Here is a 72,089-nt window from a genome sequence, read left to right on the forward strand (position 1 = left end):
AGAGCCGGAGCATGCAGGAGGAGTTGCAAATTCGGGAGTTACTGGATTGGGCAGATGTCAGCTAGGCATTCTGACCCTCCTGAACTCCTCTAGCTGAGGTTAGGCACCTGCCTGTTTCTTGAGTCTGCATGTCTGTTGAGCACCTACTATGCATGAGGCACACTTGTGGGCACTTCACTAACACTGCAAGCAACCCATTAGGTGGGTTACATCATAACCTTGCTACGTGAGAGAGGTCTGCCGCTCAAGGTCAAATGGGCTGGCCAATCTCACTTAGCAAACAATTGGAAGAGTAAAGTTTTGAGAGACAGCATGCCTCTCCGGGTGGGCTTGTAAAGCTCACACCCGCTGGCAAGTCAGAGTGTGGGATTACTCTTGCATCCCTTACACTTGTAACAAGCCTGCCCACTGAGCTGCAGCAGCTTCTGATGACCACATGGAAGCCACAGTTTCTATGTCTGAGCACCTGCCTCAGTTTCCTGTGTGCCCTGCTATTTCAGTCTGCATGAGCTCGGCTTTGAGCCTGAGGCTGAGTGGCAGGGCCTCTCTGTGACATTGAATCACTTAAAACAGACCTCTCCTCTGAAGGCTGGCCCAGCTTTAAGCAGAACAGACACTGCAGAATTACAGAACTACCGCTGGCTTTTTAAACATCCTTATTATCTGAAGACCTGTTGCCTCACCGGGCCAGAGCAGTAAGGGCCACTGAGCCATGTAGACCATTATCATTTAGATTGATGAACGCACACACACACACAGACGCACAGTCCCCATGAATGCGCATGTGATCTGTTCTCCTTAGACCTCTCTCCCTCTCTGTGTGTGTGTGTGTGTGTGTTTGTGTGTGTGTGCGTGTGTGTGTGAGAGAGAGAGAGAGACAGAGAGAGACAGAGACAGAGAGAAAGAGAGAGACCCTACTTCATTCTGTCATTTCCTGCTTTCTACCAAACTTGCAAATCTTGCTAAGGAATGATCCTGTCAAATAAGACCTCCAGTGGGATTAAGCTTCATGGTGTGTGGAACCCCTCCTGGAGGGTAAGCCTGGGTCCAGATGTGGCTTTCACAGGGTTGGGTCTCGCGGAACAGGGTACAGGCCCAACCTGGGAAAGGAATAAATATTTTGCTGTTCTGAGCCAGTGAGAATGAGGCCAGAGACCATGAGAAGAAAGGAGCAGAGAAGAGAATGGCCACTGGGACCATCCGAGTCTTAAATTGGGAGGCAGATTTTTTCATCAATGAGCTTCTCTAAGGCACACACACCTATCTTCTACACACTCCAATAGCCTTGATGACCCAGAAACAGCAATCGAGGACTTGGGGTACCCACCTCCCTCCAGATGGACATTTAGTAGCCTTTGACTCTGTTTTCTCTCTCTTCAAACACTGCTTTAGATCACATGCTTGAACGTGTCTCCCTCCGTTCAGAGACAAGCTCTCCCGAGATGCTTCAGAGCCCTGATGCAGTGACTTCCGCAAAGACTGCTGAACTGCTCTGAAGGCATCCCTGTCCCACATGATGTGGGGAGGTGAAAAGCCCCACCAGGGTTGGGTTACCTGCACTTTGGAAATCCTGGTGAGTAGCCATTGATATAAACCATGCATGTTGAGGGGAAACATGCTGATCCTGACGCCAGAGTGTGTACCTGAGCAATAGCTTGGGGACCTGGTTGAAGTTGTGACCCTTGGGTCACCCTCCGCTTACATCTCCAAATACATGAATAATGTCTCCTGCTTTATGTACATGTTGTGGAAAATACATCAGCTGAACTTCACAAAGCCCCAACCTGTTGCTTCTCTGTCTCTCTGTTGTGAAGGAGGACCATTTAATTTTTTTGCACATCAGTCACTCCTGGATCAATACGTATCTGTAACACAAGGAAAGTGAACAACTAGAACAAAAAGTAGAACAAAGAAATACAAGATACAAGCCCTGACTCTTTCATCATCCAAATGTCTCACTGCATGCTATCGAACTTCCTAAACATATGCAGTCAAATGCTGTACTTACCGCAGGCAGGTAACAAACTTTTCGAAGCGACGAGAGTCAGTGGACTGTGCTTTCATCAATAATGCTCTGACGCAGCAGCACCTGACCCATCACATTCATTCACTCGGTGGTTACTGTTGCAAGGGAGTTACTACAAAATATGGTTCTTATCATGAAGGAGCTTCAATAACAAGAAATTGCGACTAAGGACGAGAAGAAATACCAAAGGTTCAACTGCTACCTGTCCTGAGAGTTGTGAGCCCCTGAAGCAGCAAAGGAGTTCAGAAAGCAGATATCACAGTGTGCATGACTTCGTTGGGCCTCGACGATCAAGGAAGGATGGAACTTACTTTGCAGCATTTTGTTTTCTGTGGTTGTAGGAAAGGAGCCTGATCACTGCTCACATTTCTGCAAGCCCTAGAAGAATAAGGCGGCTGGAAAATATTAATCCTGATCCCAAGAATCAGAGTTTACCTGTGCTAACATTTATGTGTGCACCTTCGATGCATAGGCAGGAATATGATGATAATGATAATTATAATTATTATAATATTTTATATATACGCATATATATGCACATACTGCTCTACGCACCACATGCTTACATATATTTATACCAGTTTTCTGTACGCTGCTGCAAACAAGTACCTTGACTCAGAGCTCACACTACTGTGAGTTTGACTCAGAGCTCACACCGTTGACATGAACACCATTGATGGGATTACCACAGTAGTTGCGTCTGGGAGTGCCCAAAGGGCGACATAAGTCATTAACAAGGGCGATCTGCACGCTACAAGCAGCCCCCTGACAGAGCCTAGCTGTAGCCTCCACCCTTGTGATGTTGACATTGCCCCTGATCAGCTCACAAAGCTGCCACGACCCAGGTGCTAGAGCTGAACTGCATTCTGCGTGGAGGTACATGGAATGGCCCTGTCCTCACCCTTTACCCAATCACAGACTCTGAAGCAGCTCTGCCAAACCCACACTGTCCCTCTCAGGAAGGCAAGCTCCTCACCGCCTTCCTTCCAATCAAGGTCATCTGCAAACAAATCGCCACGTACAACACAGGTCTGCAGGCAGTATGGCCAAAGATTCACACATATTACTTAATTTCACACAGGAATCCTTGGAAGCATCTCAAATTGGCCCCATTTTACAGGTTGTAAAACTAAAGTGCAAGGAGGTTTCTGGTAAGAGATGGAATCCCAGAAACTCTGACCTGGCAGCTTCCAGCATCACACATACACACAGACAGGTTAGTTCTCTCGCTCGCTCGCTCGCTCTGTCTTCTCTCTCTCTCACTCTCTCACTCTCTCTGTGTCTCTCTCCTCTTTCTCTCTCCTTGCACACTGTGCTTTGTGATCATCCATTTTCTCAGGCCTCATTGGATTCAAGCTGTCTGTACCAGTTACGCCCTGAGAAAAACGGAAGGGATTTGGAATCAGAAGATAAGGATTCCTCCCTATCTCTTGGCTTGAGGATTCCTCCCTATCTCTTGGCTGTTTGACGTTGGTTAGAGCTTTTCATGCCTTAGAGTCTCAGCATCCTGAACTGTAATATGGGTGTAACAATGACAACACCTACCAACAGCATAGCTAGGAAGATTAAATGCGGTACACTGTGTGCAACTGCTTTGTAAAGCACAAGGGGTGGCTAAGAAAATATGATACTTATCACTGCCAAGTGCAACAATAAGTAAGAAAGTTCAGTGGAGCTGGTCGCATTCCTACCAAGATAGGAGAAGATTGTCTGTCCTGTCTGGTTTCTCTGGAAAATACTGCAAAGTCTGTGGCCAGCAAGTCGGTCCTTGCTTCTATCCATTCACCATCGCTTTGCTACAATGTAAGCTTCACGGGATCAGAATTCTGCTTGCTAGAACACTTTCTTCACTGATGCGCCCCTAAAGACTAGGACAGTACCTTGTGCATATTAAACAGTCAAAGTATGAAGTGTGTGGGCGAATGCATCGTTTTGATCATCTACTGGCAAGGATGTGAAGGGTGATGACTGTAAATATTTTCAAGTGGGTGAGATACTCACACAAAAATGTCAGCTGACAGCAGAATATTATGTCACTCATCTTTAAGTGAAGGATACCAAATTATCTTTAGTGACGAAAACCACTGAAGCTCGGGGATGGTGCGTGAAAGGATCCTAAAGCAGATTCCAAAACGGAGCAAGAATATGAATCTTATCCATAGCTTATATACATATTGAGCACCTATTTTGTCCTGGGTATATAGGTATATCATTCGTCTCATCCTCACCACAACCCTAAGCGACAGGAATCATATTCCTCCTTCTTCCAGATGAGAAAACTGGGTATCAGAGAGATGAGGTAGTTTATACATTGCCGTGTGAGTTTCATATGAAGCGGCCAAGGTAGGATCTGAAACCGGTCTCTCCAAGACCAGAATATACACTTTGCTTTTAAACATTAGATAGCATTGCCTTCCATTATCTGCGGCTGGTCCAAAATGCTAATATGAGAGATGTCAGTTTTAAGGTGAAGTTCTAAACCACTAGAGGGATATAGCCACCATAAACTGAAAGGGAGGCAGATGGATACAAACTATCTTGCTAACAGGAGCTCAAAATTCAATAGAGTATACAGTATAGGTTGCTGTGGAAATACAAAGACACTTGTTTGCTTTCCATAAACAAGCCTACTTTTTGAGGACACAATCCAATGGTTACTACAAGTGAGCAGGGGATGACCAGTTACATTTTTCCAATGAATTAAACATTCTGCAGCCCCTTCCAGTCTAGCTACTTTGTTTCAAGCAATCATCGAGTCAATTCTAAGATCTATGGACATCTCCATCTCCCTCTCCAAAATCATGTCTGGGGATTGGAGGAAGGGGTGTGACATATGTGATACTGGAGGGGCTGTGCAGTTGCAGTGGGGTGTGGGATCCCCGGTTTGAGTGCTGTGCTCTGGATTCTGCTGATATGTGTATACAACCTGTGTGTTGCTTTCTTACTGAAGAGTTTTTCCCCTCTTTCAAATATGGTGGATCCATATGAGATGTGGTTGCAACTCCGAGTTGAGACTTCAGTGTAGGTGCTCAGTGTTACATTTGCTGTGGCAATGGTCTCTGATCATTTTTCATCAGACACTGTACTGGGTTGAATGGTGTCCCCACCAAAATACATGTCCACCCTGAAGGTCACAAGGTGACCTTATTTGGAGACAGGATCTTCACAGATATAATTTGTTAAGAGGCAGCCACACCCAATTGGGGTGGACCCTCAATCCGACATGACTGATGCCCTCATAAAATAGAGTAGAGAATACACCGAGACACAGACACATTGGGAGGAGAACACCGGATGAACATGAAGGCAGAGATTGGAGTGAGGTGTCTACAAGCCAGGGAACACAAGGATTGCCATAACCACCAGAAGTCGGAAGAGGTAAGGAAGGGTTCTCCCTGGAGGAGTCAGGGGTAGTATGGTCCTGCCAACACCTTGCTTTCATACTTCTAGCCCCAGAACTGTGGGAGAATACATTTCTGTTGCATTCAGTCACGGAGTTTGTGGTAATTTGTCACAGCAGCACTGAGAAACGAGTACACCAAGCAGTGATAAAAGATGTTGAGCCCACACCTACAATCTACGTTATCTTTGTAAATTTACAAATTGTATACTGGAAACGCTGTATAAATATGTAATTCTAAGTATAAAACACACACCAAAATTAGACTTATGCATAGACTTGCCAGTATTCCCTTCCCATGCCTCAATGGCTCTTCTTGTCGTCTCTGCATGTGCACACCTCATTTTGTAGAACAAGGAGCTCCAAGATCTACTCACCCTGATTAGGGTGGCCATGGAGTGCTTCCCAGCAAACATTCAGCTGCCTTCTGGACCCTTCCATCAGGCTGGTGGGACATTCTCAACATCTTCTAAAGATAATGGGAGCTGAGGAAAGTTCAGGAGTGCAGACGTGGGTTCAGTCTGTCCAAATCCACTTCGATTGACGTGTCTTCACACAGACTGCAACAAATCTTTCCTCCTATAATGGTCAGAACGGCCCCAGTGGGTTGATGGCACATGCCCCGACTCTATATCCAGCTTTCTCATCCATCTAACGCCTCCACCTGTAGGATTTTTCACACAGGTCACACGTAGCTAAATAATCTCTCTCTCTCTCTCTCTCTCTCTCTCTCTCTCTCTCTCTCTCTCTCTCCCCCTCCTCTCTATTTATTCCACCCTCTTTCTGTCTCATTTCCTCCAGGGGTGGGGTTGGGGGAGCATTTTGTTTTAACTCTTTCGTCCAATTGCCAGAGACTTAATTCTCCCATATAATGTTACCCTTTTCTTCAAGGGGATATCCTCTGGGGCTATCAGAGCAGCTGCAAGGCAAACCATTTATTGTAGAAGAATCAATAATACTCACATTCATTATTTCAATATAGCAACTCCATTGCATAGCTTCACTTCTGGAAAGTAGCCAATCCTGAAAGCAGCAGAGGGTGAAACCATCACCCCCACCACCGATGACCTCTCTCACCTCTACTGATGTAACTTAGATGAGAAGCAGCAAGGTAGGACTGCTCCTCTCTTGAATATGAAGCAAAAGGAGAGGCAGGGGATGGGGGCGATCATCTCAGGCGAAAGTGATACCTGATACCCTAGGCTCAAAATTCTACTGCTATTCTCTGGAGAACCTAGTAAGATCTGAATGGAGTGTTTCAAAGGGGCCTCTACTTCCGGAGAATTTGTGGGTGAGGGTTAGGCAGGCCTTTTGCTCCCAGAAGAGGGCAAAGGGACAACCCACCTAAGAGCCTTCACCCTTGGGTAGGGGAGAGCACCCTTTCCAAGGGATACTGCTGGATCGACCACTCTCCTGGTGCACTAGTGGTAAGAAGAGAAAGTAATCCACTGCTAGAGTTCCCTAGACTGGTGTGTATGTTTTGGGGTCAAATGTTGCTGGGGAGAGATGGCCTCTAATGGCTATGAACGGAATGCGGAGTGTGTACCCCTTCCACAGCGATAATTAAAGCCAGGGCACAGGGTCTGATTAAGGGTCTTTGTTTCTATTTATTTGCCCATGTTTCATTATAAAATTTTATTCAGAAACATATTAAATTTTGAAAATGGGAAAAAGAAGTGAATCACCCAAAAGCTGTCCAGGCTCAACCCTGTGGCTCAAGGATCAAGAGAACCATGACTGCCTTTCGCTTCGAGCCAGAGTTGTAAACGGGGACCTGTTTTTTCCCCCAGTCCTGGCAAGAAGTGAGCAGGTTATATTTTCCTGAACAAATAAACGGCCCAGACACAATGAGGGGAAAGTGGAATCTATCCAAAGACTCGAAGAGACACTGAAAAATCCCATGCAATGTGTGGAACTGTTTGGATCGTGATGGGGTCACGTGAACTGTAAAAATCTTTCATGTGACAGTTGGGAAAATGGAAAAGGTACTGGAGAGTAGATGACGTTCAGTCAGTCTAAGTCATTTTCTAGGGTATGATATTGTATCCTGCTTATGTAAAACAGGCCTTTACTTATTAAAGTTTATTTCTGGATGAAAAGATTTGATGTCTATACTTGGCTTCTCTGTACTCTGAAAAAAACATTAAAATTATGATGGAGGCTAGATGAAACAAAGATTGCAGAAAGTTAATGATTGCTGAAGTTGATGGCTCTTGAAATTAATGGGTTCATGGAGTGCATTGTAATATGCTTTCTGCTTTTATGTGTTTGAAATTTTCATAATACAAAGTTAAAAATAACTTGCTTGGATTAGTGAGGGCAGTGTGGGGCCATGAGGTTAGGAAGAAGAAAGAGTCCTGTTCATGGGAACAATTGCAAGAGAAATGTGAAAAAGGCCCGTGAACGACATATTCGCGGACCTTATGCCAACTGTAAGTTCTGACAGAGATAAGCCATCCTTGAACAAACTGTGCTGAAATGGCCTTGCAATATGAAACAGTGTTTATTTTCCAAAGAAAGAACATGGAAGGAAGGAGTTGTCTTTTGGATTTCTTAATCAATCAAATTTTACTTTTAAAAGGCACCGTTTTGCTGTCTGTTGTTGCAGAACAAATAAACAAATTATTTGTAAAATAACATCCACCCTTGGTAAGAATGTTGAAGGCGTCCCGCTTGAGATTTTCTTACCTATGCGTAACCAGGTGACAGACGGTATGAACTGTGTCATGTGTGAGCTTGGTAGAGAAAGTAATTGAGACGCAGAGAAAGTAATGAGGAGTCAGAAGCGTGGGCTCATGTCTCTACCAAAGTCAGCCCCATTTTCAAGATAATAGAAATATAACAAAGGAAGCTTGCACTGTTTAGAAACTTCTATTTAGGGGATCCTCTGTCTCTGGGTGTCCATTACCCTGGGGCAGGAGGTGGCGTTCTTACCACAGTGCCCCACCAAATATCATACCTCTGTTCACTGCTGTGCTATTGGTAAGGTATGGAGTGCTAAGTGGGAAAAGTTCAGGGAAGTGTGTGATTTGGTGTGTGGCGGGGGGAGCATGCAGTAGTGTTTGTGCAAGTGTGTGTGAGTGTGAGTGTGCGTGTGTGTGTGTGTGTAAAGGCAAATCTTGTGGAGATAGGGTGGCCTCTTACTAGAAAGGGGAGGTGTAAGTTGTCCCATTATACATAAACTACATTTTAAAATCAAATGTAGAGGAAAGCGATCTGAAAGAGGTTTCATTCTTATTTTTTTTTAATTTTTTGATCTTCTGTAAAACATACCACATTAGCACATTATACTGATTTTTGGAAACAAAGAAACACGACAGTCACCTATTACCTCACCATCACAAATTCCCACTCTACACATCGCACTATGTGCAACCTCCTCTACATGTATATTTTAGGTGGCTAAGATAATGCCATAAATGGATTTTACATCTTGTATTTGTTTTACTTGACTGCATCTTGATTTGTGAACGTAGGCAGGTGAGTCCTCATGAAGATATAAAAATTCAATCACATTTGCCCACACATTAAACAAATTGCAGTTTTCATAATGATACAATTAAATGTAATCTAATTGACTCTAATGGCAGATGGAAGGAGTCTCAAGTCTCTCAATCACTGTCAAACTCTGCGGTGGGGCCTGACAGGAGCAGTGGAGGAAAAGGTGGTTTAAGGTCCCCACTCAACACAGGAGTCATTTGCCCTTTCTAACGTGCAGCTCACACAAAGTGGATCGACCACTGCTCCTGGGCACACAAACTGGTTTCTGAAAAATGGGGCCATCATAGGACAAATCCCAGTGGAGAATCAGGAAATCTACTGAGAGCTGAAGAGAATCTACCCTGGTGTCCAGAACTCCTTCCACTCCTAAAAGAGGGCCAGCAGGGGAAAGAAACCAGGAGAGCACACACAAACAAGGATGGTATTCACAATAACTTACCAAGGGTATGGTAATATCAATCAATACATTAATCGGTATACCAACAAAATGTTGAAATGGGTTCCTTTATATCCCCTCAATAAGTGATTTCTGATAACACGATGTAACACATGATCAAAGTTGTAGCTTAACAGCTGATTTCTCTTAAAATGCTTATACATTACTTGATAGAATTTCCAAACTCCTTTTATTTTATTTTTTTCTTGAGACTGAGTCTCGATCTGTTGCCGAGGCTGGAGTGCAGTGGCACAATCTCGGCTCGCAGCAATAAAAACTGACATGGAAAGAAAAAAGAAAAGAAAAGAAAAAAAAAAAGAGAAGAGAAAAAGAAAAAATGGCACTCTTTATTTTTTTCTTTTTGGCAAAAAGACTGCTTAAGAAATCAAGAGGAAAACAGATCAACAGCAAAAGGCTTTCACATCAAACAGGACTTTCTCAACTTCTTTCCTAATAATTTAACTTATAGGAAATCCAACTTCAACATGGCAAGTTCAAATTACCCTTGATATTTAAAACCTTTTTCCAAGAACGAGTGATGTAACACACGATGACATCCAGTGCGCTTCAGAGTGTTTAAGAATTATGGGCACTTGAGCCATGGACAGCCTATAGGAGGAATTATTGATACAAAGGACCTGATTGACTGACAAAATAAGTCTTATGTATAGAAAGGAAATGCACATTTCTGGAAACCTGGAAATCAGTTTCTACAATCTAAAACCTACTGTAGGTAGAAGTAAAATCCATGCTCACACGCTTTTGTTGAGAGGATATTTAGTTCAATGTCATTACATTGAACCGATGCCAGGAGGCAATCTAATGTGGCCTTGGGAAGAGGAGAACTGGATATGTCTCAGTAAATTATAAGTCTGATTGAGTGCTGATTAGCCACTGCACAAAAGGGGGAAAAAAAAGGAAGTTCTAACATGGCAGGCAGTTTCGAGAAGTGTTATGACAGAAAAAATAAGAACATCTTACCATTTTTGGAGACAGAATGAAATAAGCCAGTGGTTTTTTTTTTAATGTATATAAATATCTGTTTGGTAATTTCTGCTGTATCTGCATATGCCTTTTAAAGAGTCTTATGGTTGTGTATGAGAAAAAATAATAATATGACCAACAAAAATTTACAATCCAATAAGAATGCTTTTAAAAATTTGCCATAAATTGCTGTGTCAAAAGGCAGAAAGGAACGTTTTGCTATATCGTTATATTTTTCACAGCTACTCTGTAAATAGTCCACGTATTTAATACTACTATTTGCCACTGTAAACTAGTCCCATTTTCACCTTGTTTAAACAATCGCATTTATAAAACCAAAGAAAGAAATACGGAGGGATATATAATTGTAAGTGAACTCTTATTTTTCTTATTTTTATGTTAAAGGAAGAATGCCTACATTTACTACTACTAATCATGACACAATGCTTTCCTGTCTCCAACAGATATATCCAAGGGTGATGTTCTAAAGAATTTGGTCACCCCACCCTTCATTTTGTGATTTGTAAGATTTCTAAAAGGTTGCCTTCTCATTTCAGTAGACAGATATCACAAGCGAGGCTGAGTTTGGATGGCAAAGACAGAACCATCGTTTGATTTCTTTACGAAGTTTCATTAGTATTTTATGGACCAAATGACTTTTTTATTACACAGAAGATATTTTTCAAAATTCCGATATTTTCTGAGCATTTCTTCGTTTGCTCTTTGAACACTGGGATAAAGTACGTTTGAATTTTCTGTGATTTCACATGCATGATGGTATGGAACCGATATATGCTGATTGCTTAATTTCTTCATCATCAACGACGGGACATTTTCCTTATTTGAAACATGAACATAATAGAACACAATTGTCTGTCTTTAAAATGTATGGGTTTAGCAATTTTAACTTTTAGATCTGACATTTGAGGACCATTTGCATCCAACACTGAAATCACCTGCAGAGTACACTCCAGATGGAGAGTGAGATGTTGGGTCTGAGTGTGGAGGTTCAATCCTGACTCTACTATCAATTAGCTGTATGACATTATTTCACCTCATCTGCAAAATGAGGATGGTAATAGTAAGCACCTCATCGAGCTATTTTTTCGCTTAGTCCACAGACTATTCTGAAAGTTTGATATGCTTCAAATAGGAATCAAGGATACTGCGATGAGGAAAAAAGAAAAACTGCCTTCCCTTAGGCCACTTCGATCCTACTGGAGGAGACATCAGATACACGTATATTATAAAGTGGGAAGTAAAGTCAAATAAAATGAGTAAAGGGAAACAAAATGCCCTTTATTCCCTGAGATGGTGGGTGGGGGAAGGCCTCGCTGGGTGATATTTGAGCAGAAACCTGAATGAAGACAAGGCAAGTCATAGGGAAAGACAGTTTCAGGTAGAGGAATGTGTGAAAAGACCCTGAGAGAAACTAAGCTCATGCTTTGAGAGAGAGCAAAGAGCTTACATATGTTTAGCCTTCGCTATGTGGCAGGCTCTGTTCTCTGCACTTACTGTTTCTGTAGCTATCGAATTCTGTCCACATCTCTGAAAGATAAGTGGTACTAGTATAGTCAGCCTGGTTTTATGGATGAAGAATTCAAGAAACATTGAGGAAGCTCTCCAGGACACTGGTCTGGGCAAAGCAATCATTCTTGAGTAATAACCCACAAGTGCAGGCAACCGACGCAAAAATGGACAAATGCGATCGCATCTAGTTAAATAGCTTCCGCGCAGCAAAAGATACGATCAACAAAGTGAAGAGACAGCCCACGGAATTGGAGAAAATATTTGCCAACTGTCCATCTGACAAAGGATTAATAATCAGAATATCTAAGGAGCTCAAACAACTCAATACAAAGAAATCTAATAATCTTATTAAAATATGGGCAAAAGATCTGAATAGACATTTCTCAAAAGAAGACATGCAGATGGCAAACAGGTATAAGGATAGGTGCTCAGCATCCTAGGCTGTCAGAGAGATGCAAATCAAAACTACAATGAGACATTCTCTCATCCCAGTTACAATGGCTTTTATTCAAAAGGTAGGCAATAAGGAATGCTTTCGAGGGCATGGAGAAAAGGGAACCCTTGAGCACTGTTGGTGGGAATGTGAATGAATACAGCCACCATGGAGAACAGTTGGAGGTCCCTCGGACAACTAAAATTAGAACTATCATATGACCCAGCAATCCCACTGCTAGCTATATACCCAAGAAAAAGGAAATCACTATATTGAAGAGATGTCTGCACTTCCATCTTTATTACAGCTCTATTCACAATAGCCAAGATTTGGAACAACCTAAGTGTCTATCAACAGACAAATGGATAAAGTAAATGTGGTACTTATGCACAGTGGAGTACTATTCTGCCATAAAAAGCATGAGATCCTCTCCTTTGCAACACCATGGATGGAACTTCAGGGCATTATGTTAAGTGAGGTAAAATGATGGTAACCAGAGGCTGGGAAAGGTGGGGGCTGGGGGAAGTGGAGATGGCTAATGAGTACAAAAACATAGTTAGGTAGGAAGAATAAGATGTGGTATTTTGGGTTTACTTGTTTATTTATATTTTTGAGACTGAGTCTCACTGAATCACCCAGGCTGCAGTGCAGTATCGCGATCTCGGCCCCCACTGCAACTTCCGCCTGCTGGGCTCAGGATACTCTCATGCCTCAGCCTCCTGAGTAGCTGGAATTACAGGCCTGCGCCAACACGTCTGGTTAATTTTTGTATTTTTAATAGAGACGGGGTTTCGCCATGTTGGCCAGGCTGGTCTCGAGCTCCTGGCCTCAACTGGTCCGTCCACCTTGACCTCCCAAAGTGCTGGGCATACAGGCGTGCGCCACCATGCCCGGCCCAGATCTGGTATTTGATACCACAACAGGGTGATTACAGTCAATAAGAATTCATTGTACATTTAAAAAGAACTAAAAGAGTATAATTGGAATGTTTGTAACACAAATAAATGATCAATGTTAGAGCTGATGGATACCCCATTTGCCCTGATGTGATTGTTACACATTGTATGCCCGTACCAAAATATCTCTTGTACCCCAAAAATATATACAGCTACTATGTACCCATAAAAGTTAAAAATAAAAATTTCACGTTTCTGTTCTTTGAAAGATAGTATAAAGAAAATGAGAAGATAACCAAAGACGGGGAGAAAACATTTGCAAATCATATATCTTATAAAGTGCTTTTATCCTTTCATTTCTAGTTTTCTAATACTTCTCTTAATTTTTAGTTATGAATGTAGATTAAATTTTGAAAAATACCTTTTTTCTGAACCTGTTGAGATGATCACTTTGTTCTGTTAATGTCCTGGATTGGATTCATTCCTGAATGTTGAACTAGCCTTGTATTTTTTAATGAATGTCACTTCATTCTTATACAATATCCTTTTATAGCTTCCTTGATTCAATTGCTAATATTTTACTGAGAATTTCTGGATCTCAGTTCATGAGGGACATTGGTCTTTTCTGATTATGAAAGACCAAGAGGGTCTTTTCTTGGTCTTTTATCTATGTCAGGTTTGGCTCTTTCTCCTTTGACTCATGGGTTATTTAGAAATATGACTTTTAAGCACCATATGATTGAGACTTTTCTATGTATCTGAATGTTACTGATTTCTAATCGGTTGTGAGCAGGGGATGTACTCTGTCTGATTTTTCTTCCTTTGGAATTAGTTAAAATTTGTTTTATGGTCCCAGAATATAGTGCATCTTAGGGTTGGCAAAGTATGCCCTGTGGGCTGGCAGCTTGTTATTGTCAATTAAGCGTTTTTTTTTTTTTTTGTTTGTTTGTTTGAATACAGCCACACCAATTTATTTGTATATTATTTATGGATGCTTTTATACTAAAATGTCAAATTTGAGTAGTTTACAAAGCCTAAAATATTTACTATTTTTCTCTCCAAGAAAAGTTTCCCAATTCTTGCATCTTACTGAATACTAAGCACATTTCAAAAGATGTGTACAGCCAGCCCTCTATATCTGCAGGTTACACATCTGTGGATACAACCAACTGACAATTGAAAATCCTTTTAAACACAACATAAAAATAAAAATGGCAATACATTAAGAAAAGGTAATCATACAGATTAAAAAATACAGCATAACCGTACTCACATAGCATTTGCATCTTATTAGCTATGGTAAGTCGTCTAGAGATGATTTAAAGTACACGGGAGTATGTGCATAGTTGATATGCAAATACTATATCATTTTCTATAAGAGACCTGAGCATCCGAGGATCTTGGTATTCACAGGAGTACTGGAACCAGTCCTCGGCAGATACTGAAGGAAGACTGCATTTTCTTTCATCGGTGGTGTTTTTTATAACTATCAGTTACCACAAGTTGGTTCATAGTGTTGTTTAATTTTCTACATCTTTATTGACTTATGGCCTTTCGTTTCATGAATTATTGGAAGAGCAGTGTTAAAATATCCAACTATGATTGTGGGTTTTCTATGTATTCCTTTAATTTTGTCAGTTTTAAGAGTTAATATATTTGTGATTTTGAAATAATGCAATTGTTTTTGTATCACTCTGTCTTTAAAAACGGAGAATACCAAAGATTTGTGGGGGAAAAAACAGAAAAGAGCACAGAATACTCACTTAATAAATGGTCTGTAATTCTTTGGCCCGCTAAGCAGGCAAAGTGCTCAGGTCAGAGCTTGGAATTCAGAGGTCTGCACATGCCTGTGGGGAAAAGAGCTGTGTCTTTGTTTTCACCCACCTCTAACTTAAAGCAATCATGCCCTAAAACTATGAGCCTAGGAATGCAACTCCATTGATATGAGTACTAAATGTGACTGTGTCACCAGTAAAAATTTTGGTATCACATTACACTTCTTTCACATTGCTCAAAGTATCACTTACGCTCAGCACTATTTTGAAACTATGGTAGTTATTATACCCACCTTGTGATAGTTATTTAAGGTTTAATTTAAAAAAACACATTTCTTCGTATCACAATGACTTTCTAAAATACAAAAATGCATCTCCATACAATATATTTTTTATAATCCCGTGTATTTAGTTACATATATTTATGTTAAAAACTATTGTTGTCTTAGGGGATGCACAGGCTGTACCAGGATACCAAAGGGATGCAAGGCACCAAAAGGCTGAGGATCCCTATTGTGATGGGATCCCTACTGTGATGGTTAATGTTAGGTGTCAACTTGATTGGATTGAATTGAAGGATGCCTAGATGGCTGATAAAGTACTGTTTCTGGGTGCATCTGTGAAGGTGTTGCCAGAGGAGATTGAGGTTTGAGTCCGTGGACTGGGAGAGGAAGACCCATCCTCAATGTGGGTGGGTACCATCCAAGCGGCTGCCAGCACGGGTAAGGCAGGGCAGATGGAAGTAGGTGGGGCAAGCTGCTGTACTGAGTCTTCTGGCTTTCATCCTTCTCCCGTGCTAGATGCTTCCTTCTGTTCCTCCTGCCCTTGGACATCAGACTCCAGGTTCCTTGGCCTTTGGACTCTGGGACTTACACCAGTGGTTTGCAGGGGGCTCTCGGGCCTTGGGACACAGACTGATGGCTACACTGTTGGCTTTCCTACGCTTGAGGCTTCTGGACTTAGACAGAGTCACTACTGGCTGCTTTCTTCCCAAGCTTGCAGACAGCCTATGATGGGATTTTGCCTTGTGATCATGTGAGACAATTCTCCCTGATAAACTCCTTTTCATATAGAGATATGTGCGTGTGTGTGTACATACATACATGCATATATATATATATATATATGTGTGTGTGTGTGTGTGTGTGTGTGTGTGTGTGTAGGAGGCATATATCCTATTAGTTCTGTCCCGATGGAGAACCCCAACTAAATCACCTACTCTAGGGGATGTTTCGAAATGAGCATCCAAGGGCAAAGGGAAGGCAATGGGCTGACAGGTCGATCTTTTCACATATGTAATCTCATGTGCACAGACAATACAGAGGCTTCTGTGGTTGAAGTGCTGGAGCCTCAGAAAGAAAGTGAAGCTGAGGTTGGACCTACTCAGGGGTGGGGGGAGTTGGAGTAAGCTGGGCAGTCTCCATTTTAACCAAGAGACCACAGGGAGTCACCATGGGTCTGTGGGCAGGAGAGGGCACACTCCAGTGGTGTCTGAAGCTGTTGCTTCAGAAGGCCGGAGGCAGACCGGCTACGAGCTGGAGCACAGGAAGGAAAGGAACAGAAGAGGGGATCCAACCAGTGAGGGGGCAGGGGCAGGAGGCTGGGCAGACAAATGTGGTCCCCAAAGAACTGGAACCCAGTCCATGCTACCGTCCCTAGGCAGGGGCAGGTAATGGCTGCAAGTCTGCCCTTTGGGATGCTGGCCTCTGAGAAGCGAGGTCATTGAGGGAAAGAGGCCCAGGTTGGGAGAAAGAAGGCTGTGTGAGGCTTCAGGGGTCCAGTTTTCAAGTTACTGAGTGAGCCACCAGGAGAGGAGCACAGAGGCAGGCTTTTTTCCAATCCTGCTCTTTCATACACCACCCCACTCCCAAAGGGCCCCTCCAAACACACACACACACACACACACACACACACACACACACACACACCCCTGCCGCAGCTACAATCTTTAAGAGACGCCTACACAACACAGTCCTGGGAAACCAGCTCCATCAAACGTGGCTCCTGCTACCAAGGTCAGAGGCGCCTTGACCAGGGCTTCTTTGCACATTATCCCACAGCAGTGCTTCCTAAAGTGCCTTCTCCATACCAGTAGCATCCGCATCAGCTGGTACAGCATTAGAAATCTAAATTATTGGGCCTCACCCAACCCACTGAACTGGGAACTCTGGGAGTGGGGTCTAGCAGTCTGTTGTGTTAAGTCCACCAGAAGTTTAGATGTAGCTTCATTTTGGAGGAACCAGTGAACACCAGAAAGGCCTAAACCATGCAGACGCATTCATTTTCATGTTGACAGAAGTGACCCATCACGCTGTTCTGAGGTTTTCCTACCGGAAAACTGTCAATGAAGAAATCTTTTGTTTGGTCACAATAGCGTGTGGGCTGACTTAAAGGCATGTCAAGCTCAATAACAACTGTTTTCAGAAACTTTTTGAAGCACCGTAACAATCCGAAATGTTAAATTGTTGATTACAAGTGGTTTTCAGGCCTTTATTAACTAACATTCATCTTCCCAGTACATTCCTATGCATTTCCTGATGTGGACCTCAAGCAGGGACTCTGACTTGCTTTTGTGCCCAGTTCTGTTTGGCTGTGTATTCATAGTGCCTGGTGCAGCAGTAGGTGTTCTTTACATATCTGCTGAATCAATGAACCTAGGTAGGGCTGGCATTCTCATGATTCTGATTTTGCACAGGAGAAAGCGAAGGCTCAGAAGACGGAAGCATTTATAAATTGTGCTCTGCCTCCCCGCCTGCATAAAGGGTGCAAGGCTGTCTCAGAGCAGCTGGGATCCAAGCCACAGGTGGCACAGCTAGCAAATGACTGACTCAGCATTTCCTTCTAGGTCTGCTAACCCAGAGAGGAGCAACTCTTCGGTTAGCTGTGGCTGAGAAAATGCCCTTCCCCAGGGGAGAAAAAACAGGTTTTCCTGTACAAGCCAGTGTATAATTTTAAAGCACTTTCCCTCCAGGTGCTTGTACGTGACTGAGATATGGTCAAATCTAAACCAAGTCACAAAATCACTGATATCCATTATGGGGAGGTATCCACTAGATTCCATAGTCAAGTTAAGAGAGCTGAAACCTAATAGTGATATTTTGAGGGGAAGTGTGTGACTGTCTCAGAGAGATTTAATGTAGCATTAAACATTCTCTGTAATAAACTGTAATTTTCTTGGGATGGACAGCAAGGGCAACAAGCCTTGGAGATAGCTTTCTTGTGGATTGTTGCCTTGGATGTTGAATCTGTCAAAGAAAGGGAAAAGTCTCTTGGCCTATTAACTTGAGGACACAAACCGTTGTATCTTGTCTAGGAGGGATCATCGGGTGAACTGAGCTATAACTTTGAGACAGCTTTGAAAGAGAAGGGATTCTCTTCTCCTCCACTCTGCATCAGGAGTTGTTCTCTATGCTGATTTTCAGGTAGGGACTGAAAAACGAGGTATGAAAAATAAAGCTTGCCATAAAACCTTTTACTTGATGTATACTATGATTTAGTGTTTACATTGGGTTAGGATTATTTCATTAAAAAAAAATTGACACAACTAACGCTCAGAGAAGTTAAGTGTTTTATCCCAGGTCACACAGCCAGCACGTGCCTGGGCTCAGGTCTCTCTGAGCCTGAGCCCTTGCTTATGCTTCCTCCCCTGCACATTCTGGGACAATAGATAGATGATAGATAGATTGATTGATAGATAGATAGATAGATCTCCCCTTAACTCCCAGAGACCAGAGTCTGACAGGATCCTGAGGGATTCCTGCCAGAGAGCTGCCATCTCTGGAAGCCCCCACCCCCACCCGGATGAATCTTTTTTCTGTGGAGTGCGGGCCTGGAGCTAGGTGAGGCCTGAGCCTCCATTTCAGGGGCTTTCTGTAGAATCTGTTGCTGCTGTTGCCTTCAGTAGATTCTGTTTCAGGAAGAGGTTTGCCTGCCTGCGCGGGACAGCGGTGCCATTCATCACTGCAGGAGGGCAGAATCCGGGGCTGGGGGCCGCACGTCGAGAGGGGAGGGGCCAGGGGGCGGCCCCCTTGTGACCAGCCCTGAGGAGAGGTCAGGAGAGAAGGCTGGCTGAGGAGCGCGTGGACAGCAGCAGTTGCTGACGTTCTATATCACGCGCCTGGGGCTCAAGGTAACCCAGACCTTTAAACAAACCGCCGGGCTGGGGGCGTTGCGGGGGCAGGAGTGGAAAAAGCAAGCGGGGATTTCGGGGGTCGCAGGAGGATGGTGGTGGTTATAGGGGTGGGAAATGCCTGAAAGGAGGGAGTAGTGATCCAAATTCTAGGATAAATCATAGGAATTTAAGTCTCAGAAGCAAGAAAAGGGGTGTGAGAGCACAAGCGCGAAAAGGCGTGAGAGGGCGCAAGAGCCGGGCGGACGGAAAGTGCGCTGAGGGGCAACGGCTTAGGGTGGAACACACCGGGCCACAGAAGTATAGGTAAGTTAGGAGCAGTGGGACACTGTCTTCCTCTGAGTTCATTTTCCAAAGGTGCCTCCTTTCAGCCATTTTTGAGATAAAATGTTGACCCAAGTGTTTTTTAGGATACAGGGAAAGAACGTCAGAGGAAGCTGCACCAAAGCGAGGCTGCGCAGGGCGCAAAAAAGCAGTCAGAGGGTGGCGCCTTTTTTAAAGAAGTTTCCATCCTTTCCATCCTAAAGCTGAGACCGTTCCCCACCCCCACCGCCCGCTAGCCTTCTGTTCCCAGTCCCCTGGCCCCCGCATGATCTGATCGCCTTTAAAGCAGGTAACCCTGGGTCTCCACATCAGTTCCAGGGGCCTCTCAGTTGAGTGGGTGGAGCCGACAGCCGCCGCCGGCTGAGCTCAAGGGCCGATGGGAGGGGTCCTAGGGGCGCTAACTGCGCACCGCGGCCATGACGCTGGGCAGATCATTCACCGAAGTCTCTGTCTCGTTCCATCTACAGTCGCAGCTCGTTTCCAGACGCCTTGCTCCTCAGGTCGGCCAGTGATCTGATGGCCCAGGTTCGAGAAACTTCTTTACCCTCCGGCTCTGGGGCTCGCTGGAGCTCGGGAGGTGGGGGAGGAGCCTCGCCTGAGGAGGCGGTTGAGAAGGCGGGGAAAATGGAGGAGGAGGCGGCGGGGGCGACGAAGGCGTCTTGGGGCCAGGAAGCTGAGGAGATGAAGCTGGAGCCATTACAGGAGCGTAAGCCTGCACCGGAGGAGAACTTGACGTGGAGCAGCAGCGGCGGCGACGAGAAGGTGCTCCCTTCTATCCCCCCTCGCTGTCACAGCAGCTCCTCGCCCGTTTGCCCGCGCCGCAAGCCCCGCCCTCGGCCCCAGCCCCGGGCCCGTTCCCGCTGCCTGCCCGGGCTCTCGGCCCCACCCCCGCCTCCTGCCCGGCCCCCGCTCCCGCCGCCACCCCCGCCCCCACCCGCACAGCGGCCCCGGGCCTGGCGTGGATCCCGGCGCAGATCCCGGCCTGGTTCCAGGCCTCAGACACGGAGAAGCTGCTCTGGTTACCTAGACGGCTCGAGGGATCCTGGCGGTTTAGGGGACTGGTTATTGGAGGTCGAGTTTGGGCAGGGTCCCACAGGCTGCTCTCATGTGGAGAGCTTTAAAGTAGGTAAGAACTGGCAGAAGAACCTGAGGTTGATCTACCAGCGTTTCGTTTGGAGTGGGACCCCAGAGACTAGGAAACGTAAAGCAAAGTCATGCATCTGTCATGTATGTAGTACTCATATGAACAGACTCCACTCTTGTCTCTCCTGTGTCTTTTTCGGCTGCTTCACTGAGAAACATATTCACAGACATGCAGAAACAAAGCAGCACCATTTAGCTGTAGATCTTTATCATGGGGTTATATATTGCTTCATGTGTAAGGATTATGTATATGACAAAGACATAGAACAGATTGCCAAAGAAACAAAAGAAAAAATTTTGAGATTCTTAACTTCCACCTCAACAGACGTTTCTCATCAACAATTTATGACATCAGGGATAGAAGACAAGCAATCAATCTGTGAGACAAAGGAGCAGGAACCAAAATTGGTGAAACCCAAAAAAAAGAGAAGAAAAAAGTCAGTCTATACTGTAGGCCTGAGAGGGCTAATCAATCTTGGGAACACTTGTTTTATGAATTGTATTGTCCAGGCACTTACCCATATTCCTCTACTGAAAGATTTTTTCCTCTCTGACAAGCACAAATGTATAATGACAAGCCCCAGCTTGTGTCTGGTCTGTGAAATGTCTTCGCTTTTTCATGCTATGTACTCTGGGAGCCGAACTCCTCACATTCCCTATAAGTTACTGCATCTGATATGGATTCATGCAGAACATTTAGCAGGGTACAGGCAGCAGGATGCCCATGAGTTCCTTATTGCTATATTAGATGTGCTACATAGACACAGCAAAGATGATAGTGGTGGGCAGGAGACCAATAACCCCAACTGCTGTAACTGCATCATAGACCAAATCTTTACAGGTGGCCTGCAGTCAGATGTCACATGTCAAACCTGCCATAGTGTTTCCACCACCATAGACCCATGCTGGGATATCAGTCTGGACTTGCCTGGCTCTTGTGCCACATTTGATTCCCAGAACCCGGAGAGGGCTGATAGCACAGTGAGCAGGGATGACCACATACCAGGAATCCCCTCACTTACAGACTGCCTACAGTGGTTTACAAGGCCAGAGCATCTAGGAAGCAGTGCCAAAATCAAATGCAATAGTTGCCAAAGCTACCAGGAGTCTACTAAACAGCTCACAATGAAAAAATTACCCATTGTGGCTTGTTTTCACCTCAAGCGGTTTGAACATGTAGGCAAACAGAGGCGAAAGATTAATACCTTTATCTCCTTTCCCTTGGAGCTGGATATGACTCCATTTTTGGCCTCTACTAAAGAGAGCAGAATGAAAGAAGGCCAGCCACCAACAGATTGTGTGCCCAATGAGAATAAGTATTCCTTGTTTGCAGTGATTAATCACCATGGAACTTTGGAAAGTGGCCACTATACCAGCTTTATCCGGCAACAAAAGGACCAGTGGTTCAGCTGTGATGATGCCATCATCACCAAGGCTACCATTGAGGACTTACTCTACAGTGAAGGGTATTTACTGTTCTATCACAAACAGGGCCTAGAGAAAGACTAGTCTTACCAGACCACTTACTGAAAAAAAAAGTAAATGATTAGGCAAGTATTTGAAGTGACACACAAACCTACTTGGAATGGACAATGATAATAACACCTTTATGACAGCTAGTGTCTTGATGTAAAGAACCTGTTTTAGCATGGCTCATGGGTTTGTAGGAAGAAAAAAATGAATACTAACCAGTGACCTTTCAACCTTAAGAAATGGGGAGAGGGAGAAGAGGTTGAAAATGGTCTCATAAAGCATAATCAAGTGAAAAGAATGTCTTAGGTGGGGAGAAAGGGAGTAGAGGTGTTCTGATGCTACTATATGTCATTTGTTTCTACAGAAATACCATGTGAAGTCAGAAAGTATTCCTTTATCAGCAAAAACTTCACAACTGGTGTTCTAGCTGTGGCTGACCAGCCAAATAGTTTGAAAGAAAAATAATATTTTAAAATAAAATTTAAAAAGCTTTAAAAGAAAAACATTTAAAAAGGAAAAAAATCATTTTTAAAGTTTAAAAAAAAGTTTTTAAATGTTGAAAAAATTTGAGTTGATATTTTTAAAAAATATTTTAAAAATTAAAAATTTTTTAATTTAAAGAAGTTTCAGAATTTTAAAAATTAAAAGCAAATGAAATTAAGAAATTCTTAAAGTTTAAAAATGTAAAATAGATTAAACAAGGAACAAGGTTAAAAATGAAAGTTTACCAAAAAATGAAAAAAAATACTGTTAAAAATTAACGTTGGAAAAAAGGAACATCTTAAAACTTAAAAGTTTCAAATGAAGGAAAATAATATAAATAGATATGTCAAAATTAAAGCATAAAATATACATATTTTAAGAGTATTAACAATTATTACTGTAATGATTAAGAAATAAATTTTCAAAAATACAGAATGGAATGCAATTCAAATTTTAGAGAAAAGTTTTAAAAGAGGAAAGTTTAAAATAATTCAAGACAAAAACAAAATTTGTTAAAGACAAAAATTGAAAAAAAAATAGGAAGAAAATACTCATAAAATAAAAAGAACTTTAGATAAGTTCAAGAGATTTAAATGAAAATTTTAAAAATTTAATTACGTAAAGATTTTAAAATATAAACTTAAAGCAGTTACATAAAAATTGACAAATGAAAAAATGTAAAGTAGAAAAAATTATTAAAATGAAAAGTTTTAAAAGGTTCTATTTTTTTATTTAAGCATATTAAAATACAGACGGGTATGAAAGAAATAAATGGAGGAGACAGGAATAATAAGACAGGGGTATGTGAGTATATATATTTTTGAGCTTTATGTTGATATATCAATATAATTTGCAAAAGGAAATAGACATTTTAATCATTATCTTACCATTTAATTGTGAGATGGCTGCAAGGCCTAAACACTAACCCACCTTCGCCTCTGAGATTCTATGCCCCATCTCATACCCTGAAGGAAGTTGAATTACTTCCTAGGCATAATCAATTCATCTGAGAAAAATGAAAACATTAGGGACTTTCACATTTAGAACTGCATTATTCATACAAATTCTTAGCTTCTGAAAAGGGGTTCTTGATAATTTGGTGTCTTAGAGAAATTAGATCACAGCTGTGAAGCTCTGGCTTTTGTATTTGAGCCCCATGGCCTGATTGAGGAAGTGGCAGGGACCCATATCTGAGGCCCTCCCACCCTCCTTTTTAGCCTTTAATTTCCGCAGTAGAGCTATGGGTTTGTGCTTGGGGTCCTTCTGCTCATTCGTTATTCCCTCTTTATTTCCTTTTTTCGTCACTTATGCCTAGTTTCCTGAACCCCTCACTTACCTGGCCTTACCTACATCTCTGAGCCCCAGCCTGTAGGGCTCCTTCTTTGACTATTTACCTGGTGGCTTTTGCTCTTCCTTGAAGACCCGGCTCACAGATGACTTCTCTGGAGCCCTCCCTGAATGTTCTAGGAAGGTATAAATGGGAAAATTATTCTTCCCTCCCCCTCTTTATTCCTCTCACTGTGCCTCCAAAGTACTTTGTCCATACCTCGGTGATAGTACTTATTCTACTGTGATTTTATTGTAGCTTTGTGATTGTCTGCCCCTCTGCACTGAGCGTCCTGAGAACAGGGGGCTAAGCCTTATTCATTTCTGTGTTAATAAATATTTGTTGAGTGTGAAGATGAGTTCAGTTATTTGCTCTATTCATTGTCGGTAATGTTTTCTCACCCCTTCATCCATCAGGCTGCCATTAAATGCCCGGTGCTATAATACAGTGTGATCCGTATTGTATTTTACCCTAAAGCAGGGTTTGAATAGCACCTTAAGAAAGGTGCTCAGTGAGAAATAGCCAGGTGTGTGGAGGGAGACCCAGGTACAATGCAGAGAAAAGAGCACAGGCCTGGAAGTTGGCAGTCATGGAAGTCTGGGTGGGGAGGAGGAGCAGCAGCTGAAGGTGAGACTGAGCTCTCTGGTGTGTGTGGCCACACTGCCCTTCAGCAGCAGTGTCTCTCACAACTGTGTACTACACATCTCTGGAGTATACCACATTAGTTTACCTTCCTCATCAGACAGTAGTACCTCACCACTACACAGTGTTCTATATCACACTGCACATCATCACTCTGCTACAAGGGAGTGATGTCTGGTGACTGTTTATCTAAGAGCTGTAGTTTATTTTTCTGCTTAGCACCCTCATTTTCCCACCATTCTTTGTGGTCCTATTGAGGCTGTTGATCACTTTTCCCTGCCTCTGTCACCCCTCCCCAGAGTGAGCACATCACTCAGCCTGGGCCAGATTAGAGTTCTGAATTCCCCCGTCCCTCTACCAATACCCCTCCCACAAGAGCATTTCTTCTGAGGGTGGGCATAGGGCCCAAGTAGGGCCAATCAGAGTGTATTACTAAATTGAATTTATATGGACATTGGAAGAAAAAACATGTCTCCCTCCCGACCCCACCCCCAAACTGGAGTCACTATGCTAGTATGACCTGAATCTGGGACTCTGAGAGGTCAATATCTATAACACAAAGAGAAAACCAGAAAGAACTGGAGATTGGGAGAAAGCCCAGGGAACGTCATTTGAACCTTGTGGATCTAGCTGTGCCAGAAGTGCCAAAGTTCCCAGCTATCTGAGCCAATAGAGTCCTTTGTTTTGCTTAAGCTAGTTTCAGTTGGGCATTCAGTCATTTGCAGACAAGGGTCTTGAACATATTAACCAAGCTATATGATTAGTGGAGCATCAGTTCCTGAGACCACAAAGCATGAGAGAGAAAAGGGAGGGAGGAGTGACCTTAGATGAACTCTGTCATATAAAATTGAGAAACTATAGTGGTTGCCTGCACATCTTTAAGAAGCAAGTATCAGCTCAGCCACTGACCTGTGCTAGACATCAAACCTTACTCACAGCAATGATGTGCTTATTTCAAATAAAAGGGATAAAAAGGCAATTGTAGGGCACGTTGGGAGCCCGATGTAGGGCTGAGTGCCCACAGGGTCGTGGGGTGAGCCTTATGCTGTGCTGAGGCGCAGGATCCAAGAAATAAAGAGACAGGACACAGAAGTTTAAGAAAAATGCAGCTGGGGGGGGCCACACCACCTATAAGCGGAGTCAGGCGAGGCCCCGAATGTCCAGAAGCACGGGTATTTATTGTGTATAGGTTAGGGGGCAGGGCAGTGAGTGAAATCATCTTTAAGGATTGTGATAGGGTCGTAAGCAATAAAACATGGGGTCCACCCCCATTAGGTCACCTAGGCCAGGAGGTGGACAGTGCACAGCAAGGGGCCCATTCCCACGAAGGCAAGGGCCGTGTGTAGTAAGGGGTCCATCCCCATTAGGTCACCGAGGCTTGAAGGTGGGCCATGCGCAGTGAAGAGGGTGCAGTGTGCAATACTTCTATCTACGGGCAAACTACTTCTAAGAAGATTAATAGGAGGATGCTTTAAGTCACATAGCAGTGACAGAGCTGTCAAGGTTACCGCCACCTTCTGGCAGCTTCCAATGGGTTCTATGGGAAGATGCTTTTCAAGCAGCTCAGTAGCAAGAGCTGATAAAGTTCACAGTCACCAAGGTGGATTGCCGTTCTGAGGGCTGCCTTCCACAAGAACTGGAGCAAGGTCCTACAACTCCTTTATCAGGAGGAGTGGCTCTTGCCCCAAGCCTGCCATACAGCGGGTATCTTTACGATACTGAACGCTGCCACCTGGGCCATGGATTCTTGTCCTGGTATAACTGTTTTCCTTTAAATCATGCTCTGCACTGTGTTTGCTCTAGGCATTCCTCCGATTATAAGCTGCTTATTCCTTAATTCATGATCTGTACTGTGTCCACTCTAGGCATTCCTCAAATTATGAACTAAGATATAATTATAGGTATATATGTAGGGAAATATTCTTTAGGCACTCATACTATCAACTAATGTATGATTATATATAGGATTATATAAAAGGAAATAGCTGAGTAGTAACACTATAAAGTGAGATATTCCTCAAGCCCTAACTGTGCCAGGGTTCTGCTTGGCTCTCATTCCTCGGTGCCTATATGGGGGGTTACCCACAGGCAATGACATTATATGAGTACTGGTTTAAGTCAGGTACTGGGTTAACTGCTTTACCTTTATTATCTCACTAGGTCCTGGGTCCTCATAGTTCTAGGAGACAATCATTACTGAACATATTTCATAAACTAGAAAATAAAAATCAGAATAGAAAAGTGATTTGCTTAAGTTCACTCTACTGTTCTAAGCACTGAAGCCAGTATTCAAATGCAGGTCCTCAAAGCCCAGACATGTCCCATCATAATGCAGTATAGATAATTCAAATATATATATATATATTGCTTTTCCTGATACTGCTATGGAAGACAGCATAAACCACCATGGTAGAGAAAGCAGCTTCTGACAAATCTGGATGCAGGTAACCTGCAAAGAGAGAGTAACCTATCGACTACACAAAGTTGCCCATGCTACAGGTGGATTTATCTCTGTGGAAATGGCTGATTCAGATAGATCAGGCTAAATGAATTTCCTAAGGATAATCAGCATGGATGAGGCCGAAATATTATCCCCAATATAAGACATATCGCCTCACTCAATGCTATATGCTAGGCTGAGCACCAAGACCTGACTATAAGGTCTCAACTCATTGCTGTCTGTAAAACCATCAGCTCTTTAGTCACACAAGACTTCTTTTTTAACTTCAACACCATAGCCATCACTTTGAGTGTCACTTTTATCACCCCTCTCCCTTAGATCCTCCCAAAATGCCCACAATACCAGCTCCTCCAACAAGCCCAGGGAGGGACTTACCTACTGGGACCTTAATCAGGTAGTCCAATATTGATTTGCAATGTCCAGCTTCTGTTACTTCTGAACTGCTTTCAGTTCCTTTACCTTGATTCTTTTCCAAACACACAGTAGTGGCTACTCAAGGCCAGGGCCGGACCTATGTGTTTATAAATCCCACAAGCCTACCACAGTTTATGGTAGGTACTTAACATGCTGGCTGAATGAACATATGAATGAATAAATGAAGAAATTCCATTCTACACCCTAGGCCTCAGCTTCAGCAGGTGACTTCATGTCCTATTTTTCTGAAATCAAAAATCTCATAAGAATGCCTGATTTACCCAAATCTACATACTTACGTTTCCATCCATCGTCCATGCCTTCACTGTCATTTCAAAGGAAAAGGAATGCTGCTGCTTTTCTGAAGCTGCACCCACTATCTTCTTTCTTCTAATCCATTCCTAACAGCCAGAGGGCCTTACTCCTACACACTTTCCTCTATTCCAGTAACAGCCATGTTTTCGCTAGACAGATAAAATTCAGCAACTAGACATGCTAGATTTTCTATGATAGTTCCTCAAAAATTTTGTTACATCATCACTTTAAGAGATTTTTTAAAAAGTCTCCCAAATCCCAGTACTTCTCCTGAGTATATATTATCCCCAGAAGAAACCCAAGAGTCTGTTTTAAAATCCTGATTTGGGTGTTATGTTTAAAAGAAAAATACATAACCTTTGCTCCCCTTCCTTTCACTGCCAAAATCTTTCACGTGTTTTTTTCATACATCATTTTCACTTACCTCCTACTCCATCTTTAGTTCCCTGAATTCTGGTTTCTGCTTGCACCACTCTGTTGAAACTGCCTTCGCTTAAGTTAAAATGACTTATTTTTTTCAAAGTTCCTTATCTTACTACTTTATGCCATTTATTAAAGAGATACATGACATTTGCAGATAACAGAACAATAGACAGAATATTTGAAATTAAAGCTTTTCTCAAAAAATCCAGATCATAATGTTGCCACGTTGGCTTCCATTTAGGAGCAGTTTCCCCTTCCCTTATACAAGGAGGGTATGCCAAATCTGAGAAAGGTACTGTGGCTAGAGGTGGAGCATGTGAAGTTGAGGAAGGGATTGCATGGAAAATCAAATTTAAAATACTGTATCATGTTTTAAATGTATCAGAGAAGTTGGTATCTAAGGACAGGTGTAGAAAATCCTTCCTGCATGCAAATGAGGCCTTATTCGGAATCTAACCATGCCCTAAATTATCTGTTTTTAGAAGAGTCCCCTTAAAGACACACCTGTATTCTATATGCAGACTTATAATTTGAACCCTCTTTCTCACAACCCTTTAATAGAGAATTAAACTGGCCTATCTACTTCTTTAGGATGAGGTACCTGTGGTGAGAACTACGTAGGCAGAAGATGACTGAAGCACCAGAAAGACTTGAGCTGAAATCACAGCCCACATTTGCCATTTATTAACAGGCAACACTGGGCCAGTAACAGAATCTTGTGCATAGCCCTCCCAGGATTGTAGAGGAGACTAAAACTAACCATCTTTGTAAGGCACTTAGTAGATAGCAAAATGCTTGCTATATATACATGGTTGAAGCTAAAAAGGAAAAATAGTCATATTTCTTGCCCCACTTGTCAGTGTCCAAATACTGTCTGACTCACACATGTCCATAGTAGATTACAAGTGCTATCTCTCAGGAAACACATTTTCCAGCACATTAAAGGGGGTTGCTACCTGAGCAGACTTCTCCTTTAAATCCTCCACAAGCAGGGCTCTCCTGACCTCACTGAGTTTTTCTCCTCCTGTGCTATAGGCACCCCAATGGGGTGTGTCTTACTGTTGGCTATACTTGATAAACAATATGAGACTCAGATAATTTGAATATCTTTTACAAAATTAACAGTTATTAAGACAGAGAGCTGGGTCTTAAAAACACTGGATCTTAACCACCAGGCTGTGCTGTATCCACAGAAGCTGAAGCTGCCTTGGTCTAGACCAACCTCTAAGAATGTGTCCTCCACCCTGGTTTTACTCTCCCATATACGGAGGTCAAGTGTTGCCTCCTCCAGGAGGCCTTCTCATATCTCAAATCAAGAGAGAAGGGACACACAGAGCAGAGCAGCATTACCAAGGCAGGATCCACAGATAATAAAAGGGGTCATGTCACACAGGTTAGACTGCAGCCACAGCACCTAAAGTGTTTTTTCTTCCCTGGGGAAGGGCATTTTCTCAGCCACAGCTAACCGAAGAGTTGCTCCTCTCTGGGTTAGCAGACCTAGAAGGAAATGCTGAGTCAGTCATTTGCTAGCTGTGCCACCTGTGGCTTGGATCCCAGCTGCTCTGAGACAGCCTTGCACCCTTTATGCAGGCGGGGAGGCAGGGCACAATTTATAAATGCTTCCGTCTTCTGAGCCGTCGCTTTCTCCTGTGCAAAATCAGAATCATGAGAATGCCAGCCCTACCTAGGTTCATTGATTCAGCAGATATGTAAAGAACACCTACTGCTGCACCAGGCACTATGAATACACAGCCAAACAGAACTGGGCACAAAAGCAAGTCAGAGTCCCTGCTTGAGGTCCACATCAGGAAATGCATAGGAATGTGCTGGGAAGATGAATGTTAGTTAATAAAGGCCTGAAAACCACTTGTAATCAACAATTTAACATTTCGGATTGTTACGGTGCTTCAAAAAGTTTCTGAAAACAGTTGTTATTGAGCTTGACATGCCTTTAAGTCAGCCCACACGCTATTGTGACCAAACAAAAGATTTCTTCATTGACAGTTTTCCGGTAGGAAAACCTCAGAACAGCGTGATGGGTCACTTCTGTCAACATGAAAATGAATGCGTCTGCATGGTTTAGGCCTTTCTGGTGTTCACTGGTTCCTCCAAAATGAAGCTACATCTAAACTTCTGGTGGACTTAACACAACAGACTGCTAGACCCCACTCCCAGAGTTCCCAGTTCAGTGGGTTGGGTGAGGCCCAATAATTTAGATTTCTAATGCTGTACCAGCTGATGCGGATGCTGCTGGTATGGAGAAGGCACTTTGAGAAGCACTGCTGTGGGATAATGTGCAAAGAAGCCCAGGTCAAGGCGCCTCTGACCTTGGTAGCAGGAGCCACGTTTGATGGAGCTGGTTTCCCAGGACTGTGTTGTGTAGGCGTCTCTTAAAGATTGTAGCTGCGGCAGGGGTGTGTGTGTGTGTGTGTGTGTGTGTGTGTGTGTGTGTGTGTGTTTGGAGGGGCCCTTTGGGAGTGGGGTGGTGTATGAAAGAGCAGGATTGGAAAAAAGCCTGCCTCTGTGCTCCTCTCCTGGTGGCTCACTCAGTAACTTGAAAACTGGACCCCTGAAGCCTCACACAGCCTTCTTTCTCCCAACCTGGGCCTCTTTCCCTCAATGACCTCGCTTCTCAGAGGCCAGCATCCCAAAGGGCAGACTTGCAGCCATTACCTGCCCATGCCTAGGGACGGTACCATGGACTGGGTTCCAGTTCTTTGGGGACCACATTTGTCTGCCCAGCCTCCTGCCCCTGCCCCCTCACTGGTTGGATCCCCTCTTCTGTTCCTTTCCTTCCTGTGCTCCAGCTCGTAGCCGGTCTGCCTCCAGCCTTCTGAAGCAACAGCTTCAGACACCACTGGAGTGTGCCCTCTCCTGCCCACAGACCCATGGTGACTCCCTGTGGTCTCTTGGTTAAAATGGAGACTGCCCAGCTTACTCCAACTCCCCCCACCCCTGAGTAGGTCCAACCTCAGCTTCACTTTCTTTCTGAGGCTCCAGCACTTCAACCACAGAAGCCTCTGTATTGTCTGTGCACATGAGATTACATATGTGAAAAGATCGACCTGTCAGCCCATTGCCTTCCCTTTGCCCTTGGATGCTCATTTCGAAACATCCCCTAGAGTAGGTGATTTAGTTGGGGTTCTCCATCGGGACAGAACTAATAGGATATATGCCTCCTACACACACACACACACACACACACACACACACACACACATATATATATATATATGCATGTATGTATGTACACACACACGCACATATCTCTATATGAAAAGGAGTTTATCAGGGAGAATTGTCTCACATGATCACAAGGCAAAATCCCATCATAGGCTGTCTGCAAGCTTGGGAAGAAAGCAGCCAGTAGTGACTCTGTCTAAGTCCAGAAGCCTCAAGCGTAGGAAAGCCAACAGTGTAGCCATCAGTCTGTGTCCCAAGGCCCGAGAGCCCCCTGCAAACCACTGGTGTAAGTCCCAGAGTCCAAAGGCCAAGGAACCTGGAGTCTGATGTCCAAGGGCAGGAGGAACAGAAGGAAGCATCTAGCACGGGAGAAGGATGAAAGCCAGAAGACTCAGTACAGCAGCTTGCCCCACCTACTTCCATCTGCCCTGCCTTACCCGTGCTGGCAGCCGCTTGGATGGTACCCACCCACATTGAGGATGGGTCTTCCTCTCCCAGTCCACGGACTCAAACCTCAATCTCCTCTGGCAACACCTTCACAGATGCACCCAGAAACAGTACTTTATCAGCCATCTAGGCATCCTTCAATTCAATCCAATCAAGTTGACACCTAACATTAACCATCACAGTAGGGATCCCATCACAATAGGGATCCTCAGCCTTTTGGTGCCTTGCATCCCTTTGGTATCCTGGTACAGCCTGTGCATCCCCTAAGACAACAATAGTTTTTAACATAAATATATGTAACTAAATACACGGGATTATAAAAAATATATTGTATGGAGATGCATTTTTGTATTTTAGAAAGTCATTGTGATACGAAGAAATGTGTTTTTTTAAATTAAACCTTAAATAACTATCACAAGGTGGGTATAATAACTACCATAGTTTCAAAATAGTGCTGAGCGTAAGTGATACTTTGAGCAATGTGAAAGAAGTGTAATGTGATACCAAAATTTTTACTGGTGACACAGTCACATTTAGTACTCATATCAATGGAGTTGCATTCCTAGGCTCATAGTTTTAGGGCATGATTGCTTTAAGTTAGAGGTGGGTGAAAACAAAGACACAGCTCTTTTCCCCACAGGCATGTGCAGACCTCTGAATTCCAAGCTCTGACCTGAGCACTTTGCCTGCTTAGCGGGCCAAAGAATTACAGACCATTTATTAAGTGAGTATTCTGTGCTCTTTTCTGTTTTTTCCCCCACAAATCTTTGGTATTCTCCGTTTTTAAAGACAGAGTGATACAAAAACAATTGCATTATTTCAAAATCGCAAATATATTAACTCTTAAAACTGACAAAATTAAAGGAATACATAGAAAACCCACAATCATAGTTGGATATTTTAACACTGCTCTTCCAATAATTCATGAAACGAAAGGCCATAAGTCAATAAAGATGTAGAAAATTAAACAACACTATGAACCAACTTGTGGTAACTGATAGTTATAAAATACACCACCGATGAAAGAAAATGCAGTCTTCCTTCAGTATCTGCCGAGGACTGGTTCCAGTACTCCTGTGAATACCAAGATCCTCGGATGCTCAGGTCTCTTATAGAAAATGATATAGTATTTGCATATCAACTATGCACATACTCCCGTGTACTTTAAATCATCTCTAGACGACTTACCATAGCTAATAAGATGCAAATGCTATGTGAGTACGGTTATGCTGTATTTTTTAATCTGTATGATTACCTTTTCTTAATGTATTGCCATTTTTATTTTTATGTTGTGTTTAAAAAGATTTTCAATTGTCAGTTGGTTGTATCCACAGATGTGTAACCTGCAGATATAGAGGGCTGGCTGTACACATCTTTTGAAATGTGCTTAGTATTCAGTAAGATGCAAGAATTGGGAAACTTTTCTTGGAGAGAAAAATAGTAAATATTTTAGGCTTTGTAAACTACTCAAATTTGACATTTTAGTATAAAAGCATCCATAAATAATATACAAATAAATTGGTGTGGCTGTATTCAAACAAACAAACAAACAAAAAAAAAACCCTTAATTGACAATAACAAGCTGCCAGCCCACAGGGCATACTTTGCCAACCCTAAGATGCACTATATTCTGGGACCATAAAACAAATTTTAGCTAATTCCAAAGGAAGAAAAATCAGACAGAGTACATCCCCTGCTCACAACCGATTAGAAATCAGTAACATTCAGATACATAGAAAAGTCTCAATCATATGGTGCTTAAAAGTCATATTTCTAAATAACCCATGAGTCAAAGGAGAAAGAGCCAAACCTGACATAGATAAAAGACCAAGAAAAGACCCTGTTGGTCTTTCATAATCAGAGAAGACCAATGTCCCTCATGAACTGAGATCCAGAAATTCTCAATAAAATATTAGCAATTGAATCAAGGAAGCTATAAAAGGATATTGTATAAGAATGAAGTGACATTCATTAAAAAATACAAGGCTAGTTCAACATTCAGGAATGAATCCAATCCAGGACATTAACAGAACAAAGTGATCATCTCAACAGGTTCAGAAAAAAGGTATTTTTCAAAATTTAATCTACATTCATAACTAAAAATTAAGAGAAGTATTAGAAAACTAGAAATGAAAGGATAAAAGCACTTTATAAGATATATGATTTGCAAATGTTTTCTCCCCATCTTTGGTTATCTTCTCATTTTCTTTATACTATCTTTCAAAGAACAGAAACGTGAAATTTTTATTTTTAACTTTTATGGGTACATAGTAGCTGTATATATTTTTGGGGTACAAGAGATATTTTGGTACGGGCATACAATGTGTAACAATCACATCAGGGCAAATGGGGTATCCATCAGCTCTAACATTGATCATTTATTTGTGTTACAAACATTCCAATTATACTCTTTTAGTTCTTTTTAAATGTACAATGAATTCTTATTGACTGTAATCACCCTGTTGTGGTATCAAATACCAGATCTGGGCCGGGCATGGTGGCGCACGCCTGTATGCCCAGCACTTTGGGAGGTCAAGGTGGACGGACCAGTTGAGGCCAGGAGCTCGAGACCAGCCTGGCCAACATGGCGAAACCCCGTCTCTATTAAAAATACAAAAATTAACCAGACGTGTTGGCGCAGGCCTGTAATTCCAGCTACTCAGGAGGCTGAGGCATGAGAGTATCCTGAGCCCAGCAGGCGGAAGTTGCAGTGGGGGCCGAGATCGCGATACTGCACTGCAGCCTGGGTGATTCAGTGAGACTCAGTCTCAAAAATATAAATAAACAAGTAAACCCAAAATACCACATCTTATTCTTCCTACCTAACTATGTTTTTGTACTCATTAGCCATCTCCACTTCCCCCAGCCCCCACCTTTCCCAGCCTCTGGTTACCATCATTTTACCTCACTTAACATAATGCCCTGAAGTTCCATCCATGGTGTTGCAAAGGAGAGGATCTCATGCTTTTTATGGCAGAATAGTACTCCACTGTGCATAAGTACCACATTTACTTTATCCATTTGTCTGTTGATAGACACTTAGGTTGTTCCAAATCTTGGCTATTGTGAATAGAGCTGTAATAAAGATGGAAGTGCAGACATCTCTTCAATATAGTGATTTCCTTTTCCTTGGGTATATAGCTAGCAGTGGGATTGCTGGGTCATATGATAGTTCTAATTTTAGTTGTCCGAGGGACCTCCAACTGTTCTCCATGGTGGCTGTATTCATTCACATTCCCACCAACAGTGCTCAAGGGTTCCCTTTTCTCCATGCCCTCGAAAGCATTCCTTATTGCCTACCTTTTGAATAAAAGCCATTGTAACTGGGATGAGAGAATGTCTCATTGTAGTTTTGATTTGCATCTCTCTGACAGCCTAGGATGCTGAGCACCTATCCTTATACCTGTTTGCCATCTGCATGTCTTCTTTTGAGAAATGTCTATTCAGATCTTTTGCCCATATTTTAATAAGATTATTAGATTTCTTTGTATTGAGTTGTTTGAGCTCCTTAGATATTCTGATTATTAATCCTTTGTCAGATGGACAGTTGGCAAATATTTTCTCCAATTCCGTGGGCTGTCTCTTCACTTTGTTGATCGTATCTTTTGCTGCGCGGAAGCTATTTAACTAGATGCGATCGCATTTGTCCATTTTTGCGTCGGTTGCCTGCACTTGTGGGTTATTACTCAAGAATGATTGCTTTGCCCAGACCAGTGTCCTGGAGAGCTTCCTCAATGTTTCTTGAATTCTTCATCCATAAAACCAGGCTGACTATACTAGTACCACTTATCTTTCAGAGATGTGGACAGAATTCGATAGCTACAGAAACAGTAAGTGCAGAGAACAGAGCCTGCCACATAGCGAAGGCTAAACATATGTAAGCTCTTTGCTCTCTCTCAAAGCATGAGCTTAGTTTCTCTCAGGGTCTTTTCACACATTCCTCTACCTGAAACTGTCTTTCCCTATGACTTGCCTTGTCTTCATTCAGGTTTCTGCTCAAATATCACCCAGCGAGGCCTTCCCCCACCCACCATCTCAGGGAATAAAGGGCATTTTGTTTCCCTTTACTCATTTTATTTGACTTTACTTCCCACTTTATAATATACGTGTATCTGATGTCTCCTCCAGTAGGATCGAAGTGGCCTAAGGGAAGGCAGTTTTTCTTTTTTCCTCATCGCAGTATCCTTGATTCCTATTTGAAGCATATCAAACTTTCAGAATAGTCTGTGGACTAAGCGAAAAAATAGCTCGATGAGGTGCTTACTATTACCATCCTCATTTTGCAGATGAGGTGAAATAATGTCATACAGCTAATTGATAGTAGAGTCAGGATTGAACCTCCACACTCAGACCCAACATCTCACTCTCCATCTGGAGTGTACTCTGCAGGTGATTTCAGTGTTGGATGCAAATGGTCCTCAAATGTCAGATCTAAAAGTTAAAATTGCTAAACCCATACATTTTAAAGACAGACAATTGTGTTCTATTATGTTCATGTTTCAAATAAGGAAAATGTCCCGTCGTTGATGATGAAGAAATTAAGCAATCAGCATATATCGGTTCCATACCATCATGCATGTGAAATCACAGAAAATTCAAACGTACTTTATCCCAGTGTTCAAAGAGCAAACGAAGAAATGCTCAGAAAATATCGGAATTTTGAAAAATATCTTCTGTGTAATAAAAAAGTCATTTGGTCCATAAAATACTAATGAAACTTCGTAAAGAAATCAAACGATGGTTCTGTCTTTGCCATCCAAACTCAGCCTCGCTTGTGATATCTGTCTACTGAAATGAGAAGGCAACCTTTTAGAAATCTTACAAATCACAAAATGAAGGGTGGGGTGACCAAATTCTTTAGAACATCACCCTTGGATATATCTGTTGGAGACAGGAAAGCATTGTGTCATGATTAGTAGTAGTAAATGTAGGCATTCTTCCTTTAACATAAAAATAAGAAAAATAAGAGTTCACTTACAATTATATATCCCTCCGTATTTCTTTCTTTGGTTTTATAAATGCGATTGTTTAAACAAGGTGAAAATGGGACTAGTTTACAGTGGCAAATAGTAGTATTAAATACGTGGACTATTTACAGAGTAGCTGTGAAAAATATAACGATATAGCAAAACGTTCCTTTCTGCCTTTTGACACAGCAATTTATGGCAAATTTTTAAAAGCATTCTTATTGGATTGTAAATTTTTGTTGGTCATATTATTATTTTTTCTCATACACAACCATAAGACTCTTTAAAAGGCATATGCAGATACAGCAGAAATTACCAAACAGATATTTATATACATTAAAAAAAAAACCACTGGCTTATTTCATTCTGTCTCCAAAAATGGTAAGATGTTCTTATTTTTTCTGTCATAACACTTCTCGAAACTGCCTGCCATGTTAGAACTTCCTTTTTTTTCCCCCTTTTGTGCAGTGGCTAATCAGCACTCAATCAGACTTATAATTTACTGAGACATATCCAGTTCTCCTCTTCCCAAGGCCACATTAGATTGCCTCCTGGCATCGGTTCAATGTAATGACATTGAACTAAATATCCTCTCAACAAAAGCGTGTGAGCGGACAATCGATCCAAGATGGCCACTTAAGAGGAAGTCGGGATTGCAGCTCCGAGAGAAGGCACAGAGGGTGAGTGGACGCCGCATTTCCAGACGGACTTTTACTGCCCACAGACCAGGAGATTCACTGGAGGAAAAGCCCCACGGGTCTCCAGCGCCGCTGGTTTGAGCGGAGTGGCCGCTCAGCCTACGCCCTGGAGCGGGGGGCAGTGGCTTCTTGCACAGAGCGAGAGAGACAGAGTTCCCTCTGAGCCAGAAAGGGGAGCTGAAGCAGGGAGCCAAGCCAGGAGACCCCCGGGCAAGGGAGTGCCACGAATCTCAGAGCCGCTGCTTCGGCTGACGCAGCGGCACACAGGGCAGCGGATTTTAATTGCGCGGAGAAGCTCCCCGCATTCCCAGCGCCGCTGGTTGGACCGGAGCAGCCGCTCGGCCTGCACGGGGGGCGGGGAGCAGCGGCTCCTTGAACAAAGTGAACGAGACTGTGTCCCCTCTGGGCCAGCAAGGGGAACTGTGGCAAGGAGGCAAGCCAAGAGATTACAGGACAAAGAGGGCCCCTCTAGAAACACGGCTGAACCCGGGACGGTTCAGCTCTGTGGGGGAGGGGCGTCCTCCATCGGGAAACACCCTGCAGTTCCCGGGGCAATTTTCCGTAACCAAGACAACCGGCCACTACAGAGACTCCGTCACTACAGGGGCGGGCCAGCATAGCGGAAGCAGTTCTAACTACACCCACAGGACTGCTGGGAAGCTCACACGGAAGCTGGGCGGAGCCCACAGCAGCTCAGCGAAGCCTCTGCAGGCTGAGTGTGACTAGACTGCCACCTTGTGGGCAGGGAAAATGGTAGCAACACAGCTGAAAAACATAAAGTGCTAAACCCCTGGGCCAGAACACCTGGGGAGAAGAAAAGGGGGTTTATGAGTTCAGCTGCTGCAGACTTAAAATTACCAAAATCAGAAAGACAGCAACTACAAAGTCAATAGGCGGATAAATCCACAAAGATGGGAAGAAACCAGCGCAAAAAGGATGAAAACACCCAAAACCAGAACACCTCTCCCCCTACAAGGCAGCATAACTCCTCACCAGCACGGGAAGAAGACTGGACGGAGAATGAGTGTGATGAAATGACAGAATCAGCTTTCAGAAAATGGATAATAAGAAACTTCTGTGAGCTAAAAGAACATGTTCTAACCCAATGCAAAGAAACTAAGAACCTTGAAAAAAGACTTGACGAAATGCTAACGAGAATGGACAACTTAGAGAGGAATATGAATGAATTGATGGAGCTGAAAAACACAACACGAGAACTTCGCGAAGCATGTACAAGTTTCAACAGCAGAATTGACCAAGCAGAAGAAAGGATATCAGAAGTTGAAGATCAACTCAATGAAATAAAACGAGAAGGGAAGATTAGAGAAAACAAGGTAAAAAGGAATGAACAGAGTCAACAAGAAATATGGGACTACGTGAAAAGACCTAATCTACGTTTGATAGGTGTACCTGAATGCGACGAAGAGAATGCATCCAAGCTGGAAAATACTCTTCAGGATATTATCCAGGAAAACTTCCCCAACCTAGCAAGGCAGGCCAAGATTCAAGTCCAAGAAATACAGAGAACACCACAAAGATATTCCTCTAGAAGAGCAACCCCAAGGCACATAATCATCAGATTCACCAGGGTTGAAATGAAGGAGAAAATACTAAGGGCAGCCAGAGAGAAAGGTCGGGTTACCCACAAAGGGAAACCCATCAGACTCACAGCAGATCTCTCAGCAGAAACCCTACAGGCCAGAAGAGAGTGGGGGCCGATATTCAACATCCTTAAAGAAAAGAACTTTCAACCCAGAATTTCATATCCAGCCAAACTAAGCTTCATAAGTGAAGGAAAAATAAAATCCTTTGTGAACAAGCAAGTACTCACAGATTTCATCACCACCAGACCAGCTTTACAAGAGCTCCTGAAGGAGACACTACACATAGAAAAAAACAACCAGCACCAGCCACTCCAAAAACGCACGAAATGGTAAAGAGCAGCAACACAATGAAGAATCTGCATCAACCAATGGGAAAAACAGCCAGCTAGCATCAAAATGACAGGACCAAACTCACACATAACAATATTAACCCTAAATGTAAATGGACTAAATGCCCCAATCAAAAGACACAGACTGGCAAATTGGATAAAAAGCCAAAACCCATCAGTGTGCTGTATCCAGGAAACCCACCTCACATGCAAGGATACACAAAGGCTCAAAATAAAGGGATGGAGGAAGATTTACCAAGCAAATGGAGAGCAAAAAAAAGCAGGAGTTGCAATTCTCATCTCTGATAAAATAGACTTTAAAGCAACAAAGATCAAAAGAGACAAAGAAGGACATTACATAATGGTAAAAGGATCAATACAACAAGAAGAGCTAACGATCCTAAATATATATGCACCTAATACAGGAGCACCCAGATACATAAGGCAAGTTCTTAAAGACTTACAAAGAGACATAGACTCCCACACATTAATACTGGGAGACTTCAACACACCGTTGTCAATATTAGACAGATCAACGAGACAGAAAATTAATAAGGATATCCAGGACTTGAACTCAGACCTGGAACAAGCAAACCTAATAGATATTTACAGAACTCTCCAGCCCAAATCCAGAGAATATACATTCTTCTCAGCACCACATCACACCTACTCTAAAATTGACCACATAATTGGAAGTAAATCACTCCTCAGCAAATGCAAAAGAACAGAAACCATAACAAACAGTCTCTCAGACCACAGTGCAATCAAGTTAGAACTCAGAATTCAGAAGCCCACCCAGAACCGCACATCCTCATGGAAATTGAACAACTTTCTCCTGAATGTTGACTGGATAAACACTGAAATGAAGGCAGAAATAAAGATGTTCTTCGAAACCAACGAGAATGAAGACACCACATACCAGAATCTCTGGGACACATTTAAAGCAGTCTCTAGAGGAAAATATATAGCAATAAGTGCCCACATGAGAAGAAAGGAGAGAACTAAAATTGACACCCTATCATCAAAATTGAAAGAGCTAGAGGAGCAAGATCAAAAAAACTCAAAACCTAGCAGAAGACAAGAAATAACTAAGATCAAAGCAGAAATGAAGGAGATAGAGACACGAAAAACCCTACAAAAAATTAATAAAGCCAGGAGCTGGTTTTTTGAAAAGATCAACAAAATAGACAGACCACTAGCCAAACTAATAAAAAAGAAAAGAGAGAATAACCAAATAGATGCAATAAAAAATGATAAAGGGGATATCACCACAGATGCCACAGAAATTCAAACCATCATCAGAGATTATTACAAACAACTCTATGCACATAAATTAGAAAACCTGGAAGAAATGGATAAATTCCTGGACAGTAGTCTCCTCCCATGCCTAAACCAGGAAGAAGTCGAAACCCTGAATAGACCAATAACAAGGTCTGAAGTCGAGGCAGCAATTAAGAGCCTACCACCCAAAAAAAGCCCAGGCCCAGATGGTCTCACAGCCGAATTCTACCAGACATACAAAGAGGAACTGGTACCATTCCTACTGAAACTATTCCAAATAATCCAAAAAGAGGGAATCCTTCCCAAATCATTTTATGAGACCAACATCATCCTAATACCAAAACCCGGCAGAGACTCAACAAGAAAAGAAAACTTCAGGCCAATATCCATGATGAACATAGATGCAAAAATCTTCAATAAAATACTGGCAAGCCGATTACAACAGCACATCAAAAAGCTTATCCACCATGATCAAGTAGGATTCATCCCGGGGATGCAAGGCTGGTTCAATATACGCAAGTCTATAAATGTAATTCACCACATAAACAGAACCAAAGACAAAAACCACATGATTATCTCAATTGATGCAGAGAAGGCCTTCGACAAAATTCAACAGCCCTTTATGCTAAAAACCCTCAATAAACTAGGTATCGATGGAACGTATCTCAAAATAATAAAAGCTATTTATGACAAACCGACAGCCAATATCATACTGAATGGGCAAAAACTGGAAGCATTCCCTTTGAAATCTGGCACTAGACAAGGATGCCCTCTCTCACCACTCCTATTCAATATAGTACTGGAAGTTCTAGCCAGAGCAATCAGGCAAGAAAAAGAAATAAAGGGTATTCAATTAGGAAAGGAGGAAGTCAAATTGTCTCTATTTGCAGACGACATGATTGTATATCTAGAAGACCCTATCACCTCAGCCCAAAATCTCCTGAAACTGATAAGCAACTTCAGCAAAGTCTCAGGATACAAAATCAATGTGCAAAAATCACAAGCATTCCTATACACCAATAACAGACTTAAAGAGAGCCAAATCAAGAACGAACTGCCATTCACAATTGCTACAAAGAGAATAAAATACCTAGGAATACAACTAACAAGGAACGTAAAGGACCTCTTCAAGGAGAACTACAAATCACTGCTCAACGAAATAAGAGAGGACACAAACAGATGGAGAAACATTCCATGTTCATGGTTAGGAAGAATTAATATCGTGAAAATGGCCATACTGCCCAAAGTAATTTACAGATTCAACGCTATCCCCATCAAGCTACCAATGACCTTCCTCACAGAACTGGAAAAAATCACCTTAAACTTCATATGGAACCAAAAGAGAGCCCGCATAGCCAAGTCAATTCTAAGCAAAAAGAACAAAGCAGGAGGCATCACACTACCGGACTTCAAACTATACTACAAGGCTGCAGTAATCAAAACAGCATGGTACTGGTACCAAAACAGAGATATAGACCAATGGAACAGAACAGAGACGTCGGAGGCGACACAACATATCTACAACCACCTGATCTTTGACAAACCTGAAAAAAACAATCAATGGGGAAAGGATTCCATGTTCAATAAGTGGTGTTGGGAAAACTGGCTAGCCATATGCAGAAAGCAGAAACTGGACCCCTTCCTGACACCTTACACTAAAATTGACTCCAGATGGATTAAAGACTTAAACATAAGACGTAACACCATAAAAACACTAGAAGGAAACCTAGGCAAAACCATTCAGGACATAGGCGTAGGCAAGGACTTTATGTCCAAAACACCAAAAGCATTGGCAACAAAAGCCAAAATAGACAAATGGGACCTAATCAAACTCCACAGCTTTTGCACGGCAAAAGAAACAGTCAATAGAGTGAATCGGCAACCAACAGAATGGGAAAAAATTTTTGCAGCCTACCCGTCTGACAAAGGGCTGATATCCAGAATTTACAATGAACTAAAAAAGATTTACAAGAAAAAAACAAACAAGCCCATTCAAAAATGGGCGAAGGATATGAACAGATACTTTACAAAAGAAGACATACATGAGGCCAACAAACATATGAAAAAATGCTCATCATCACTGGTCATTAGAGAAATGCAAATCAAAACTACATTGAGATACCATCTCACGCCAGTTAGAATGGCGATCATTAAAAAATCTGGAGACAACAGATGCTGGAGAGGATGTGGAGAAATAGGAACACTTTTACACTGTTGGTGGGAGTGTAAATTAGTTCAACCACTGTGGAAAACAGTGTGGCGATTCCTCAAGGACCTAGAAATAGAAATTCCATTTGACCCAGCAATCCCATTACTGGGCATATATCCAAAGGATTATAAATCGTTCTACTATAAGGACACATGCACACGAATGTTCATTGCAGCACAGTTTACAATAGCAAAGACCTGGAACCAGCCCAAATGCCCATCGATGATAGACTGGACAGGAAAAATGTGGCACATATACACCATGGAATATTATGCAGCCATTAAAAAGGAGGAGTTCACATCCTTCGTAGGGACATGGATGAACCTGGAAAACATCATTCTCAGCAAACTGACACAAGAACACAAAATCAAACACCACATGTTCTCACTCATAGGCGGGTGTTGAACAAGGAGAACACATGGACACAGGGAGGGGAGCACTATACACGGGGGTCTGTTGGGGGGAGGGGGGATAGTGGGGGTGTGGGGAGTTGGGGAGGGATAGCATGGGGAGAAATGCCAGATATAGGTGAAGGGGAGGGAGGCAGCAAATCATACTGCCATGTGTGCACCTGTGCAACAACCTTGCATGTTCTTCACATGTACCCCAAAACCTAAAATGCAATAAAAAAAAAAAAAAAAAAAAAAAAAAAAAAAAAAAAAAAAAAAAAAAAAAAAAAAAGCGTGTGAGCATGGATTTTACTTCTACCTACAGTAGGTTTTAGATTGTAGAAACTGATTTCCAGGTTTCCAGAAATGTGCATTTCCTTTCTATACATAAGACTTATTTTGTCAGTCAATCAGGTCCTTTGTATCAATAATTCCTCCTATAGGCTGTCCATGGCTCAAGTGCCCATAATTCTTAAACACTCTGAAGCGCACTGGATGTCATCGTGTGTTACATCACTCGTTCTTGGAAAAAGGTTTTAAAGATCAAGGGTAATTTGAACTTGCCATGTTGAAGTTGGATTTCCTATAAGTTAAATTATTAGGAAAGAAGTTGAGAAAGTCCTGTTTGATGTGAAAGCCTTTTGCTGTTGATCTGTTTTCCTCTTGATTTCTTAAGCAGTCTTTTTGCCAAAAAGAAAAAAATAAAGAGTGCCATTTTTTCTTTTTCTCTTCTCTTTTTTTTTTCTTTTCTTTTCTTTTTTCTTTCCATGTCAGTTTTTATTGCTGCGAGCCGAGATTGTGCCACTGCACTCCAGCCTCGGCAACAGATCGAGACTCAGTCTCAAGAAAAAAATAAAATAAAAGGAGTTTGGAAATTCTATCAAGTAATGTATAAGCATTTTAAGAGAAATCAGCTGTTAAGTTACAACTTTGATCATGTGTTACATCGTGTTATCAGAAATCACTTATTGAGGGGATATAAAGGAACCCATTTCAACATTTTGTTGGTATACCGATTAATGTATTGATTGATATTACCATACCCTTGGTAAGTTATTGTGAATACCATCCTTGTTTGTGTGTGCTCTCCTGGTTTCTTTCCCCTGCTGGCCCTCTTTTAGGAGTGGAAGGAGTTCTGGACACCAGGGTAGATTCTCTTCAGCTCTCAGTAGATTTCCTGATTCTCCACTGGGATTTGTCCTATGATGGCCCCATTTTTCAGAAACCAGTTTGTGTGCCCAGGAGCAGTGGTCGATCCACTTTGTGTGAGCTGCACGTTAGAAAGGGCAAATGACTCCTGTGTTGAGTGGGGACCTTAAACCACCTTTTCCTCCACTGCTCCTGTCAGGCCCCACCGCAGAGTTTGACAGTGATTGAGAGACTTGAGACTCCTTCCATCTGCCATTAGAGTCAATTAGATTACATTTAATTGTATCATTATGAAAACTGCAATTTGTTTAATGTGTGGGCAAATGTGATTGAATTTTTATATCTTCATGAGGACTCACCTGCCTACGTTCACAAATCAAGATGCAGTCAAGTAAAACAAATACAAGATGTAAAATCCATTTATGGCATTATCTTAGCCACCTAAAATATACATGTAGAGGAGGTTGCACATATTGCGATGTGTAGAGTGGGAATTTGTGATGGTGAGGTAATAGGTGACTGTCGTGTTTCTTTGTTTCCAAAAATCAGTATAATGTGCTAATGTGGTATGTTTTACAGAAGATCAAAAAATTAAAAAAAAATAAGAATGAAACCTCTTTCAGATCGCTTTCCTCTACATTTGATTTTAAAATGTAGTTTATGTATAATGGGACAACTTACACCTCCCCTTTCTAGTAAGAGGCCACCCTATCTCCACAAGATTTGCCTTTACACACACACACACACGCACACTCACACTCACACACACTTGCACAAACACTACTGCATGCTCCCCCCGCCACACACCAAATCACACACTTTCCTGAACTTTTCCCACTTAGCACTCCATACCTTACCAATAGCACAGCAGTGAACAGAGGTATGATATTTGGTGGGGCACTGTGGTAAGAACGCCACCTCCTGCCCCAGGGTAATGGATACACAGAGACAGAGGATCCCCTAAATAGAAGTTTCTAAACAGTGCAAGCTTCCTTTGTTATATTTCTATTATCTTGAAAATGGGGCTGACTTTGGTAGAGACATGAGCCCACGCTTCTGACTCCTCATTACTTTCTCTGCGTCTCAATTACTTTCTCTACCAAGCTCACACATGACACAGTTCATACCGTCTGTCACCTGGTTACGCATAGGTAAGAAAATCTCAAGCGGGACGCCTTCAACATTCTTACCAAGGGTGGATGTTATTTTACAAATAATTTGTTTATTTGTTCTGCAACAACAGACAGCAAAACGGTGCCTTTTAAAAGTAAAATTTGATTGATTAAGAAATCCAAAAGACAACTCCTTCCTTCCATGTTCTTTCTTTGGAAAATAAACACTGTTTCATATTGCAAGGCCATTTCAGCACAGTTTGTTCAAGGATGGCTTATCTCTGTCAGAACTTACAGTTGGCATAAGGTCCGCGAATATGTCGTTCACGGGCCTTTTTCACATTTCTCTTGCAATTGTTCCCATGAACAGGACTCCTTCTTCTTCCTAACCTCATGGCCCCACACTGCCCTCACTAATCCAAGCAAGTTTTTTTTAACTTTGTATTATGAAAATTTCAAACACATAAAAGCAGAAAGCATATTACAATGCACTCCATGAACCCATTAATTTCAAGAGCCATCAACTTCAGCAATCATTAACTTTCTGCAATCTTTGTTTCATCTAGCCTCCATCATAATTTTAATGTTTTTTTCAGAGTACAGAGAAGCCAAGTATAGACATCAAATCTTTTCATCCAGAAATAAACTTTAATAAGTAAAGGCCTGTTTTACATAAGCAGGATACAATATCATACCCTAGAAAATGACTTAGACTGACTGAACATCATCTACTCTCCAGTACCTTTTCCATTTTCCCAACTGTCTCATGAAAGATTTTTACAGTTCATGTGACCCCATCACGATCCAAACAGTTCCACACATTGCATGGGATTTTCAGTGTCTCTTCGAGTCTTTGGATAGATTCCACTTTCCCCTCATTGTGTCTGGGCCGTTTATTTGTTCAGGAAAATATAACCTGCTCACTTCTTGCCAGGACTGGGGGAAAAAACAGGTCCCCGTTTACAACTCTGGCTCGAAGCGAAAGGCAGTCATGGTTCTCTTGATCCTTGAGCCACAGGGTTGAGCCTGGACAGCTTTTGGGTGATTCACTTCTTTTTCCCATTTTCAAAATTTAATATGTTTCTGAATAAAATTTTATAATGAAACATGGGCAAATAAATAGAAACAAAGACCCTTAATCAGACCCTGTGCCCTGGCTTTAATTATCGCTGTGGAAGGGGTACACACTCCGCATTCCGTTCATAGCCATTAGAGGCCATCTCTCCCCAGCAACATTTGACCCCAAAACATACACACCAGTCTAGGGAACTCTAGCAGTGGATTACTTTCTCTTCTTACCACTAGTGCACCAGGAGAGTGGTCGATCCAGCAGTATCCCTTGGAAAGGGTGCTCTCCCCTACCCAAGGGTGAAGGCTCTTAGGTGGGTTGTCCCTTTGTCCTCTTCTGGGAGCAAAAGGCCTGCCTAACCCTCACCCCCAAATTCTCCGGAAGTAGAGGCCCCTTTGAAACACTCCATTCAGATCTTACTAGGTTCTCCAGAGAATAGCAGTAGAATTTTGAGCCTAGGGTATCAGGTATCACTTTCGCCTGAGATGATCGCCCCCATCCCCTGCCTCTCCTTTTGCTTCATATTCAAGAGAGGAGCAGTCCTACCTTGCTGCTTCTCATCTAAGTTATATCAGTAGAGGTGAGAGAGGTCATCGGTGGTGGGGGTGATGGTTTCACCCTCTGCTGCTTTCAGGATTGGCTACTTTCCAGAAGTGAAGCTATGCAATGGAGTTGCTATATTGAAATAATGAATGTGAGTATTATTGATTCTTCTACAATAAATGGTTTGCCTTGCAGCTGCTCTGATAGCCCCAGAGGCTATCCCCTTGAAGAAAAGGGTAACATTATATGGGAGAATTAAGTCTCTGGCAATTGGACGAAAGAGTTAAAACAAAATGCTCCCCCAACCCCACCCCTGGAGGAAATGAGACAGAAAGAGGGTGGAATAAATAGAGAGGAGGGGGAGAGAGAGAGAGAGAGAGAGAGAGAGGGAGAGATTATTTAGCTACGTGTGACCTGTGTGAAAAATCCTACAGGTGGAGGCGTTAGATGGATGAGAAAGCTGGATATAGAGTCGGGGCATGTGCCATCAACCCACTGGGGCCGTTCTGACCATTATAGGAGGAAAGATTTGTTGCAGTCTGTGTGAAGACACGTCAATCGAAGTGGATTTGGACAGACTGAACCCACGTCTGCACTCCTGAACTTTCCTCAGCTCCCATTATCTTTAGAAGATGTTGAGAATGTCCCACCAGCCTGATGGAAGGGTCCAGAAGGCAGCTGAATGTTTGCTGGGAAGCACTCCATGGCCACCCTAATCAGGGTGAGTAGATCTTGGAGCTCCTTGTTCTACAAAATGAGGTGTGCACATGCAGAGACGACAAGAAGAGCCATTGAGGCATGGGAAGGGAATACTGGCAAGTCTATGCATAAGTCTAATTTTGGTGTGTGTTTTATACTTAGAATTACATATTTATACAGCGTTTCCAGTATACAATTTGTAAATTTACAAAGATAACGTAGATTGTAGGTGTGGGCTCAACATCTTTTATCACTGCTTGGTGTACTCGTTTCTCAGTGCTGCTGTGACAAATTACCACAAACTCCGTGACTGAATGCAACAGAAATGTATTCTCCCACAGTTCTGGGGCTAGAAGTATGAAAGCAAGGTGTTGGCAGGACCATACTACCCCTGAATCCTCCAGGGAGAACCCTTCCTTACCTCTTCCGACTTCTGGTGGTTATGGCAATCCTTGTGTTCCCTGGCTTGTAGACACCTCACTCCAATCTCTGCCTTCATGTTCATCCGGTGTTCTCCTCCCAATGTGTCTGTGTCTCGGTGTATTCTCTACTCTATTTTATGAGGGCATCGGTCATGTCGGATTGAGGGTCCACCCCAATTGGGTGTGGCTGCCTCTTAACAAATTATATCTGTGAAGATCCTGTCTCCAAATAAGGTCACCTTGTGACCTTCAGGGTGGACATGTATTTTGGTGGGGACACCATTCAACCCAGTACAGTGTCTGATGAAAAATGATCAGAGACCATTGCCACAGCAAATGTAACACTGAGCACCTACACTGAAGTCTCAACTCGGAGTTGCAACCACATCTCATATGGATCCACCATATTTGAAAGAGGGGAAAAACTCTTCAGTAAGAAAGCAACACACAGGTTGTATACACATATCAGCAGAATCCAGAGCACAGCACTCAAACCGGGGATCCCACACCCCACTGCAACTGCACAGCCCCTCCAGTATCACATATGTCACACCCCTTCCTCCAATCCCCAGACATGATTTTGGAGAGGGAGATGGAGATGTCCATAGATCTTAGAATTGACTCGATGATTGCTTGAAACAAAGTAGCTAGACTGGAAGGGGCTGCAGAATGTTTAATTCATTGGAAAAATGTAACTGGTCATCCCCTGCTCACTTGTAGTAACCATTGGATTGTGTCCTCAAAAAGTAGGCTTGTTTATGGAAAGCAAACAAGTGTCTTTGTATTTCCACAGCAACCTATACTGTATACTCTATTGAATTTTGAGCTCCTGTTAGCAAGATAGTTTGTATCCATCTGCCTCCCTTTCAGTTTATGGTGGCTATATCCCTCTAGTGGTTTAGAACTTCACCTTAAAACTGACATCTCTCATATTAGCATTTTGGACCAGCCGCAGATAATGGAAGGCAATGCTATCTAATGTTTAAAAGCAAAGTGTATATTCTGGTCTTGGAGAGACCGGTTTCAGATCCTACCTTGGCCGCTTCATATGAAACTCACACGGCAATGTATAAACTACCTCATCTCTCTGATACCCAGTTTTCTCATCTGGAAGAAGGAGGAATATGATTCCTGTCGCTTAGGGTTGTGGTGAGGATGAGACGAATGATATACCTATATACCCAGGACAAAATAGGTGCTCAATATGTATATAAGCTATGGATAAGATTCATATTCTTGCTCCGTTTTGGAATCTGCTTTAGGATCCTTTCACGCACCATCCCCGAGCTTCAGTGGTTTTCGTCACTAAAGATAATTTGGTATCCTTCACTTAAAGATGAGTGACATAATATTCTGCTGTCAGCTGACATTTTTGTGTGAGTATCTCACCCACTTGAAAATATTTACAGTCATCACCCTTCACATCCTTGCCAGTAGATGATCAAAACGATGCATTCACCCACACACTTCATACTTTGACTGTTTAATATGCACAAGGTACTGTCCTAGTCTTTAGGGGCGCATCAGTGAAGAAAGTGTTCTAGCAAGCAGAATTCTGATCCCGTGAAGCTTACATTGTAGCAAAGCGATGGTGAATGGATAGAAGCAAGGACCGACTTGCTGGCCACAGACTTTGCAGTATTTTCCAGAGAAACCAGACAGGACAGACAATCTTCTCCTATCTTGGTAGGAATGCGACCAGCTCCACTGAACTTTCTTACTTATTGTTGCACTTGGCAGTGATAAGTATCATATTTTCTTAGCCACCCCTTGTGCTTTACAAAGCAGTTGCACACAGTGTACCGCATTTAATCTTCCTAGCTATGCTGTTGGTAGGTGTTGTCATTGTTACACCCATATTACAGTTCAGGATGCTGAGACTCTAAGGCATGAAAAGCTCTAACCAACGTCAAACAGCCAAGAGATAGGGAGGAATCCTCAAGCCAAGAGATAGGGAGGAATCCTTATCTTCTGATTCCAAATCCCTTCCGTTTTTCTCAGGGCGTAACTGGTACAGACAGCTTGAATCCAATGAGGCCTGAGAAAATGGATGATCACAAAGCACAGTGTGCAAGGAGAGAGAAAGAGGAGAGAGACACAGAGAGAGTGAGAGAGTGAGAGAGAGAGAAGACAGAGCGAGCGAGCGAGCGAGAGAACTAACCTGTCTGTGTGTATGTGTGATGCTGGAAGCTGCCAGGTCAGAGTTTCTGGGATTCCATCTCTTACCAGAAACCTCCTTGCACTTTAGTTTTACAACCTGTAAAATGGGGCCAATTTGAGATGCTTCCAAGGATTCCTGTGTGAAATTAAGTAAGATGTGTGAATCTTTGGCCATACTGCCTGCAGACCTGTGTTGTACGTGGCGATTTGTTTGCAGATGACCTTGATTGGAAGGAAGGCGGTGAGGAGCTTGCCTTCCTGAGAGGGACAGTGTGGGTTTGGCAGAGCTGCTTCAGAGTCTGTGATTGGGTAAAGGGTGAGGACAGGGCCATTCCATGTACCTCCACGCAGAATGCAGTTCAGCTCTAGCACCTGGGTCGTGGCAGCTTTGTGAGCTGATCAGGGGCAATGTCAACATCACAAGGGTGGAGGCTACAGCTAGGCTCTGTCAGGGGGCTGCTTGTAGCGTGCAGATCGCCCTTGTTAATGACTTATGTCGCCCTTTGGGCACTCCCAGACGCAACTACTGTGGTAATCCCATCAATGGTGTTCATGTCAACGGTGTGAGCTCTGAGTCAAACTCACAGTAGTGTGAGCTCTGAGTCAAGGTACTTGTTTGCAGCAGCGTACAGAAAACTGGTATAAATATATGTAAGCATGTGGTGCGTAGAGCAGTATGTGCATATATATGCGTATATATAAAATATTATAATAATTATAATTATCATTATCATCATATTCCTGCCTATGCATCGAAGGTGCACACATAAATGTTAGCACAGGTAAACTCTGATTCTTGGGATCAGGATTAATATTTTCCAGCCGCCTTATTCTTCTAGGGCTTGCAGAAATGTGAGCAGTGATCAGGCTCCTTTCCTACAACCACAGAAAACAAAATGCTGCAAAGTAAGTTCCATCCTTCCTTGATCGTCGAGGCCCAACGAAGTCATGCACACTGTGATATCTGCTTTCTGAACTCCTTTGCTGCTTCAGGGGCTCACAACTCTCAGGACAGGTAGCAGTTGAACCTTTGGTATTTCTTCTCGTCCTTAGTCGCAATTTCTTGTTATTGAAGCTCCTTCATGATAAGAACCATATTTTGTAGTAACTCCCTTGCAACAGTAACCACCGAGTGAATGAATGTGATGGGTCAGGTGCTGCTGCGTCAGAGCATTATTGATGAAAGCACAGTCCACTGACTCTCGTCGCTTCGAAAAGTTTGTTACCTGCCTGCGGTAAGTACAGCATTTGACTGCATATGTTTAGGAAGTTCGATAGCATGCAGTGAGACATTTGGATGATGAAAGAGTCAGGGCTTGTATCTTGTATTTCTTTGTTCTACTTTTTGTTCTAGTTGTTCACTTTCCTTGTGTTACAGATACGTATTGATCCAGGAGTGACTGATGTGCAAAAAAATTAAATGGTCCTCCTTCACAACAGAGAGACAGAGAAGCAACAGGTTGGGGCTTTGTGAAGTTCAGCTGATGTATTTTCCACAACATGTACATAAAGCAGGAGACATTATTCATGTATTTGGAGATGTAAGCGGAGGGTGACCCAAGGGTCACAACTTCAACCAGGTCCCCAAGCTATTGCTCAGGTACACACTCTGGCGTCAGGATCAGCATGTTTCCCCTCAACATGCATGGTTTATATCAATGGCTACTCACCAGGATTTCCAAAGTGCAGGTAACCCAACCCTGGTGGGGCTTTTCACCTCCCCACATCATGTGGGACAGGGATGCCTTCAGAGCAGTTCAGCAGTCTTTGCGGAAGTCACTGCATCAGGGCTCTGAAGCATCTCGGGAGAGCTTGTCTCTGAACGGAGGGAGACACGTTCAAGCATGTGATCTAAAGCAGTGTTTGAAGAGAGAGAAAACAGAGTCAAAGGCTACTAAATGTCCATCTGGAGGGAGGTGGGTACCCCAAGTCCTCGATTGCTGTTTCTGGGTCATCAAGGCTATTGGAGTGTGTAGAAGATAGGTGTGTGTGCCTTAGAGAAGCTCATTGATGAAAAAATCTGCCTCCCAATTTAAGACTCGGATGGTCCCAGTGGCCATTCTCTTCTCTGCTCCTTTCTTCTCATGGTCTCTGGCCTCATTCTCACTGGCTCAGAACAGCAAAATATTTATTCCTTTCCCAGGTTGGGCCTGTACCCTGTTCCGCGAGACCCAACCCTGTGAAAGCCAGATCTGGACCCAGGCTTACCCTCCAGAAGGGGTTCCACACACCATGAAGCTTAATCCCACTGGAGGTCTTATTTGACAGGATCATTCCTTAGCAAGATTTGCAAGTTTGGTAGAAAGCAGGAAGATGACAGAATGAAGTAGGGTCTCTCTCTTTCTCTCTGTCTCTGTCTCTCTCTCTCTCTCTTTCACACACACACACGCACACACACACAAACACACACACACACACACACACAGAGAGGGAGAGAGGTCTAAGGAGAACAGATCACATGCGCATTCATGGGGACTGTGCGTCTGTGTGTGTGTGTGTTCGTTCATCAATCTAAATGATAATGGTCTACATGGCTCTGTGGCCCTTACTGCTCTGGCCCGGTGAGGCAACAGGTCTTCAGATAATAAGGATGTTTAAAAAGCCAGCGGTAGTTCTGTAATTCTGCAGTGTCTGTTCTGCTTAAAGCTGGGCCAGCCTTCAGAGGAGAGGTCTGTTTTAAGTGATTCAATGTCACAGAGAGGCCCTGCCACTCAGCCTCAGGCTCAAAGCCGAGCTCATGCAGACTGAAATAGCAGGGCACACAGGAAACTGAGGCAGGTGCTCAGACATAGAAACTGTGGCTTCCATGTGGTCATCAGAAGCTGCTGCAGCTCAGTGGGCAGGCTTGTTACAAGTGTAAGGGATGCAAGAGTAATCCCACACTCTGACTTGCCAGCGGGTGTGAGCTTTACAAGCCCATCTGGAGAGGCATGCTGTCTCTCAAAACTTTACTCTTCCAATTGTTTGCTAAGTGAGATTGGCCAGCCCATTTGACCTTGAGCGGCAGACCTCTCTCACGTAGCAAGGTTATGATGTAACCCACCTAATGGGTTGCTTGCAGTGTTAGTGAAGTGCCCACAAGTGTGCCTCATGCATAGTAGGTGCTCAACAGACATGCAGACTCAAGAAACAGGCAGGTGCCTAACCTCAGCTAGAGGAGTTCAGGAGGGTCAGAATGCCTAGCTGACATCTGCCCAATCCAGTAACTCCCGAATTTGCAACTCCTCCTGCATGCTCCGGCTCTCCGCTTGATACAAGGTTCCTGCACCCTCCTGCCTACTCAAAGCTGCCACTCCAAGGATGCTCTCTGCCACCCTGTCCTATCGACTTCATGTCTCTCCACTGGGTGCTTGTCTTCAGCACAATGGTATTTCTTCCACCTGAAGTAAACCTTTTCCTGACTCCGTCTTTCCCCACCAGATGCTGCCTGATTTCTTTGCTCTCCGTTGCTGCAAATCTCCTTGTGAAACTTGTTCATATTCATTGATTCCTCTCCTCCCATTCTCTCTTAAAGCTGTCCCAAGCAGGCTTTTTCACACAGTCCCCCAAAGAAGCTGCTCTTATTAAGGTCACCAGGAGCCTCTGCATTGCTAAAGGCAATGGTGAATTCTCACTCCTCTTCTTATTTCCCCTGACATCGGCAGTCTGAGCAGAAGGGACCGCTGGACGTCTCGAGACACTTTTATTCACACAGTTCCCAGGACACTCTTGGTTTTCTTCCATGCATCACTGGGGCCAATTTCCCCATCTCCTCAGCTGGTGTCTCCTCTTCTCTCTGATCCCTTTATGCTACAGGGCTCTGCTCTTGACCTTCTGCCCTCCTCTATGTGCTCTCACTCCCTAGAGGAGCTCATACAGTCTCGTGGCTTCTGAGTGCCGTCCACGTATATTTAGGTATAGATCTTTCAGCCAAATTCCTGACTTGTATAAGCAACTGCCTACTTGACTCACACAGATGTCAGAGAGATAGCTTAACTCAATGTGTACAAAACTGAATTCCGGAACCCCTCCCCACCTACAAAGTCTATTCTCACTGCAGCACTCCCCGTATCAGTTGATACCAATCCCAGTCTACTTATCGTTCAGGCAAAAACAAAGAAGGAAACAAAAACAAAAACATAAAAAACCTTGGAGTCAGCCTTGGTCCTCGCTGACACACCACCTTCAAGCTATCAGGAATTCTGTTGGGTCTACCTCAAAATGTGTCCAGAACCTGAGCAATTCTCACCATATCTACAGTCACCGTGAAGCTCCAAACCACCACTATCTCTAGCCTGGCTTACAGCAGTAGCTTCGTACCTGGTTTCCACACTCCCACTACCCTCGCCTGAATTCAGTCTATTCTCGGCATAGTAAGTAATCGAAGTGATCCCTCCCAAACATGTGGCAGATCACATTACTCCTCTGCTCAGCCTCTCACTGCCTCCCTCCTTCTTCCCCCACATTTCACCCTAACCAAGAGCCTAAAACGGCCTACCAGGCCCTACATAACGTGGTATTCTGTTAATCTCTCTGACCTCATCTCCTGCCCTCGTCCTTTTGGCTCACTCTACAGCAACCGCGCTGGCCTCTCTGCCATTTCTCAAACGTGGTAGTCACTCCCTAGCCTTACAGCCTTTGCACCAGCTGGACCTTCTGCTAGCCGGCACTTCCTTTATATGTCCGCAAGGCAAACCCTCTCGCCTTCTTCATTTCTTTCCTCCAATGGCACTCCTCCAATGAAGCCTACCTGCTCACCCACTCACCTTCTTCATTTCTTCCCTCTAGTGTCGCCCCTCAAGTGAAGCCCACCTGCTTACCCCTGCATATGGCAGTGAATGCTCTACTCCCTTTCTCTTCTCCCATTCTCAATGACCCGTGATGCACCCCACCCGGCTCCGTGTTAGCTTAGCACCACCACCACCACCTTCCCCACCCAAAGTGACTGTCCCCCTCTACCCTTGTATATAATTAGTAACGTAAAAGGTTTGCATTTTATTTTCTGTTTCCTTGCTCTTGTACGTACGATTCGCGAGGGCGGGGGAGATTGTGACATGTTCAGCTATGAACTGCAGGCGACTAGACTCGTGACCGGCACATAGTAGGCCTGAATAAGTACTCATTGAAGCAGTGAATGGATGAATTATTAGATAAGCACGACATGAAGAATAATATAGACTACATTATTAGTGAGACTACACAGCGTGCCGTGGTCCGAGTTACAGGAGGGATCTCAGCCACTTCTCGTGCGTTGCACATCTGGAGATAACGTTGGCAACACTGGTGTCGTTTGCCACAGGAACTGCGGCAGAAGCCGACCAGTTAAGAACTGGGCCTGATTTTCACTAGCTGTGTACAGACTCGGCCTTCCCCTCCAAATCACCCTTGTGAGCTTTGTAAGCCTGTCGCATGATGAGCAGTACAAGCCTAGAGCCCACTTCTCCTCCAAAAACTGTTTCTCCGAGCCCCAGGTTACTCCAGTTATTCTTCTGTGTAGTCTTGCCTGGGCTGAGCCCCTCCTTTGCAAAGTGCCCTCACAGGGATTTTCTAAGCAATTCCATTTGCTCTTTGGCATTTAACTGTCCCATGGCTCACGAGCCCCAGAGTAACCTATGTACAGATCTCAGTACATCTTCACAAGAATCACCCTTCTCCACCTCCACCATGACCCCAAAATCATTTCCTCCAGAAAGCTGGAATTCTACCTTTCTGCCAAAGAAAGGAGTCAGAGGGATCCTGCCCACTACCCACCTCACAGGGGCCATTGTCTGCTCTGCACTTGCCTACTGTGGCCAAGGCCGTAACACTGGGCCCAAGGAGGATGCCCTGGAACCTGTGTTTTTTTTTCCACAGGCAGATGTCCAGTGTTTGCTATCTGTCAGCATCTTACTCTGGTTGCTCTGCTCAAGGGAAGAGGTCTGCCAGTACCTTCTGCATTGGCAACAGTATTGGAGCGATGTTGCGGGCTCAGAAATATTGTCATTTGCTTGCTCCACAGTGGGGAAGCCAGGACCTAGGATTTTGATGACTGATGGAGGGTGTCCGGTAGTTAAGTTTCTGGGGAATGTGTTGTGATGGGGAAGTCCACTTGTCTTGGAAGGAAAGGCTCATTCCACACACAGAATTTCTCGAAGATGCCTGGCAGTGGGGCCCCAGCCCTTCAAAACAGAGGGACAGACTGCCACAGCTAATCCCCAAAGTGCAGATTAATTTTATTTTCCCACACCTCCTCACGTGACCCCGGCATGTTCCCAGTCACTACTACCCTGCGACGTGTCCGAGTTTGAAAACAGAAGACTTTCCCGAGGCTGGACAGATCCCCAGCTGTCCGGGAGATGGAGTCTTTCCCTGCAGCATAGCAGCGTGGGCTTCAGACTTGGCAGGCCCTGGGTCCACCTGCAAGGCTGTCACTGAGCAGCCAGCTGATGCTAGCAACTTGCCTGTGAGATCTGAGTTGGAGTTTTCTCCAGTAAACCTGGCCTGGCCTGGTGGCACCTCCCTGTAGGACTATTGCAAAGTTAGAGACAGTGCATGACAACAGCAATCAAAGTGCCTGGACGAATGTAGGCACTTGGTAAGTGCCAGCCGCCATGTTTGCTAGGCTTTGGGCAGCCTGGGGCTCTCTAACCTTGAGTGCTCCTAACATCTGGAGTGTTCTAGGACCCAGAAACTCAATCCCTTTTCAGAGGTATCCCTGCACTTAAAACTGCAGCTTTCCCACTTGCTTTGTGGAACCTTCCGCTGCTGTGGGGCCAGTTTAGGTTTCACATGTACTCAGCAAGAGGCTCGCAGCTGGATGTCTCACCGGGATACCCTGCAAAGCTCAAAGAATTTTTGTAAATGGCACAATGACTGTTCTCTTCTCGCCACCTCCCAGAAGCCCCATTCCCTGTCTCTCCCTCAGTCCTGCCTTTCACTTCACAGCCACCGGAAGTCCCGCCCTTGTTCAGCCCTTACCTAATCAAGGGAAGTTTAACTCTTTGCAGTACTCCTGTGGTGTGTTAGGGAGACTGAACCTCCAGGCCACAAGGGAATAAGCCTGGCCCATTGATTTCTCCCTCCTTGGGCTAGGGCAGGTCACCCATCACCCAATCCCTGGTTTCCCAATCCCTTGCAGAGCCTCCTGCCTGAGGCCTTCGGGATTCCAGCAGTCATCTCTCTGACAGGGCAGCTGGAGGTATTCTCCCAGTCTTTCTCCTCTTGTACTGCTTGTTCTCTGACTGAATTAAGCTTCTTGGTCCGTACTTGTAAAGAACCGTTTTAGACCAGTGGATGATAATTGCCACCAGAGCCAAAGAAAGCATGGATTCAGACAGGGTTGGGGAAGACATTACCTCTTCCCCTGAGCTAGGTGGAGGGAGTATCCTGTTAAATGTGCAGTAATCACACCACACCACCCTGGCAGTCATAACATGTGGCAGGCCTCTGGGACAGGCAGGTGCTCAACAAACCTTTTTACTCTCCAGCTCTCCCACTTACTAGCTGACTGACCTGGGGCTGACTGACTGCTGAAGCCCCCCTCTGTAAAAGGGCGGGTGCAGGGACGAATTTAATCCAGCCTGGTCCCCAAAGGGATTGGATGCTGCAGCCAGGGTTACTCACCCCTCTTCCCCTGTCTTCACGTGGTGTTTCTTTTGAAGACAGAGACCTAGAGAGTGCACTTGCAGGCAGAGACAGGCAGCAGGGTGGCCTAGAGGAAAGCACTCTGGCTTCGCAGGGAATGGACGTAGGGTCTTGTGTAGGATCTCTCTCTTGCCACTTCTGTGGCTCTAGATGGGAAAGTCATCGAGGAACTGGACCTCAGATTCTCACCTTGTTTACCCCTGGAGGTGGTATTGATAAATACGGAGTCGTATTTGCCTCAGGGCAAAGCGCAGGCCTTTTGATTTTCTGCACCTCCAGTTTCTATCCCACTATCTGGATCCCAGAAGGCGCTCACTATTTTCCGGCTTGCTGAGTGAATTTGGAGCTGCCGAGGGGGTCACAGTTACTACTTTTGTTTGAAGCCTACTTGGCCTGCAGGCTGATGATGGTGGGTCCCTGGGCCTTCTCCAGAAGGTCATTTGCTAGGCTACCCACTTTGCCCACAGCCCGAAGCAGGGTAAGCCTGGATGTCAAGAAGGAAGGTCTCCTTGCCCCTATTTTGTGTGTTATAGCTGCCACCATGAGCCCCACAGGGCTAGGTCAGGCACTTGTCACTAGCACTCCCCAGCAGGGCACCTAGTCCGTGCTGTGCTTAGCTCTTAGAGTTAACATGGTAGGAGTTGGGCCTGATCCCACATGACTTAGTATAGCATGGGCCATCATGCCAGGTACACTCCGGACTTACTCCATTGGCTGAAGAAGAGTATGAAAATACTAATGCCCCCTTGCCCTCTTGGACACACACACTCTTTTAAACAATGTGTGCACCCTAAGGAACCATAGTTCCTGAGAGAAGTGTAAGGTTACCTTTTGGAGATGCCACAGGTGGAGCCTTTTCTCTGGCTCATCCAATATCTCAGAAGCCCTGCTTTTTTTACAGCCTTTTATCTAATTATTTCAGGGTTATTATTATTAATCATTTTTATTGTCATTACAGTCAGCCACGATACCCACCCTTTGAGGCTCTGCCCTGTTCACTTCTTCCCTTGCCTTATTCCTTGTTCTCTACTTTTCCCTTCGTATAACCTTAATAGTTCAGTGAAGAATTTATTTCCAAATGTCCATGCTGCCTCCAGTGCCTCCATTTTTACTCCCTCCTCTTCTTCTCTATTATTTCCAAACCTCAGATTGTTGTCCCACCAACAATTTTCCAACAGTCCCATCTTTTGTTATTTCTGAAGTACCCCGTGACAGCCTTTTCCCCTGCAACCACCCTTCCCTCTGCCTTCCTCCTCTCAAGAGGATTTATGTGTATTTTCTATTTCCATGGCAGGTATCCTGTGATGTACTCTTCTTTTTGCCAGTGTTCCCTCCCCTATGCTGGGCGGAGTATCCAATCAAATATCTAATACATAATATTTTCATCGTATATTCTGATGATCCCTTCCAATCCCCCCAAACTTATTTAAGTGTCTCTTGAATTTTCACACATCCTATGATACTCCCTTCCCTGCCCCACTCCCCAAGACAGGTCACATTATATGTTCTACATTTTCATGGCACTTCAGGCTTGTTGTCTATTGCAGCGTTTACTGCATTGCCATTTTACCTATTTTTCTCTCCCACATAATCTAGAACATTCTTTGGACCTGGAGGATGTGTACTAGGGAGTATCCCTAGAACCTAGACTGGTGCCTCACATAACAGGTGGTCAGAAAATGCGCAAGATGTACTAGTCATTATGCTTTTATTTTTCTCTGTGTTCTGCAGTAACTAAGGAAAATCATGGTAAATGTCAGCCTTCACACAACGACAGTCACAAAAGGTTTCAGAAAGGTCATATATGAAGAAATCTTCCATCCTTCTTCAACATTTTACTGGGTATTTCAACTTCAAAAGAACAGCTTATTTCTATAAGTGCTGTACCAGATCATAGACTATGATGGAACGACTTCATTTTATAACGTTAGCAAAACTGTTATACTAAATTCAATGACAGGAATCAAAGAAAAAAATCTGTTCAATTATATTTTTAAACATATTGTTACTCTCAACAAACAGAATTTTAAAACGAATACAATTTTCCATTATCCAAAGCAAACACTCTATTTCGCAGTTAAACAATTATCACTGACCACAAATATCAAATATTTCCCCCGCCCCCAATCCACGTCATTTTCAACTTAGGACCCTGGGCATCTACTACTTGGGGTACCTGTGACCCTTTTTTCCACCCCCCAGGGTCTGCCTTAGATCTGCTTAGGGGGCGGAATAACCCCTAGCACCTGAATTGAGGATAGCCTCAACCTCTGCATCATCGTCCGAATCCCAATCATAATTACAAGGCCAGTCTTTGGAGCATCGGTTACGAACCCTGGCCACAAAATGCATGACTTTCAGTTTGCTCGATTCCACGTGTGCTCGGGGCCCCCAGAAGAACTCATACTCCACCGGACTGCTACGGGGCACCGGCTTATAAATCAGGTATCCTCTGCGCACAAACTCTTCTGTGACGATCTTCTTCGGATCTCCAAAGATGCTGTGCTGACGTCCAGGCTGCATTCCTAACTTCCCCAGCACTTTCCAGACCAGAGCTTCCTTGGCGCTGTTGCCCATGATAAAGATGAGCGCTAATATGGACATCAGGAGACTTTTCTTGGTGCCCTGAAAATTGCTCCGGGCCACAGAAGGCTTTTGTACTTGGGCAGTGCTCGAGGCTTCTTCAGGGGTGGTAGAGGCCTCCTCTGGAGTGCTCGGGTCTTCCTCGGGGCCGCTCAGGTCGTCTTCGGGGGTGCTCGCTACCACAGAGGCGGCCATGGGGGTCTCCGAGGCCTCTGAGGCCTGGATTTTGCGATTGTTGCGGTTCTCTTCTGCGGCCCTTGCATTACGGCGGCGCCGACTCTTTCGTCCCCGAGGCATTTTTCCTGCTGGGGGCTCAAAGCTTACAGCAATCCTACGGAAGGATGCTTGCAGCCTCTTCAGAAAGCAACTGGTTTATACCGTAAGCAGCTGCTGCCGCTGGAGCAACCTATGTCAATAGAGTCTTTGTAGCAATAAACCAGCCGTTCTCAGCTACAAAGCTAGTTCCCACGCCAGCTGACTTGCGCGAGCAGCCGCCGCCAGCACTAGCCGCAGCTGCAAGCCCGGGAGAAAGCTCGGCAAATTGGCCCCGCCTCTCCTGCCACGCATACTCCTAGCACCGAAGAGGAAGTAGGCTGGTCCTCCACCGGGACTTCCGCTAGCAGATAGGAAAAGGGGCAGGCAGCGACAGGGGTGGGACAAGGGTATAAATGACAGCTACAGATTGGTGGGGACTGGAGTTTGCAGAACAGAAAAAAAAATAGCTTACAGTTTCTGTATTTTCAGTCTAGTACAAACATTCCAAGATTGGCTCCGGGGTCTAGAGGAGTGAGTCGGCTCATTCCCACTGACAACGGGCTATGTTTTGGGGGTTGGAAGGTCCGAGAGAAGGGACGGTGTATTCTTGGAAGGAGTCAGCTGTCTCCAGCCTTCCTTTCCTGTCTTGGCTTACACAGCGAGTTCATTCACTCGCCCTGTTTTCAGAAGGCATTTATGTATATACTGATCAATTCGTGGTCCCGTATAGGACCCTGATAATATTGTTATGGCAGATGTGCTGGTTGATGTGAGGAGATGGGGCTGCAGAAACAAACAGGGAGAAAGAGGTGCAGAGCCTTTAAAATGTGGTAAATATATGCACTAATATATATATGCTGCCCTGCTTTTATACATACATACATATATAGTACATATATCTACCACATTATTTATATATAGTGCATGTATCTACCCCACTTATGTATGTATGTATGAAAGCATGGCAGTGACAGGATCAAAGGAATTGCATTTGTGCAGCCTCGCAGAATAGCAGACTATCTCTTGGCAGACCACATAGGAAGCAATTAAAGTAAAAAGCACTGGGAACTAAAGTAAACCTTCAGGCTGTTGCCATGGGGATGGAAAGGCAGAAAGACATTTTAAAGGTGACCATTGGAAGGCTTTGCAGGCAGAATGGACGAAGTGGGGAATGGGGAGTTGGTGATGGAGTACAGGTTGGCCCCCAAGGTTTCTTTTTTTTTTTTTTTTTTTTTAATCTTTTTTTTTTTTTTTTTTTTTTTTGAGACGGAGCTTCGCTCTTGTTACCCAGGCTGGAGTGCAATGGCGCGATCTCGGCTCACCGCAACCTCTGCCTCCTGGGTTCAGGCAATTCTCCTGCCTCAGCCTCCTGAGTAGCTGGGATTACAGGCACGCGCCACCATGCCCAGCTAATTTTTTTGTATTAGTAGAGACGGGGTTTCACCATGTTGACCAGGATAGTCTCGATCTCTTGACCTCGTGATCCACCCGCCTCAGCCTCCCAAAGTGCTGGGATTACAGGCTTGAGCCACCGCGCCCGGCCGGCCCCAAGGTTTCTAGACTCCAGTCTTCCTGGACACCTGATTTATTTTGCTTCTTTCAGAGCATACTCTGAACTTCATCTACTGCTTGCTTTTGCTCACTGTTTGCTCTGCCTGACCTGCCTTCTCAGTCTTTTCCAACTATCTACATTCCATCTGGCTGCTCACAGACCTGTTTCTCTCTGAAGCTTGTCCTGATCTGCCCAGAAGGTTAATGAGTCCATTTTCACTCCATTGAGGAAAGCCCTATAGCTAGCATTTTGTTTCTTTCTTATGTCATCCAAGGTGTTAGTTTAAGCAAGTCACTTCTCTCTGAGCTTGTTTTCCCATCTGTAAAGTGGGGTTAAAGTACCGCCCTCATAGGGTTGTGAGAATTAAATGAGACAAAAAAATGAAAAGCATTTATCACATGGTAAGCACAGACTTTGCCTCTCAAGGTTTTCGAAGCAGTGTGTGAATGTGGCATTTAATAAATGTGTGCTGAAGGAATACGTGATGGAAATGATTTTATAGGTGCTCTTAACTGAACTCTTAAAAAAAATGAATATGCCTGTCTGGCTGAAATTTTCTTTGTAATTAGAGCCTACCGAGTCCTCCTGTTGGGTAAGTTTAGCAGTAAATCAATTCGGTTTAGCAAAGAAAGCACCTCTCCAGGACATAGAGCACTCTTGAGCCAGCCCTCCATTTAGGATAACCTTTGCACTCGTTCTGGGTCATTGCTTACTCAAACCAGTAGTCTGGCTCCATCTGTTGTCCCACATTCTGAGAATTCTCAGAGCTTCTGGTCCACTGATAATTGCTCTAAATTGTTTTTCAATGCAGGTCTGAACTTACTTTACTGTTTCCAGGAATTTGGGTTTTGCACGGAAGTCTATAGCAATGTACACTCCTACCCTCATGAAACAAAAATGATGGGATTACTTTTGCAGTTTATTTGCTTGTTTTTAGCATGAATTTTTTTTTTTTTTTACTGCCAATGAATCTCAACCATAGGGAAGAGAGATTAATATTATAAACACCAGTGGCTAGTTATATAAAATCTAAATATTAGGACTTACTTACTGTTTATATTTTACATATTAGATATGGTAAAATGCTCCTTTTATGTCTTCTCTGACCCACTCTGCTCTCTCCCTCCCCACTGTGCTCTGCTATAATGAAGTCAGCAAAATGTACCCATGGAGACTTGTATATATTTACTACCTACTTATGTGTCCATACACAACATAAGATCTCTTCCTTTATTTAAAGCACGTCACCATACTGTATACCTTGTTCAGCACTTTGGTTTTGCAGCTCAATTTTCTACTTTTTATGTTTACCCATGTAGCTACATGGAACTCTAGTTCATTTATTTTAATTTTGTACATTTCATCATTTTCAATTTATCTTGTTCCAATGATCCACGCTTATGCAGTTTCCATTTTTCTAAAACAAAATGATACTCCTATTAATATTTGTATGCGTGTCTCCTGTAAACATGTGAATGCATTTCTCTAGGATCAGTATCAACGAGTAGGATTACTGGATGTGTTGGCATGTATATGTTTAGATAGAGCACATGGCTTTCTACTTTGTTTCATTTATAAAAATCAAACCATTCCACGTTGAATTTCCAAGCAAACCTTTTTCCTAATTAATAATGAAATCTCAATTTATACCTATAATTCTTTCATTCTAATGGCTGAATGATATTCTTGGCAATGGATTTACCATAATTTCAAGTGTCTGCCTGTTGGCTGAGCATATTGGATTTCCAACTTATTTAATCTTCTAAAAACAATGCTGCACTAAAATGCAATGCCCATTTTCTCAAATGGGCAATATTTCCAATGGAGTATGAGAGCCAATTTTGTATTCAGGATGTTTGATTAATGATTTAAAATTCTTCCTTCTATTTCAGTCAGAATAGAAGTAATTTATGGTTGTTTCTTGAGTCTTCAATAGGAAGTCTGCTTCCTATTGTCAGAACTTGTCTGACTACATAATTCTGCAATATATAAGGCTTGTTGAACATTACCCCAAAGGCACTGGATGGGGCATCACTGAATGTTTTCCAGAAAGGTACTGAGAAGATCAGATCTGTGGTTTAGCAAAATCTTTTTGGCTGCAGTATGGAGAAAAACGGACTATGTGGGAGGAGAGAACTGAGACTGGAAGACCCACATCCAGGCCACAGATAGTGGTGATCTGAAATAGAGTGAAGATGGAGAGAAGGAAACGAATATGACAGATGTTTAGAAGACAGCAGCAATAAGCCTTGTGGATTTCTTGGATCTGGGCAGTGAGGGAGAGAAACACGTTAAGTGGGATACACTGTTTCTTGCTTGGGTAGGAGATGAGATTCAGAATACAGGAGGAGAAGCAGGTCAGCTGCCTTGTGCTTCTCTTGGATACCTTGTCCTACTGACATATCTTTGGATTTTAAATGGCTGCTTAAGCCATATTAATGCTCAGCCTCCCAGAACACACAGTCACAGAGCAAAGCAAGGCGTAGCCTGCCCTCAGAATTGTGGGAAGGCTGGGTATTGCCTATGACATTTGTGTCTTGGAGAAGATTCTCTCTTTAGGCACGAGTAAACCCATACTGGGTTCCCCATGGACTCTTCTCAAAATGACAATTCTTAGAACCCCAAATGGAGCCCATCATCGTAGGTATGATGATGCTTCCTGAAATGCATCCTGGGGTCCTCTGGCATCTCAGGGTGCGTACATGCCCCAAGTGATAGGGGCAATCTGAACAAATATGCCAAATGATTCAATGCATTGAATAACTCTGCATGCTCCTCTGTGACTGGTGCCTACCACTGGTGTCTTTAGAGTACCTTTTCTGCTACTCTTGGACATACTCATACCTTTTCCTAATGGGAACGCCACCAGTCCTTCATGCTTTCTCTTTAGGAGTGGAAATGAATCTGGAGGCAGACATGGGATATTTGCATCCTCAAAATTAAAAAAAAAAAAGTAGTCAATTACATTAAAGTTTCCCCAGGTGTTATCTGCTGCATCACTTATTCTTAGGAAATGAATGGTTGTTGCATTTCTTCAACATATATCTGAAATCCATCATATAATATTCATAATATCAAGAATAAGTAACTTCCTTCTGCCATTCTTCATGTGTATTATCTCTAGTTGGTCACTGTCATTTGGATGCCCAGTGTAGACACAAGGCATCTGAGGCTGTGACTGGCACAATGATAGACCTGATATCAAATCCCTGACAGGCGATGGAATCAGGAGTTTTGATGCACTTCCCCTGATGCCCCAGACATTGTTCTGTGGGTCATTAATGATGCTATTCCCACTACCACCACCCTCCTTGTCTTACAGGGTTGTCTGTGTAGATTTATGCAGCAGGCTCCTTCTTTACCTCATCTCCAGCCTCTTCTCATCCAAGGGCCTCTTGTTCATAAGATGGTCATAACATGATCCTCCTAAGGAGGCACCTACTTGATTCCCATCACTAGTGCTGGGTTGTGTGCCTTGCTAGCTGAATGGGGTTTGGCCCATAAAACATCCTTCAAAAAATGAGACATGATGGATCAAATGAGTGAACGAACAAATGAAGAAATGAAGCAATGTATCTTCCTTCCTTCCTTCCTTCCTTAATATCTCTCAGCTGGAGTCATTAGCATGTTTGACCCTCAGCCTTAGGTTTTTCCAGTTCATGAGCCTATACTGATCAAGCAGGGGAGATCCTCAGACTCAGCCCTCTGTGCGTTTGCATGCCTGTGTGCATGTACTCATGTAGATATACACCCATTCATAAGTAAACCAGCATTTGCTTGCTCACCTTTATCCTTGATTCTGATTCTATGTGAAGGTTCTGACACTGGTCCCTCTGAGATAGACCATCTACTCAGCACTTGTCTATTCAAAATTTGACATACTTTATCTTATCAAACCTTCACAGAATTCCTGAAGAGTGGGCATTCTTCCTACGGATATGGAAGCCCAGCATGGAGGATCCTTACCTAGTTAGAAGCATGGATGCAGGAGAGGAATGGGAACAGGGTATCAATAATAATGGTGACTATTTTTTGAGCAGTTTGTCTCTGCCAGGCATTTTGCATACATATTCCATTTATAATATAGTTACTATAATGCCTATAATTCTAAAGATGAGGCATCTGAGACATAACAAGAACAAATACTTGTTCAACATATGTGTTACGTTTTGTGACCTGGGTTCTAGCCCAGATTTGTTTGATGTCATAGTCCATGCCCTTATCACGAAGCCAAGAGTTGGGTGTGGCTGCAGACTAAAGGAGTAGGGAGTAGCGTGTGTGTGTGTGTGTGTGTGTGTGTGTGTGTGTGAAGGATTGTGAGGTGTAACAAGGCAAAGGGGCATACCCCAGCTGAGCTAAATCCCACTTCCCTGAGCGGCTCTGAGGCCAGAGGTCATCTATAGACCACCTCCAATTACTCCACAATTGTCAGGAGTCAGCGCTTCAAAATTGATAAAAACCTTTGTAACCTAAAAGGTACAGATAGAACTCAACTCTCTACATACAATATGCTCACAGTTGAGGAGGGTGGGGATAGTTTGCACATATTCTTTTGGTAAATGCTGGTTTTGCTCTCCCTCGTCCTAAGTACATAGGCAGCGATATCCTGAAAACTGTTATATAAAGAATACTCCTAGTTTGAAGATGTGAAGTTGTCAGAGCCAACCATAAACTGTCACCTTAAGGACCATAAAGGTATGCCTTGTATAAGCAATTGAACAGTGGGCACTGTGTAAGGAGGAGTAGTGAGAAATCAAGGGACTTTTAAACTGTGGTCAGTAATTTAGAGTTATGGGGTTTTAAGCAGGTGAAAAACTTCAGCTGAATGACTCGAAACAATTCACTGTGTATTATTAAGGAAAGAATTGTTTAGGGCAATAAGAATTGTTATTATTAAGTAAAAAATTGTCAGGGCAGGGGTTCCCAATATTAAGGCAGCATATCACGATTTTAAAATTTATTGTTATTATTATTTGCTGTAGTTCAAGTACATCAGCTAGGATGGGTTATGTTTTGCTGCTGTAATAAATAATTCTCAAACTTCAGCATCTTTAAACAATGAGTGGGTAATTTTTTGCTCACACTATGTGTCTCCTTTTGGTGGGAAGAGTGCTATTTCCACATTGGCCTTACTCAGGGTCCTAGACTTAGAGAACCTCTGTTGGGTGTAACTTTGCAAATCACTGTGTTATGCAGAAATGAAATATGATACATCATGTCCCCACTTTGAAAGGAGAATAGTTTGGAGGTTCCTCAAAAAATTAACAATAGAACTAGCATGTGATTCAGCAATCCCATTACTGAGTATATATCCAGAGGAATTCAAATCAGTATGTGAAAGAGATGTTCTGCATTTCAATGATCAATGCAGCATTATTCACAAAAGCCAAGATATAGGGAAAAAAACTATCAATGGATGAATGGATAAAGAAAATGTGGTATACACACAGTGGAATACTATTTAGCCTTAAAATAGGATATCCTGTCATTTGTGACGAAATGGATGAACCCAGAAGATGTAATAATGTTAAATGAAATAGGCCAGGCAAAGAAAGATAAATACCATATGATCTCACTTATATGATGAAGCTGAAAAGATGAACTCATAGAAGCAGAGAATAGAATGGTGGTTTTCAGAGTCTAGGGGCAAGGACTGGAACAATGTTGGTGAAAGGATACAAAATTTCAATTAGACAGGAGGAATAGTTTCAAGAGATCCATTGTACAACACGGCTACTTTAGTTAATAACAATGTATTATGTACTTGAAAATTGCAAAGAGAGTAGATTTTTATCACCACAAAATGTGATAAGTATGTGAGGCAATGAATATGTTAATTGGCTTGAATTAGCTACTTCACAATGCATACATATATCAAAACATCACTTTGTACACCATAAATATATACGATTTTGTGTGTCAAGTTAAAAGAAATGATAGAAGCCTGATTACTAAATAAAACAATTTGTTACCTTGTAAATCAGGGGTTGGGGGTGGCAGGATGGTAATGGTGGTAGAAACAGACTCAGAATGGAAGCAGGAAGTTCTGATGAGAGCATTTCAAAATCTGAAATAAGAGCAAAGATACCCTGATGTGGAAATGGGTAGAAGTTAAGGAGTTTATGGAATCTGGAAAATTGTGCAAAATATTGAACTGACTCTATCACAGACTGATAGAGTTGAATTATATCTTATGATCTTATAAGCAGGGTTCTAAACTCAAATACACATAGGGACCAAGAAGGACATGTAATTATATTTTGTAGACTCGGTGACATAGGGACTGAGGCAAACTCACAAGCACACTCTCTATCTAAAGTAGGCAGCAGCTATTGCCATCTGCATGTCTCTTTTTGAGAAATGTCTGTTCAGATCTTTTGTCCATCTTTAAATCAGATTATTAGACTTTTTCTGTTGAGTTGTTTGAACTCCTTAGATATTCTGCTTACTAATCCTTTGTCAGATAAACAGTTTGCAAATATTTTCTCCCATTATATGGGCTCTCTCTTCACTTTGTTGATTGTATCCTTTGATGTGCAGAAACTATTTAACTAGATGTGATCACATTTGTCCATTTTTGCTTTGGTTGCCTGCATTTGTGGGTTATTACTCAAGAATTATTACTTGCCCAGAGCAATGTCCTGGAGAGTTTCTCCAGTGTTTCCTATTAGTAGTTATATAGTTCGAGGTCTTAGATTTAAGTGTTCAATCCATTTTGATTTGATTTCTGTATATGGTGAGAGATAGGGTCTAGTTTCATTCTTCTGTATATGCATATCCAGTTTTCCCAATGCCATTTATTAAAGAGAGTGTCCTTTCTCCAATGTAGGTTCTTGGCATATTTGTAAAAAATGAGTTTCCTGTAGATGTATGGGTGTTTTTCTGAGCTCTCTATTTTGTCCCATTGGTCTATGTGTCTGTTTAAATGGCAGTACCATGCTGTTTTGGTTACTATCACTCTGTAGTGTAATTTGAAGTCAGGTAATGTGACTCCTGCAGTTTTGTTAATTTTACTCAGGATGGCATTGGCTATGCTGGTTTTTCTGTGGTTCCACATATATTTTAGGATTTTTAAAAAAATTTCTGTGAAGAATGTCATTGACATTTTGATAGGGGTTACATTGAATCTGTAGATTGCTTTGGGTATATGGGCATTTTAACAATATTGACTCTTCTAATCCATGATCATGAAATAGCTTTCCATTTTTTGTGTCCTCTTCAATTTATCACATCAATGTTATATATATTTCATTGTAGAGATCTTTCACTTCTTTGGCTAAGTGAATTCCTAGGTGTTTTATTTTATTTGTAGCTCTTGTAAATGGGATAAGTTTCATGATTTCCTCTTCAGTCTGTTCACTGTTGGCATATAGAAATGCTACTAACTTTTGTATGTTGATTTTGTATCCTGCAACTTTACTGAATTTATTGGTTCTAAGAATTTTCTGGTGGAGTCTTTAGGTTTTGCCAAATATAGGATCTTATCATCTGTAAACAAGGATAATCTGACTTATTCCTTTCCAGTTTGGGTTCCCTTTATATCTTTCTCTTGTCTGATTGCTTTAGCTAGGACATCTAGTACTATGTTGAATAACAGTGGTGAAAGTGGGCATCCTTGTCTTGCTCCAGATCTTAGAGGAAAGGGTTTCAGTTTTTCCCCATTCAGTGTGATACTGGCTGTGGGTCTGTCATCTATGTTTTTTATGGTTTCCATTGTGTTGAGGTATGTTCCTTCTATACTCAGTTTTTTGAGGTTTGGTTTTCCCATGAAGAGATGTTGAATTTTATCAAATGCTCATTCAGCATCAATTGAATTATTCATATGGTTTTTGTCCTTCATTCTGTGTATATGATGCATCACATTGACTGGTTTGCATATGTTTAAACATCCTCACATCCCAGAGTTAAATCCCATTTGGTCATGATGAATGATATTTTTAATGTGTTGTTGAAATCGTTTTGCTAGTATTTTGTTGAGGATTTTTGCACCAATATTCATCAGGGTTATTGGAGTATAGTTTTGTGCTTTTTTTTTTTTTTTTACTGTATCTTTGTCTGGTTTTGGTATCAAGGGTAATGACTTTATACAATGACCTCATAAAATCAATTTGGAATCATTCCAACACATCCCTATTTTATGAAATAGATTAATTAAGATTAGTATTAGTTCTTCTTTAAATGTTTGGTAGAATTTAGCAGTGAAACCATGCGGTCACTGGCTTTTCTTTGCTGTGAGATTTTTTATTATTATTATTATAGTTTGGCTCTCATTACTTGTTATTGGTCTATTCAGGTTTTGGATTTCTTCATGGTTCCATAATGCTATGTTGTATATGTCTAGGAATTTGTCCAGTTCTTCTGGGTTTTCCAACTTATTGACATATAGTTTTTCATAGAAGTCGCTAATGATTCTTTGAATTTCTACAGTATCAGTTGTAATGTCTCCCTTTTTATCTCTGATTTTATTTATTTGGATATTTTTTCTTCTTAGTGTGGCTTAAGTTTTGTCGATTTTAAAAAATCTCTTTGATAAACCAACTTTTCATTTTATTGATGTTTGGGTTTTTTTCATTTTAGTTTCATTTATTTGTGCTCTGATTTCTATTATTTATTTCCTTCTACTAATTTTAGGCTAGGTTTGCTCTTACTTTTCTAGCTCTTTAGAATGAATTGTTAGGTTGCTTATTGGAAGTTTTTCTACTTTTTAAATGTAGGTGTTTATAGCTATAAACTTTCCTCTTAGTACTGCTTTTGCTGTATCCCCTAGGTTTGGCATATTATGCTTCCATTATCATTTATTTCAATGATTTTTTTCAATTTCCTGCTTAATTTACTCCTTGACCCACTGATCATTCAGCAGCATATTGTTTAATTTCCATGTGTTTGTATAGTTTCCATAGTTCCTCTTGGTTTTTTTTTTTTAGCATTATGAACACTTTTTAAAATGACAACAGATAGTAAATTTATACAAATTACAGGCTACAATATAGTGAATACAGAATCCATCCAGCTAACGGTTAGGAAAGCATCACTTGCAAAAGTAAATCTGATTCAAGTAGCTAAAGAAAACAAGCCCCCCATTCTGATGATTATACACGGCTTGAAACGCAGCACATCTAAATCCTCCTTCTAGTCAGGGCACTATTCAATACTACAGTATATTCAATGGCTCTAGTGATATAAAGATTCTAACACTTTTAGCATCGACATCAAGAGACATCTCGTAACAGGTTCACTATGCAAAACTGAAATGAGAATGTGTGAACATTCTTTGCAAACTGTAAGGTGTTGTGCAGATGTTAGCTATTGCGATTATTACTGTTCAGTGAGACTACACTGAACGTGGGAAAAAGGAAGACTACTCTGTATAACTGTCAACTATGACTTATAGAACATCTTAAAAGGAATGCAGATATTACTCTCAAATACACATAGCAACAACACAGACAAGGAAAGTGTGGCCAGGAGCGATGTTGAGGAATTCCTTTTTTAAAGACTACATAAAGGATTAAGCTATTCATAGATTATGTGTAATATTTATCATTAGATTCCCAAAGTCCCTGAAAATAATTTATTTTTAAGATAACCCTTTTCCCCTGAAAAGGGAAAAAGAAATCTTGTCAGGTTACTAATGTGTTGCTTCAGCCAGCTCTTGTAAAAATTATCTTAAACATAGGAGTAGAGTCTGAATGAATCGTTATACTAATCTGGTGGGTGACAG

At 42.8% G+C, this 72,089-nt stretch overlaps 2 protein-coding genes across 6 annotated transcripts; one reads left to right on the plus strand and one right to left on the minus strand.

Moving 5' to 3' along the window:
- Positions 1-18,953: 18,953 nt before the first annotated feature.
- USP51 (ubiquitin specific peptidase 51) lies at positions 18,954-24,213 on the plus strand. Of its 5 annotated transcripts, none has more exons than XM_021672682.2 (3): positions 18,954-19,110; positions 19,521-19,723; positions 19,902-24,213. In XM_021672682.2, exon 3 carries the CDS (start codon positions 19,951-19,953, stop codon positions 22,084-22,086), a length of 2,136 nt encoding a protein of 711 aa, XP_021528357.2. In that variant the 5' UTR covers positions 18,954-19,110; positions 19,521-19,723; positions 19,902-19,950; the 3' UTR covers positions 22,087-24,213. The 5 variants fall into 5 exon arrangements, with proteins under 5 accessions (XP_021528357.2, XP_021528358.2, XP_021528360.2 ...); XM_021672683.2 differs by having other exon boundaries at positions 19,638-19,723; XM_021672681.2 differs by lacking the exon at positions 18,954-19,110 and adding an exon at positions 19,177-19,416.
- A 35,456-nt stretch (positions 24,214-59,669) lies between these two features.
- Positions 59,670-61,106, minus strand: MAGEH1 (MAGE family member H1). Its single transcript, XM_012441655.2, has one exon. The coding sequence runs from the start codon at positions 60,856-60,858 to the stop codon at positions 60,199-60,201; it is 660 nt and encodes a 219-aa protein (XP_012297078.1). The 5' UTR covers positions 60,859-61,106; the 3' UTR covers positions 59,670-60,198.
- Between the last annotated feature and the right edge of the window lie 10,983 nt (positions 61,107-72,089).

The sequence above is a fragment of the Aotus nancymaae genome, unplaced genomic scaffold (assembly GCF_030222135.1).
Source record: "Aotus nancymaae isolate 86718 unplaced genomic scaffold, 86718_ANA_hifiasm-v0.15.2.pri h1tg000058l, whole genome shotgun sequence".
Taxonomy (NCBI): domain Eukaryota; kingdom Metazoa; phylum Chordata; class Mammalia; order Primates; family Aotidae; genus Aotus; species Aotus nancymaae.

Coding starts and splice junctions, on each gene's coding strand:
- MAGEH1 (XM_012441655.2), bottom strand. CDS start 60,858: ATGCCTCGGGGACGAAAGAGTCGGCGCCGCCGTAATGCAAGGGCCGCA.
- USP51 (XM_021672682.2), top strand. CDS start 19,951: ATGGCCCAGGTTCGAGAAACTTCTTTACCCTCCGGCTCTGGGGCTCGC.